The 60948-nt window shown below is 45.7% G+C and overlaps 1 protein-coding gene across 1 annotated transcript; it reads left to right on the top strand.

The window, feature by feature from the left end:
- The first annotated feature begins 755 nt into the window (after positions 1–755).
- LOC124776058 (cuticle protein-like) lies at positions 756–33735 on the top strand. Its single transcript, XM_047250902.1, has 2 exons — positions 756–1380; positions 32956–33735. Exons 1-2 carry the CDS (start codon positions 808–810, stop codon positions 33529–33531), a joined length of 1149 nt encoding a protein of 382 aa, XP_047106858.1. The 5' UTR covers positions 756–807; the 3' UTR covers positions 33532–33735.
- The last annotated feature ends 27213 nt before the right edge of the window (positions 33736–60948 follow it).

Raw genomic sequence — 60948 nt, 5'->3', positions numbered from 1 at the left:
TGACTCGTTTATCTTGGAGACTCTCCCAAGTGAGAAACTTTAATTATAATGACACTGTGTATGCTGTGTACTTAGATCCACAAGAAGCACAGTATCAGAGAAGGAGGGAAAAATAAAGTGCGATAGACAAGTAAAGAAAAGGACTGAAAGGGAGAGAGAGAGAGAGAGAGAGAGAGAGAGAGAGAGAGAGAGAGAGAGAGAGAGAAAGAGAGAGAGAGAGAGAGAGAGACAGATAAATAGAGAGACACACAGATAGATAGATAGTTTGATAGGTGAAAGAGAGAGAGAGAGAGAGAGAGAGTCAGAGAAAGAGAAAGAGAATGAGAGAAATGGAGTTACATATGGATCTAAAGATGCGTATTTAAGAATAAGGCATTCTGGCACTTTGGCAGTTTGTTAGAGAATCTGAGCATATGGTTTAGGCATTCGAAATAAGAAACAAGTTAGATAAGCAGTAGTGTGCGTTGAGTTTGGTGAGTTACTGCCACTGAAAGGAGTTTGCTTCTGCACGATCGGTCTCAAAGGTCAGCACTCAAGGTATCGCTCCGAGCGGTCGGCTCTTGCTTTCGCCGCCGAGGCACCGCCTCAGATACGTTCTCCGGCGCGGCCTTAAGATGCCTGCCCAGTATGGCCAGGGTGGGGGACCTCAGGGAGAAAAAAAATATCCTCCGATAAGTACTTTCCCTCCACTGTGCCGGAGATTAACGAGCTATATAAACCAGCGCAGACGCCTCGAACAGTCACACAACAGCGGACCTCCTCCACTCCCAGGACAGCTGCAGCAGTCGCCTCCCAACCACAGCCGAGATGCAGAGTGTCGCCGTCCTCGCCTGCCTGCTGGCCGCCGCCCACGCCGGGATCGTAGCGCCGGCCCACCTCCCCGCGGCTCCAGCGCCGGCGCCGGCCCACGCCGTCGTCTACGACCACTACGCGCCGCCCAGCTACAGGTTCGACTACGCCGTGGCCGACTCGCACACGGGCGACGCCAAGACGCAGTTCGAGCACCGCGACGGCGACCGCGTGACCGGCGCCTACAGCCTCATCGACGCCGACGGCACGACCCGCATCGTCGAGTACACGGCCGACGACCACAACGGCTTCCAGGCGGTCGTGAAGCGCATCGGACACCCGACGCCGGCGCCGCCCAGGGCCGTGGTCGTGGCCGCCCCCGCTCCGGCACCCGCCGCCCACGCGCCGGTGTACGCCGCCCCCGCTCCTGCTCCCGCTCCCGTCGCCCACGCCGCTGTTTACGCCGCCCCCGCGCCGGTGTACGCTGCCCCCGCCCCCGCCGCCCACGCAGCTGTCCTGGCCGCCCCCGCTCCCGCCGCCCACGCATACGCCTACCCGGCTGCCGGCCACGGTCCTGCGCCCTACCACGGTTAGAGGAACTGCATCGTTGTCCACCACATAGCGCTCGGCATGAGAGCGGTTTACATGAATGACCCGCCACCGCATCGCTTAACTAACTTCGCCACTGTTGACCCATCATCGCACGTTCATCGTCCATTTGCATGTACATTGTGAAACATATGAACACTGTAAAATAAAATTTATTTTCTGAAATTAAGTGCTCTTAGCATCTTTATTTAACCTCTGATTACTGATGTCTGTTCATTCCTACTGTGCTTGTCAAGCCACTGAAAAAATAACTTTAAAATTGTACCCTATGATTTTCATTTTCTAATGTTACTGGACGGGGTGAGACAATAGTCACTACCGATTGTAACTCACTGAAATCGTTAAGGTAATCTTGTTTGTTTGTGGTAATTATAGACATAAACATCGGAGTGCACTGCTATTAAATCAGTCATCTGACATTACTAGAAAGATGCACCAGATTAGCTGCGTATAACAATTAATCTTTATGAACGACAGACTGTTTCGCTATTTATCGCAGTTGTCAAGTACCTGCGAATACAATTTTGACGAGGCCGTGTATAAATTTGAATGTCACTTGTATTAAAGTGGCTATATTGCACTCACGTCTCGAATGATGTTACTAACTAAATTACTAATTAACTATATTTAGGTACTAAAATAATATAGCTGTTCATCTGGGTAATCTTTATAAACATACAAAGTCGTAAGTGTATAACTGTCAGAGTACTGTCAAACCATAAAAATCAAATGGCTCTGACCACTATGGGACTTAACTTCTAAGGTCATCAGTCCCCTAGAACTTAGAACTACTTAAACCTAACTAACCTAAGGACATCACACACATCCATGCCCGAGGCAGGATTCGAACCTGCGACCGTAGCGGTCACGCGGTTCCAGACTGTAGCACCTAGAACCACTCGGCCACCCCGGCCGGCTCAAATGATAATTAACATATTATTTATATATATTCACCAAACCTTAAAAGTTCACCAACGACGTAATATGGACGTCACATCGTTCTAGACGTTAGAATAACATGGACGCTTTAATGTAAATGACATTTATACACTGACTCACCAAAATTCTATTCGCAGAAAATACCGAAACATCTGTCGTTAAAAAAGATTAACTATTATAAACAGCTATCCTGCTACATCTTTCTAATAACCATGTCATTGTCTGACATGTATTACGCTGCTGATCCTAAAGAAGAAAAATCTCTAACATTGTTTTTTGTTGACTCTAACCTGCTGTGAAGATGTTTTATAATGAAAGAAGTGATTTTGGTTTAAAAGGGTGGTAAGGGTGGTACAGAGGAAGTTATAATTTAATAATAAACGAGTGGAATAATAATTTAACGAAGTTACACTTACAACGAAGGCTGCCTACAATTTACGGATACGTTTTACAAAAGCGTATCTGTAATGGATTGCCAAAAGTCAGGTAGGCCACCAATAAGTAGTGAAACTAAGCTTAAAAGTCTACAAGAGATTATCCGGTGCCGTATAATGTCTACTCTTAGGCTGGTTCTGGAACAGGATACTTCTAGAACGTAAGTGCGGAGAAAATTCCAAATTCCAACATTGTATACCTCATTTCATACATGGGTTGCTGGAAGACGATCTTGACCATTGGCTTCAATTTTGCGAGAAAATGTTAAATGAATTAATAGAAGGTGATAATGTCAACAGATACAACTCTACCTATTAATATACACTCCTGGAAATTGAAATAAGAACACCGTGAATTCATTGTCCCAGGAAGGGGAAACTTTATTGACACATTCCTGGGGTCAGATACACCACATGATCACACTGACAGAACCACAGGCACATAGACACAGGCAACAGAGCATGCACAATGTCGGCACTAGTACAGTGTATATCCACCTTTCGCAGCAATGCAGGCTGCTATTCTCCCATGGAGACGATCGTAGGGATGCTGGATGTAGTCCTGTGGAACGGCTTGCCATGCCATTTCCACCTGGCGCCTCAGTTGGACCAGCGTTCGTGCTGGACGTGCAGACCGCGTGAGACGACGCTTCATCCAGTCCCAAACATGCTCAATGGGGGACAGATCCGGAGATCTTGCTAGCCAGGGTAGTTGACTTACACCTTCTAGAGCACGTTGGGTGGCACGGGATACATGCGGACGTGCATTGTCCTGTTAGAACAGCAAGTTCCCTTGCCGGTCTAGGAATGGTAGAACGATGGGTTCGATGACTGTTTCGATGTACCGTGCACTATTCAGTGTCCCTTCGACGATCACCAGTGGTGTACGGCCAGTGTAGGAGATCGCTCCCCACACCATGATGCCGGGTGTTGCCCTGTGTGCCTCGGTCGTATGCAGTCCTGATTGTGGCGCTCACCCGCACGGCGCCAAACACGCATACGACCATCATTGGCACCAAGGCAGAAGCGACTCTCATCGCTGAAGACGACACGTCTCCATTCGTCCCTCCATTCACGCCTGTCGCGACACCACTGGAGGTGGACTGCACGATGTTGGGGCGTGAGCGGAAGACGGCCTAACGGTGTGTGGGACCGTAGCCCAGCTTCATGGAGACGGTTGCGAATGGTCCTCGCCGGTACCCCAGGAGCAACAGTGTCCCTAATTTGCTGGGAAGTGGCGGTGCGCTCCCCTACGGCACTGCGTAGGATCCTACGGTCTTGGCGTGCATCCGTGCGTCGCTGCGGTCCGGTCCCAGGTCGACGGGCTCGTGCACCTTCCGCCGACCACTGGCGACAACATCGATGTACTGTGGAGACCTCACGCCCCACGTGTTGAGCAATTCGGCGGTACGTCCACCCGGCCTCCCGCATGCCCACTATACGCCCTCGCTCAAAGTCCGTCAACTGCACATACGGTTCACGTCCACGCTGTCGCGGCATGCTACCAGTGTTAAAGACTGCGATGGAGCTCCGTATGCCACGGCAAACTGGCTGACACTGACGGCGGCGGTGCACAAATGCTGCGCAGCTAGCGCCATTCGACGGCCAACACCGCGGTTCCTGGTGTGTCCGCTGTGCCGTGCGTGTGATCATTGCTTGTACAGCCCTCTCGCAGTGTCCGGAGCAAGTATGGTGGGTCTGACACACCGGTGTCAATGTGTTCTTTTTTCCATTTCCAGGAGTGTATAAGAACCATAGAATTGTTTTTGAGAGGCAGTGAAATAAAAAAAAAAAGAATTGTTCAAATGGCTCTGAGCACTATTGGACTTAACTTCTGAGGTCATCAGTCCCCTAGAACTTAGAACTACTTAAACCTAACTAACCTAAGGACATTACACACATCCATGCCCGAGGCAGAATTCGAACCTGCGACCATAGCGGTCGCGCGGTTCCAGACTAAAGCGCCTAGAACCGCTCTGCCACCCCGGCCGACCACTGAAATCAACCTGGTGTTATCGTTTGGGGTCGTATGTTGCGGAGTAATATACTTTGCCATGGTTGTTTGATGGAACAATAGCTAGAGAGCACTACGTGGAAATGTTGACAACCTGTACCATTCCGGGCTATAAATAACTTACGATGACTTCAGCTCACTTTACTTTCAACGTGATGCGGCCCACTGCATGTGTGATGAGGTAATTGGTGGGAACGTTAGTGGACAGCGATGGACAACACAAATGCCATCCAGATCTCCTAACCCTACACCCGTGAATTTCTTCTTTTGGGGGTATGTTAAAGATAAAATGTATGCTAGAAAAACGCAAACACTTGAGGACTTGAAAGAAGCTATTCGCAACGCTTTTGAAGATAATCATTCTAATAAACGACTGTGTAAACTAACGTACTTAAGCGTCCCACATTGTCTGACTAAATGTATCAACAATGATAGAAAACATTTCGAGAGAGAACGTCATACACAATTCTCTACCTTCAACAAAGTGTTCATTTATTTCAGAGTTCCAATAATTTGTTTTGAATTCAATTAGGTTATGATGATTAGTGAGTTGTGCCCCATGTGGCATTGATTTATTAGTTTCTTATTTGGGCTGAGCAGACAGCGTCTTAGTACCCTCTGTTACGTCTGACCAAGAACAACAATATACCAAAGCATATTACCAAAACATTCACAATAATAATAACAGTAAAAAAAGGCACTGAGATTGATATTCCTTAGTGTAGCACATTTGAAGCCGTGTTTAGTGATATCAGAAGCGGAAGGGACAATAAAAGAGGAGAAGTTGAAATCAAAATGACAAGGGCTATTATTAAAGAATAGAATTTCAATAGAGAATTCTTGTAGATAAGAGAGAGTGAGCTGCGGACGAGCATATGAATGAGATAGCTATTGTGATAGAAGGTCTTTTGATGGTTGTAAGAAATTTAATTTCTCTGATAGTTTGACGAAGGTTGTTCCAGAAGTCGGGTTCCAGAGACAGAAAATGATTCAGAGAACATGGCAGTGTTATGTAGTGATACAGAGGAATTTTACGTTGCTGCGAACGAGCATTTTCGCCGTGCTCTTGAAACAATAGTGTAAAAGTTGAGATAAATAAGAGGGAGTGCGGTGACTGAGAAGATGACAGAGCAAACACGAGGTATGATAGTCTCTACACTTATTGGCACGTAACCATGATAATACTGAGTTTGGTAACAGCAGCAGGAAAACTGTACAAAGTGTCATATGTTCTGATTGACACCAGTAAATCTTTGTTTTGCCGAGTACCACAGACGTTATCAGTCAGCGAAGAAAACAGATTTACACTATTAGCAATAAACTTTATTGCAATCAGATATTCGCATCAAACGTTTGTAGCTAAACTGGTCACCACTGAACAATCATTTTCAATAGTCCATGGGTAATTTTGGGCCTAAGGCTGCCACAATACATTCTAGAAATCACCATTTTCGAGAGGCTTTTACCAATATACATGTAGTATTTTGTTTGCCACTTCCTTTGCAACATAATCGACAGTTTTTGAGCCACATTTTAAGATCAAGCAAACAGACCTACCGCAGCGGTAACACCGGTTCCCGTCAGATCACCGAAGTTAAGTGTTGCCGGGAATGCCTGACACTTGGAAGGATCACCCTCAGGGTCTGCCGACTACTTTTGGCAAGAAGGGTGCACTCAGCCGTTGTGAGGCCAATGGAGGAGCTACCTGACTAAGGAGTAACAGCACAACCGGCCACGAAAACTGACAAGGGCCGGGAAAGTGGTGTGCTGACCACATGCCCCTCCAATCCACATCGGGTGACGCCTAAGGGCTGAGGACGACACGGCGGCCGGTCGGTGCCGTTGGGCCTTCAAGGCAAGTGTGGTTGGTGTTTCTTTGTTTGTTTATTTTAATATGTGGTCTACTTTATAGAAATGTTCATAAGACAGCAAAAGGAAGTAATAACAGACTTCATCTACGGCCAACAACAGTTGACTACATGGCTTTTAGCGATTTCTTTTAAGTATCTCGAAACAGTCGAGGACTCGGTCTGTGAGTGTAGAAGACACGCAAATTATTTGTTCATTTATTGGTTAAATAGTAACATTACTCTAAACCGTACACAGACCAACAGGTGTCTCACAAGACACGATTACTTTTGAGCCATTCGTGGTGTTAAAGCTGGTATACATAGTTAATCAAGTGGATCTAAAGCACTGTTGTAACAACGCTTGATGTCCGATACACATCGGTGGAGTGATCTGGCCAGTTTTCCGTCTGCATGAGGAATGCGTATTCAGGACAGAGATTCCTTCACACACACAGAAGGGAATTCCGAGTGAGAGAAGTTCGATAATGTGCCTCACGAACAGTAGTGATATAATTAAAAATTAACAATTTTCTGATGTTTTCCTTTCGTTGTAGTGTGAAACCTTGTTTCTTGCAAAATTTCATGATTCTACGGTAAGTACACCGTAGATTTTGACGAGCGAGTTTGCAAAAATCAAAATATGTGACTAAATGACCAAATTTTTTGACTGCATTGACGTAGAAGCATCCAGTTTTTATACCGCCCAAGGACAACAGGCCTAAGCAAATGACACACTTTTCAGCTTGATGCGTAAACCTATTCCTGAGAAGAATAGATTTTCACCGTTGGACAAACAGGCAGACAGATAGACACAGATAGACAGACGGACAACAGAGCTATCGTAGAAGGGTTCCGTTTTCACAGACTGAGGCACAGAAGCCTCAAATCAGAAAAATTGTAAGAAATATAGTAAATAAGATATTTTATAACCAATGTAGCGCTAAAGAACCTTCATTGTAGGCTTCAGATTGTAGTTGGTATATCTATTACGAAATGTGGAAACAACAATTCTTTAAAATGAATTTAGGATCGATAGTTGGAATCTAGTATTCTGTTCATTCGTAGGCAAACTGAAATTCCACGATCCTTGGAATAGCACATTATCACAGAAAATTAGTTTATTCCGACTCTAGTTCAAAGAACATTATTTACATTACTGGCCATTAAAATTGCTATACCACGAAGATGACGTGCTACAGACGCGAAATTTAACCGACAAGAAGATGATCCGGTGATATGCAAATGATTAGCTTATCAGAGCATTCACACAAGGCTGGCGCCGGTGGCGACACCTACAACGTGCTGATGTGAGGAAAGTTTCCAAACGATTTCTCATACATATACAGCAGTTGACCGACGTTGCCTGGTGAAACGTTGTTGTGGCGCCTCGTGTAAGGACGAGAAATGCGAACCATCACGTTTCCGATTTTGATAAAGGTCGGATTGTAGCCTATCGCGATTGCGCTTTATCGTATTGCGACATTGCTGCTCGCGTAGGTCGAGATCCAATGACTGTATGCAGAATGTGGAATCGGTGGGTTCAGGAGGGTAATACGGAACGCCGTGCTGGATCCCAACGGCCTCGTATCACTAGCAGTCGAAATGATAGGCATCTTATCCGCATGGCTGTAACGGATCGTGCAGCCACGTTTCGATCCCTGGGTCAACAGATGCGGAAGTTTGCAAGACAACAACCATCTGCACGAACAGTTCGACGACGTTTGCAGCAGCATGGACTATCAGCGCGGAGACCCTGGCTGCGGTTACCCTTGACGCTGCATCACAGACAGGAGCGCCTGCGATGGTGTACTCATCGACGAACCTGGGTGCACGAATGCCAAAACGTCATTTTTTTCAGATTAATGCTGGTTCTGTTTACAGCATCATGATGGTCGCATCCGTGTTTGGCGACATCGCGGTGAACGCACATTGGAAGCGTGTATTCGTCATCGCCATACTGGCGTATCACCCGGCGTGATGATATGGGGTGCCATTGGTTACACGTCTCGGTCACCTCTTGTTTCCATTGACGGCACTTTGAACAGTGGACGTTACATTTCAGATGTGTTACGACCCGTGGCTGTACCCTTCATTCGATCCCTGCGAAACCCTACATTTCAGCAGGATAATGCACGACCACATGTTGCAAGTCCTGTACGGGCCTTTCTGGATACAGAAAATGTTCGACTGCTGCCCTGACCAGCACATTCTTCAGGTGTCTCACCAATTGAAAACGTCTGGTCAATGGCGGCAGAGCAACTGGCTCGTCACAATACGCCAGTCACTACTCTTGATGAACTGTGGTATCGTGTTGAAGCTGCATGGGCAGCTGTACCTGCACACGCCATCCAAGCTCTGTTTGACTCAATACCCAGGCGTATGAAGGGCGTTATTACGGCCAGAGGTGGTTTGTTCTGGCTACTGATTTCTCAGGATCTATGCACCCAAATTGCGTGAAAATGTAATCACATGTCAGTTCTAGCACAATATATTTGTCCAATGAATACCCGTTTATCATCTGCATTTCTTCTTGGTGTAGCAATTTTAATGGCCAGTAGTACATTTTCTGTTCATGAAACAGTAGTCAACGTGGGACAGATAGAGTAAACCTGCATTCTACAATTGTTGTGACCAGCGTTACCAAAACTGAGTAATATGTTTTACTGTTCACTATTCTGTGTTACGTTCATTGTGTTTGTGTTGCCCTTGAACCCACGCATCCGTCCGAACAGGACACCTTTATTAGTTTTTTTTTTTTCAGCGGCAGCGTGATTTTCATCCAAGTGGACGCCCTAATCCACAGCACTTCTCATAAATCATGCGACATATTAAATATAACACTAAAGTGCATATAACAATCAATAATAAAATCTTAATGTCACTTGGCAGTGTTCCAAACGATGCAGAACTTGTTATTGTTTGCCAACTAGAGAATCAATGAACTTATACTAAACACAAATTCAGTAACCATAAAAAGAACAGATACAACGCGATATTCTGTTCTAGGACATAACCTTCTACCACATGCATTAACAAATAACGCGGATCAGAACCGCCACAAGAAACTCAGCGTTGAATCACAAGAAAATTTCTTCAGAAAATCGCCGTTCATATACTGCGTCATCGCAGCCAAAATGAAAACACCTTGAATGGCCTTTACCGAGATTTGGAATCCACAGAGCCGTTCACTCGCAAGAAGGATCATGTCTGGGTCTGCTGGCGGCTACGTCTTTTTGAACCAGTTGTAGCTGCAGCTGGCCGTAACCGCCATTCCCACGTGGAACCTCATTGGAGGTTACCAACGTAGCCCGCGGCAGTGCTTGAGTGCTTGATACACAGCCTAGCGGTAAAGATAGAGAGAGAGAGAGAAGAGGGGGGAGGAGGGGAGGAGCCAGTGCTGTTATCACATGCACAGCGTAGCTCTGTGTTCCTCTTCCGCCGTCTTGCTTCCTTGTTGGGTCTTCCCACACTGTCTTCCAGCTCGGTGCGGCTGCTTTAGTTAGCCGTTGGTCAAAGAGATTACTTGTCGATCCCAGCATTAGCTACAAGATGTATCTGAGATCGATAGTTGTAACCATCATAATAATTACTATTTTCATTACATCCTTGGTAAAATAATTGAGAATATGTTGTGTACATAGTTCCGCGTAGTCAGCGCGTACGCAACTTTCCCACTAGAGTGCGCCCCGCTAAGCACAACAGCGCAGGCGCAGCGCTCGTCTGTCTCCGCACTACGAGATGGTGCTGCCATAGAGACGGACCAAATTCTGCTTCCGCCGATCCGCGTATTAATATGTAACGCAGCCAATGAGATTGCTGCTAACGTAGAACCTTTTCTCCTCATGGATCACACTCGCGCAGTGATACTTGAATGCGCGAGGTATTATAACGAGTGTACAGACCTCCGATTAGTCAGTCTGCATTTGTCTGCACCAGTCTATAGTCAAGATCCAGTCTGCGCCTAATAAGATTACCATATTCCTGTACATTGCCATGAAGATAAATGTATAGACACTCTCGTCAAGTATCAGAGATATATGTGAGAATAAGATTAACGTACCAATACCAAAGGAACTTCGGATTGTCAATTGTAAATAGCATCCAGAACCAAGTTAAGTAATTTTTATGCTTGTTATTATTTTAATAAATGTGTGTGAAAATTAATCAAGTTTTGTTTGAAGTTGGTCACCACCAATCTGCTACTCTAAGTGTGCAAGTGACATTTCTCTCGTCTGACCTAACGGCAGAAGATAAACACGCCACGATAAGACCATGTGACAGATTGCTGACACCCGCCTACTTCGTTAGAGCAACAAGTCAAATAATCTGATGGTGTGGGTACTGAAGGTCTTACAGAATATATCACGGAAAAGTAATAAAAAAAGCTATAACTTTGCACAGGCGATAGCAGCTGGCACTTGTGCATTCATAAAACATTGGCAAATATACTTAAATGCTTCAAAGGAAATCCATGCATATTAAAAAAAAACCACAGGACCGATCTCAGTCAAATTTGGTATACATACCGTTACCGCGTAAAGTGAAGCGCCGGCACGCCAGTCGGGAACGAGAGAGAAGCGAGGGATGTGATGAAGACGTCTGCCAATTGCACGCCGACCGACCCCTCTCTAGGACGACAACGCGACAGCAGTGGCATCTATACGAAAACATAAGCGCCGTGCCCGACTGGCCACTGCCCAGTTCAAGAATAGCTTCAAGACTAATCATTACGCTTGTCCTATGTATCATTGTCCATAGTGAAGAAACTTGCTTAATTTGTCTGTCGCCGTTTGATTGCAACACATCTGTTAATTAAGTATTGTGATTTTTCCTTTTGTAATAAAGCTCATTAATACGATTTGTTTGATTGTTGCCTAGCAATCCGGGAAAGAAAGTTTCCTAGACACAGCATTTCGACGACTAGGCAAGATTCAACACATATATGTGGTACCGTGATATAATTTTGTTGGTACATTTAGCGGAATATTCGGCTACTGTCTGCAAGAAGTGTTGCGAGCAGAGTAAGTAGAAAATAAGTAATAAATTATAATGTCATGCACAATGCGGCAGGTTTCCACGCGTAGTAGTGTCAGGCAACACTCGCTATGGGGATAAGAAACACCAAACATAGTTTAGGAGTTACGACGTTATAAACAATAAGATGCGTGAAGAACTGCCGTATCATGCATGACGTTTAAATTTATTTCTTCTGTGCTACTAACTCTATTCGCAATAAATTTCGCAGACAGACATACACTCCTCATTGAACCTACAAAATTATATCGTGATACTAAGCGTAGTTCAGGGGATATGACGTCATAAACACTGAAATGTGGGGAAAAACTCACGCATCGTGCATGACGTTTAAACTTATTACTGCTGTGTAACTAACTCTATTCGCAATAGATTTCGCAGACAGTATCAAAATATGGCATTAAGTGCATCTACAAAGTTATGTCATGTTACCACATATAGATCAGGAGATACGACGCCATAAACACTACAATGCCTGAAAAACTGCCGCATTGCGCATGACATTAAAATTTATTACTTCTTTGTTATTAACTCTAGTTGCAACACATTTTGCTGACAGTATCTGAATATTCCGTTAAATGTACCAACAAAATTATATCACGACAAGGGAGATATGATGTCATAAACACTGAAATGAGGTTAACTGCGGAATCATGCATATTGTTTAAATTAATTACTGCTTTGCTACTAACTCTGTTCGCAACATATTTCACAGACGAAATTCACGTATGCTGGTAGATGTACCTACACAAATACACCATTGTACGATACATAGTTCAAGAGATTCGACGTCACGAACACTGAGATGCGTTAAAAAATGCCTCATCCTGCATGAAGTAGTAACATATTTTTTCTTTACTACTAAGACAGGGAATGGCAATAGAATGTCAACATAGACAAGTGTTACGTGCTGCGAATACATACAAAGAAAGATCCTCTATCATTTAGCTACAATATAGCAGGTCAGCAACTGGAAGCAGTTAATTCCATAAATTATCTGGGAGTAGGCATTACGAGTGATCGAAAATGGAATCGTCGGTAAAGCAGATGCCAGACTGAGATTCATTGGAAGAATCATAAGGAAATGCAGTCCGAAAACAAAGGAAGTAGGGTACAGTACACTTGTTCGCCCACTGCTTGAATACTGCTCACCGGTGTGGGATACGTACCAGATAGGGTTGATAGAAGAGATAGAGAAGATCCAACAGAGAGCAGCGCGCTTTGTTACAGAATCATTTAGAAATCGTGAAAGCGTTACGGAGACGATAGATAGACTCCATTGGAAGACTCTGCAAGAGAGACGCTCAGTAGCTCGGTACGGGCTTTTGTTGAAGTTTCGGGAACACACCTCCACTGAGGAGTCAAGCAGTATATTGCTCTCTCCTACGTATATAAGAGACCATGAGGATAAAATCAGAGAGATTAGAGCCCACACAGAGGCATACCGACAATCTTTCTTTCCGCTACCAATACGGGTCTGGAATAGAAGGGAGAACCGATAGAGGTACCCACCGCCACACACCGTCAGTTGGCTTGCGGAGTATAGATGTAGATGTAGATGTAGAAGATACTTCTACAGTCGAGTCAGCTTAAGGAAGTCCCTGACCTCTGGCAGCGCTATTGACATCTTTCAACTGCGAAGCACAAACGGCTCTAGGCGAAAACAGTAGCCGTCTGTAAAACTATGAATAGGCGTTGACACAGAGACGTTTACAAAATCCGTTTCTAGACGCGCGAAGCAGCTGCTTCCAGCTTACAGAAGTGTACTACAGGAGTACATATAAGGTATCGTTTCTACTAGAAAATTGGCAAAATGAATACCCGGGTAGTGCCGTTAATTATTGATTTAATGAATTGGGAAAGAAAAGAAAGAAAAATTAAATTACATGTTCATACCGCGGATTTAATGTGTCATTCTGTGTTCTATGAAGTCGATGATACGTGAAAGTAAAGACAAATTAAATTGTGTGTTAATATCTCGAATTTGCTATGTCATTCTATCTTCTGTCTTTTAAGAAGTCAGTGGTATAAGAAACTCCAGTAGAAACTGGAGAGGAACTGACACCACAGATGTAACCGCCTGCCTCGAAGTCCATAAGCCAACAAAATTCTATGTGGTGCAGCAGTGCGCGCAATGGGTCGGCAGCCGTCACTTTGAATAGTCCCTTTTTGTTATCAACTGTCTTCTGAGTGGTTTAATGCGGCCCGCCAAGACTTTCAATCCTGTACCAACCTCTTCATCTCGTAGTGTCACTTACACCTAACATCTTCAACTACCTGTTGGATATATTCCAGTCTTGGTCATCTTCTACAATAGCTATGAGATGCGTTTGTTTATTGCTTTCCTTCTCCACCTCTCGGTATTTGCAAAATGCCTGTTCCAGTTTCAGACAGTGAGAGGTTCCCATCGTTTCCACCATTTTCCAAAATATCTGCCTATTATTCACTACAAATCTGTTCTAATGTTCTTCAGTTTCTTGATAGTTTCTTCTAGTTTTGTTCCAGTTTTAATAAAGTCTGATTCTGATCTTTTGGTCGCACTGTTCTGATGCATATGCGATCCACTACGAATTCCTCTCCTGTTCCAACCTTTTTATCTCAGAGTGGCAGTTTCAATCCTACATCCTCAGCTTTTTACTGGATGTATTCCAATCTCTGTCTTTCTCTACAGTTTTTGCCCTCTACAGCCCCTCTAGTACCGTGGAAGTTGTTCCCTGATATCTCAACAGACGTAATATCATCATGTTCCTTCTTCTTCTTTGTGTTTTTCATATATACATTTCCTCGCCGATTCTGCGGAGAACCACCTCACTCCTTTCCTTATCAGTCCACCCAATATTCAACATTCTTCTCTGGCACCACATTTCAAATGCTTCGATTCCCTTCTGGTCAGATTTTCCCACACTTGGTGTTTCACTGTCATACAATGCTGTGCTCCAAACGTGCATTCCCAGAAATTTCTTCCGAAATTAAGGCCTATGTTTGACACTAGTACACTTCTCTTGGCCCCTTTTGCTTGTGCCAGTTTGTTTTTCATATCCTCCTTGCTCCGCCCATCTTGGGTTATTTCGCTGCCTAGGTAGCAGAATTCCTTTACTTCGACTACTTCGTGATCACCAATTTTGATGTTACGTTCCTCGCTGTTCTCATTTCTGCCACATCTAGTTACTTTCCTCTTTCTTCGATTTCCTCTTAATCCGTATTTTATATTCATTAGATTGTTTATTCCATTGAACACGTAACTTTTAATAATAGCAGTAAAGTCATCAGCAAATTCCTTCTTTGATATCCCTTCACCCTGCATTTTAATCCCACCCTTTAACATCTGCTTTATTGCCGTAATTGCTCCTTCGGCATAGACTGTGCAGTAGGGGCGAAAGACTACATCCCTGTCTTACACACTTTATAACCGAGCGCTTCGTTCTTGGCCTTTCACTCTTATTCTTCCCTTTTGGTTCTTGTATAATTTCTGTATCACTCGTTTTTCCCTATTGCTTTCCCCTATTTTCCTCCGAATTTTGAACATGTTGCAGCATTTGACATTGTCGAACGCTTTTTCCAGGTCAACAAATTCTATTAACGTGTCTTGATTTTTCTTCAGCCCTGCTTTTACTATCGACTGCAACGTCAGAACTGCATCTATGGTGCCTTTACCTTTCCTAAAGTAAAACTGATCGTCATCTAACACAGCCTCAATTTTATTTTCCATTCTTCTGTACATTATTATTGTCAGCAACTTGGATGCATGAGCTGTTAAGCTGATTGTGAGGTAATTCTCACACCGATGTGGTACTACAGACGAATGTTGAAAATTAGGTGGACTGATAGGATATGCAGTGAGGAGGTTCACCGCAGAATCGGCGAGGAAAGAAATGTGTGGGAAACAGTGACAGGAAGAAGGGACAGGATGATAGGACATCTCTTACGACATGGGGGAATGACTTCTATGGTACTAGAGGGAGTTGTACACGGCAAACACCGTAGAGAAAGACACAGATTGAAATAAATGTAGCAAAAAATTGAGAACGTAGGTTGCAAGTGCTACTCTGAGATTAAAAAGTTGCAAAGAAGAGGAAATGGTGGCAAGCCGTATCAAACCAGTCAGAAGATTGATTACTCCAAAAGAAAAAAGAAAATGCGCACCTTTCACTTGTTAAGGTTTCTTCAGTGAAGTAAGGGCCAATCACGTAGTCCCCGAAAGTCCAGCTCCAAACGTGCACAACTGACTGTCTCAATATCCAACCTGCCTCAAAATGGCGAAATATCATCGGCTTAGTAATGCTTATTTCTCACATTCCGTTTTCCATTACCTGTAAATACAGGATTACACGCAAAGAGAATTTTTTCTTCAAGGAAACAATTGTCCTGATATCGCATCAAAGCAGAGCCACAGAATTCCAGGTGTCATCTGCATTCCCGCTGGTTAATCTGCTACTAGACTGAGATATCATGTGCCAATGTATTTCGATCGCTCTGGTCGCTGCGGGCTCGACCCTTCCGATAACAATTCAAATGGTTCAAATGGCTCTGAGCACTATGAGACTTAACATCTGAGGTCATAAGTCCCCTAGAACTTAGAACTACTTAAACCTAACTAACATAATAACGTCACACACATATCCATGCCCGAGGCACGATTCGAACCTGTGACAGTAGCGGTCTCGCGGTCTCAGACTGAAGCGTCTACAAGCGCTCGGCCACACCGGCCGGCACGAAACATATAAATCATAAGTCTGAAATATTGTTAATTACTCCGACGCCGTTGGATTCATGTCTTTAGACCTCCGGCCGAGCGAGGTGGCACAGTGATTATAACACTGGACTCGCATTCGGGAGAACGACGGTTCAACCCTGCTGGGCCGCGCGAGGTAGCCGCACGGTGTAGGGATCCTCGCCATGGTTCGTGCGGCTGCCCCCGTCGGAGGTTCGGGGGTTCACGCGGCTGCCCCCGTCGGAGGTTCGAGTCCTCCCTCGGGCATGGGTGTATGTGTGTGTGTTGTCCTTAGCGTAAGTTAGTTTAAGTTAGATTAAGTAGTGAGTAAGCCTAGGGACCGATGACCTGAGCGGTTAGGTTCCATTGGAACTCTCCACAAATTTACAAATTTCAGACCTGCGTCTGGCCATCCTGATTTAAATTTCCGTGATTTCCCTGAATCGCTTCAGGCAAATCCTGGGATGGTTCCTTAGAAAGGGTACAGCCGACTTCCTGCCCCCATCCTTCCCTAATACGGTGGGACCTCGCTGTTTGATCCCTTCCTCCAACTCAGTCAACCAACTTCCGATACAAGCAACAGAAATTATAGCAGCTTCATTTCAAAAAGCGAACTTGGTTCCGATATCTCCGTATTTAATATAGCTATGAACAGAGTCTATTCGTCATTTAGCAAGTTTTTTCTTGCCCCCTAGTTTCGAAAAAAAATACTTCATTATTTTAAAGGGGAAAAAGAGAGGGCTAGCACCTGAAAGCGACAGAAGAAATGTTCATTAATGCTGTTTCGAATTTCTGATAGTGGCTGAGAGGAGTGCTTGTTGACCTGAGGATTACTTTCAGCGCCAAAGAAAAGATGCAAATCGTTACTCGTATCTCAAACCTTAAGCAATACTCACATTAATCATGAAATAAATTCATAAACTCAATATGATTACAGCAGCCAAGAACTTTCCTTCCAAACACATGCTAAATGAAAGAAAATATCGATGTTTTGTGATAGTACCGTATTAGTACAAAAGAAAAACATAAAAATGTAAGTTAATGCAGATGAGTAGGAAAAATATTCAAATACAGCATTAGCAGCCACCTCGATTAAACATCTAGCCGTAACATTGCAAATCGATATGAAATGTAACGAGCACGTAAGGACGGTGGTAGGGAAGGCGAATGTTCAACTTCTGTTTTAAAGGAAGAATTTTACAAAAGAGTAGTCCATCTGTAAAGCAGATGGCGTGTAGAAAGATAGTGGGACGCATTTTTGAGTATTGCTAGAGTGTTTGAGATCCCCACCAGGTCAGATTAAAGGAAGACATCGATGCTTCGTTACCTCAAGTGGGAAGCCCAGTAGGAAAGACGACGTTCTTTCCGCAGAACACTACTGAGAAAGTTTAGAGAACCGCCTTTTGAAGCTGACTGCAGAACGAGTCTGCTACCACCAACGAACGTATTGTGTAAGGGCAACGAAGATAAGAGAAATTAGGACTCTTATGTAGGTGTATAGCTAACGGCTTTGCAGCAGTTGTAACAGCGGTTCCTGTCGCACCGCCGAAGTTAAGCACTGCCGAGCCGAGCTAGCACTTGGATGGGTGAATATGCGGTCTGCCGAGCGCTGTTGGCGCACGGGGTGCTCTCAACCGCTGTGAGGCAAACTGAGCAGATACGTGACTGAGAAGTAGCGGCTCGTAAACTGACACATGGCCGGAGTGCGATGTGCCGACCTCATGCCCCTCCATATCCGCATCCAGTGACGCCTGTGGGCTGAGAATAACGCGGGGGCCAGTCGTTACCGTTGGGCCTTCATGGACCGTTCGGGATGAACTTAGTTTTATGGCGATGTATAGGCAATCGTTTTCTCCTCGCTCTGTTTGCGAGTAGCACAGAAAAGAAATGACTAGTGGCAGTAGAATGTACACTCCGCCATGCACTGTGGTGGCTCGCGAGGTATGTATGTAGGTGTAAACGTAGTAAACACGTTATCGAGAAAATGCAAAGATATTGCCATTATGAAATAATGACTTCGTTAAACGTGTACTTGTCGTCATGTAGTTTTCACTGGAGCCCATTCGTTATCACACTTCGCCGGTTTCCCCTCCGCTGCGAGTATGACTGAATCGTCTCGCTAGTGAGCGCCTGTGCTCCAGCCACGAGCTTCTCGCTGCCCCACTCCTCAGCACTGCCAAGGTCACGAGGAACGAGCAAGTTTGTTGCGCGTGCTTACCGCGTCTGTGAGATGTCGTTATGTGCACTCAAGTTTGTCGAAACGTCACTGCATGCAGTCAGTCCATCAGCGTACGCACATTCTGTGTTGGAGAGGTGACCCAGAAGCAGGCGTTGGCGCCTGCAATTGCGATGCTCTATAGTGTTGCCGCATCACTTTTCCAGCCGTCAGGTCCAACTCTCAATTTGTTTCCCCCCTTAACACTGCTAGAAATTCGTCGATATCTTTTTGTTCCACGCTCAATCTGGTTTTATAATCTTCAAATTCCTGGGTTCCTTTCAGTTTCTTTTTCGTTTATGTCACGGTTGCTTTAATACTATTTCTCTGTTAATCTCTTCTTTATTAGTTAGCCCTCTCACGGTATGACTTTCACTTCTGTTTATTTTCTGGGACATTCCAAATTGTATACCCTTTTTTCGATAAGTACGTCTTCTACAGCTACATCTCAGTTCATACACTGCAAAACCATTGACAAGTGCATGTCAGAGGGTACTATATTATTCCTCCCTCTTTTGGTTACAAAACTTTACTTTTCAACATAATCTCCGTTCGATACAACGGCCTTACGCCATCTTACTGGGAGCGCCTGTATGCCCGCATGGTGGGCATTAATAACTTCCCCATCACCCACGTACTGCTTCACGCGGAGTACATCCACCAAACAGATGGAAGTGGGAACGTGCGAGATACGGGCTGTAGGGTGGATGAAGAAGAACAGTCCAATGAAATTCTATGAACCTCTGTCGGATGTGCAGGCCCGTATAAGGCATTGCGTCACCATGGAGAAGTCCGTTTCCATTATTGTGGCGAGAAAAACATAAAAGGAGTCATTGCGGTGTGCGACCGGCCGGCACGGGGTAGCTCGGACAGGTCTGCGCGGCTTCGCTGCGATGATGATAGACGCCTCGCCCAACGAGTCTCCGTGCTTTTGTTTACTGCCAAGTCTCCGTAGACACTCCGCAAGCGCCTATGAATTTCTGCGATGTTCTGCTTTTCCGCCAAGAGAAACTAAACGGCAACTCTGTACTTGGAACGCACCTCCGCTAGAGACGCCGTTTTGAAGATTGCATGCCGGCAATTGTGGCCGAGCGGTTGTAGGCGCTTCAGTCTGTCACCGCGCGGCGGCTACGGTCGCAGGTTCGAATCCTGCCTCGGGCATGGATGTGTGTGATGTCCTTAGGTTAGTTAGGTTTAGGTAGTTATAAGTTCTAGGGGATTGATGACCTCAGATGTTAAGTCCCATAGTGATCAGAGCCATTTGAACCATTTGAAGGCTGCGTATAGCGTCACCAAGTAAAAATGAAATGATTGTATGGCATTTGTTAGCTAGGATATCTCCTTCGGGATTCGGCAGCCGTATTGCTAGTCTTTTTAGTTGATGCTGACGCTGAAAAGACGAGCCTATCCATGGCTTGAGGTGGTGCAGTTCGGACAAAATTTGTCATTCCTGCGGTTCCTGTAAAGAGTGAAAGATATAGTACCACTCTTGTTGATTGGTCCTAGCTGGTGTAACCTGAAAACGAGAAAGACACACTCTGGAGGGGGATTAGTAGACTTATCCCTCAGCAGGTCAGGGCAACGCGTGGTTGGCCTGTGATGAGGTTGTTGGCCCAGTCCACGGATGAGCCAGTTGCGGGAGTGGCCCACTTTCTCGTAGAACTTCCTGGCGATGGCGCGAAACCTGTCTCGGAGAGGCAGGATCCCTGTGTCCTCGTGGAGTTGGCGCGTCGAGAAGCGCCTCGGAATATGCATACCAGTCTTCAGGGAGCGGTTCTAAATCCGCTGCAGAGTCACAATGTGAGCATCTGCGGCTACTGGTATAGTGTTGACGCTAATTCGGCGACTTGCGTGTCGATGGTGAAGGACACACACAACACCTAGTCCCCTCTCGCGAATCGAACCAGGGCTCCCTTACTTGGTAGGCAGTAACGCTATTGCTGCTCTACGGACGCGGATGTTATCGGAACTACATGAAACTATCGGAGCTGAAGCGGGAATATTCTACACTGTTCCAAAACAAATTCCGCATTTTTCAACCAAAACTGGCTGAGAAAAAATGTATTGCACTACTTATTGAACGCCCCTTGTAGATGCTCCCGACAGTAGCACGTGAACAGTTGTCCAGCCCCACCGAGACTCTGGTTCCCAACCGCAGGACCATAACAATCTGTTCTTTGTCGATGTCGCCAGTCAGCTGATTTCATAATTTTCGGCCCGTATCGTCGCTAGAACGATTCCTCATTCCTCTCTGCTCCGCTGATATACACTCCTGGAAATTGAAATAAGAACACCGTGAATTCATTGTCCCAGGAAGGGGAAACTTTATTGACACATTCCTGGGGTCAGATACATCACATGATCACACTGACAGAACCACAGGCACATAGACACAGGCAGCAGAGCATGCACAATGTCGGCACTAGTACAGTGTATATCCACCTTTCGCAGCAATGCAGGCTGCTATTCTCCCATGGAGACGATCGTAGGGATGCTGGATGTAGTCCTGTGGAACGGCTTGCCATGCCATTTCCACCTGGCGCCTCAGTTGGACCAGCGTTCGTGCTGGACGTGCAGACCGCGTGAGACGACGCTTCATCCAGTCCCAAACATGCTCAATGGGGGACAGATCCGGAGATCTTGCTGGCCAGGGTAGTTGACTTACACCTTCTAGAGCACGTTGGGTGGCACGGGATACATGCGGACGTGCATTGTCCTGTTAGAACAGCAAGTTCCCTTGCCGGTCTAGGAATGGTAGAACGATGGGTTCGATGACTGTTTCGATGTACCGTGCACTATTCAGTGTCCCTTCGACGATCACCAGTGGTGTACGGCCAGTGTAGGAGATCGATCCCCACACCATGATGCCGGGTGTTGCCCTGTGTGCCTCGGTCGTATGCAGTCCTGATTGTGGCGCTCACCCGCACGGCGCCAAACACGCATACGACCATCATTGGCACCAAGGCAGAAGCGACTCTCATCGCTGAAGACGACACGTCTCCATTCGTCCCTCCATTCACGCCTGTCGCGACACCACTGGAGGTGGACTGCACGATGTTGGGGCGTGAGCGGAAGACGGCCTAACGGTGTGTGGGACCGTAGCCCAGCTTCATGGAGACGGTTGCGAATGGTCCTCGCCGATACACCAGGAGCAACAGTGTCCCTAATTTGCTGGGAAGTGGCGGTGCGGTCCCCTACGGCACTGCGTAGGATCCTACGGTCTTGGCGTGCATCCGTGCGTCGCTGCGGTCCGGTCCCAGGTCGACGGGCACGTTCACCTTCCGCCGACCACTGGCGACAACATCGATGTACTGTGGAGACCTCACGCCCCACGTGTTGAGCAATTCGGCGGTACGTCCACCCGGCCTCCCGCATGCCCACTATACGCCCTCGCTGAAAGTCCGTCAACTGCACATACGGTTCACGCCCACGCTGTCGCGGCATGCTACCAGTGTTAAAGACTGCGATGGAGCTCCGTATGCCACGGCAAACTGGCTGACACTGACGGCGGCGGTGCACAAATGCTGCGCAGCTAGCGCCATTCGACGGCCAACACCGCGGTTCGTGGTGTGTCCGCTGTGCCGTGCGTGTGATCATTGCTTGTACAGCCCTCTCGCAGTGTCCGGAGCAAGTATGGTGGGTCTGACACACCGGTGTCAATGTGTTCTTTTTTCCATTTCCAGGAGTGTATTTTCCATCCCGCGTCATGTACCCGCAACGCGGCCACATGGCGCTAAATGTCGCTTGGACAGTGGTCATAACTTTCCGGTTCATCAGTGTACTTCTGCTTAGCAAATAGCACAAGCAACATATTCAAGGACAAATGGTTCAAATGGCTCTGAGCACTATGGGACTTAACTTCTGAGGTCATCAATTCCCTAGAACTTAGAACTACTCAAACCTAACTAACCTAAGGACATCACACACATCCATGCCAGAGGCAGGATTCGAACCTGCGACCGCAGCGGGCGCGCGGTTCCGGACTGTAGCGCTCAGAACCACTCGGCCACTCGGCCGGCCATTCAAGAACACCTGAACGGTCAGCACCAAATTCTGTGGGTTTAAATATGTAGAGCATCAGTAGATAATAAATACTGTGTAATAAACCTTCCATAAGTATGTGCCTAGCAATGTTTTTGGGGTTGGGCAGGTACGGCAATGTTTCAAGAATCTTGTTAGTAAGTTCCTTCGAAATCAAAGAAAGTTCATTCTATATTTAAATGAAATCAAATTTAGTTCACAGAAAAATGGGTCAAGCGAAATGAGAACAATTAGTTAGTTAGCCGTGTTGCTAGGGCCTACCGTTGGGTAGACCGTTCGCCTGGTACAAATCTTTCGAGTTGACAACAATGCAATTTTTTTAACGGATCAAAGTCATCTACACAAGCAGTAGGTGATCGTGACCACCCAACAATGAGCCAGCGACTTTTCTCTTCGATGCAGCCTGAAACTGGAGTAAAAAAAGCATAATAAACTTGCTTGTAACATTAATAGCAAGGAAGCGGATCTTCAAATGAAACGCGGCTACTTAATACAAAATTAACATAATTATTCAACAAAAGCATACAACTTACGAAGCTTATCTCGGTAGCGGAGAACAAAAGAGAGGGAGCGTTAGGCAAACGGATGTACCTATTACATTTTGTTTCACAGAGTTTTCTTTAAAAATTTTAAGTCATAATTACTTCATTACAAAATAATTCACGAATAATTAAAAATCATCATCCAATTAGTACATCGTATCTTTCAATTAATACACAAATTTATTTATACACGTAAAATTATTTATATGCTTTCAGGCGTTAATTATAATCTGGGCTACTTTTATACGCATTTATAAGGTAACACTTCACAGAGAAAGGCAAAATACTCAATTCTGTATTCTGAAATCGTGTCGCCGAAGAAAAACATAATACGACTCCTGTTTTCAACAATCACATGAAAGCGCAAACGACAGAGTTATCACGGAATAAGAAATTAACTACAGTCTCTCAACGAAAAGCAGGCGACTCGACCAGATGTTATACCTGTAAGATTCTATACAGATTATGCGAAGAAACTTGTTCCCTTCTAGAAACAGTTTATCGTAAATCGCCGGAGCAACGAAGCGTTCAGAGCTAATGGGAAAAGGCGCGGGTTGTAACTGTTTTCAAGAAGGGTCGTGGATAGGTGCGTATATCGCAAATGTAAATCTGCTGTAGGATTATGTAAGTCATTTTATTCGCGCGTACTGTGACCTTTTAGAAAACAGAAAATACATTTCGAAAACAACGATTTTGTGAAACTCAGTTCGATCCGTTCCTCCCAGATTGTTGACTCGACTTCCGGAAGGCGTTTGATAACATTTCTACACGTTGACCTAGTGAATAAATTACGAGATTACCGAATACTGGATTACTCTTGTGATTTTCTTGCAGGCTTCTTACCGGGTAGAAGTTCGCACGTCATTCTTCACAGGGAGAAAATGTAAGCTGTGAAAGTAACTTCAAGGGAATGAAGTCATTAACTGTTCAAGATGATCTGGTGAATATCGTCGGAAGCTCAGTGAGGCTTCTTGTGGATGCTGCTGTTGTGTATAGGGAAGCAGTAACGCCAGAAGATTGACTCAGAATGCAGGAAGACCTGTCGACAATCGACCCTTGACGCAACTGGCAGCTACCCTCAAACAAATGCTCATCCGCTGGAAGAATCGGAAAAAAGTATAACTCCTCCACGAAACAGGTATCTTACAGATCCTACGTTTTACCGACTCTTCATCACTAATCGTCAGTCTGGAACGCTTACCTGTAGGGATTGTCAGGGATTGTAAGAAGAGAGTACGTGTTGTGGGTTTACTGCAGACACTGTTGTGCTGCGATCGGATAACAGCTAGGGATGGGAAAAACCGACCAGCTGAAGCCGATACCGATATTTTAATTATGAATAACCGTTTTTTTCGGTATTTGCATAGTCTCCGTTATAACAGGTTGTAAGTAGGCTGTTTAGGTTTTTATGTTGGTAATGCCATGCAGCGTTCTATATGAAAATCACTGACTGTGCTGTGTGCAGCATGTGGCTGGTCTGCATTGTTGGGCAGTTGGGCAGTTGGCTGTTAACAGCGCTTAGCGTTGCGCAATTGGAGGTGAGCCGCCAGCAGTGGTGGATGTGGGGAGAGAAATGGCAGAATTTTTAGAGCGGACGATCTGGACATGTGTCCATCAGAAAGAGTAAATTTGTAGTATTGGATATCATGAACTGATATATATATATATATATATATATATATATATATATATATATATATGAGATGACTTTGGAACATTATGAAGGTAAATACATTGTTTGTTCTCTATCAAAATCTTTCATTTGCTGACTATGCCTATCAGTAGTTAGTGCCTTCAGTAGTTAGAATCTTTTGTTTAGCTGGCAGTATTGGCGCTCGCTGTATTGCAGTAGTTCGAGTAATGAAGATTTTTGTGAGGTAAGTGATACCTGAAAGGTATAGGTTAGTCAGGGCCATTCTTTTGTAGGGATTTTAGAAAGTCAGATTGCGTTGCGCTAAAAAAATTGTGTCTGTTTAGTGTTGATCAGAATAGGCGAAGAGCGAAATGTCTGGGTACGTTCAGTTTTGCTCAGCTGTTTGAAAATCAAATAATGTAAGAGACTTATCAGCACAGTCATTCATTAATTTTTCTAAGGGGATGTTTCAAGGTGTTCTTATTTTTTACTAACAACTGCGCAAAAAACCGATACATCAATTAGCCATAGCAGCAGTGCTAAAATTTTTCGTTCCCAAATAAACCTTTTTTTAAAAAAGAATTGAAACGGTACAGTAGTTTCCGCTCTATAAGCAGCAGGTTTCGGTGCTCGTTCGCACCGGGAAATTGCACCCATGTGCACGGGTGGAAAGAAATGTGTCAGGCTTCATAATACGTATTTATATGTGTCGTGTATTATGCATTTCTTGTAGGTGAATGTGAATCTGCACATGAACTTTCCTAATCCTCCTCACACCTTTCCGTATAGCGTGGCCAAATCTTGGTTGGGAAGTAATTCTGTAGTATAGTAGTGCCAACCACACTCCTGGGTAGGGGATCAGAGAGACAGCACATGCAGGTAAAACTCAAAGACATTCCAGTGTCACAAGATTTGGGGTGGAGCGGTTGGTCACGGCCAAGTGGTTCGACCACCCCCTCCACCGGGGCCCAGGAAGACCTCCGGGTGCCCGCCATATTCTGAGAGTGTTACGGAAAACGGGTAAGTGAGCGGACGTGCCCTCAGTGCGTCTGTCTCAATGTTCAAGCATGGAAGAGAGGTATTTGAATATTTGTACTAATTCTTTTATTTCCAGCTTCGGATTGTGTAAGGAAATGAATGTTCTCGTTTAATTTCGGAAATTTGACCCCCTGTGTTAATGTATCTGGGCCCCAGTTTGCCCGTTATCCTCCTCACGTGCTGGATGTCCTATGTAAACTTTTGGGAGACTTTGGTGGTATACATTTGGCCAACGCAATTCCGTCTTGCCCGTAGAAATGTGCGTGCAGATTAGTATATAATATACCCGAGCTGTAAGTTGTAAAACTGTAATATCTGTAAACTTGAACAATTGCTGTAAAATCGAGTGATAATGTTTAAAATAAATAGGTAACCAATTGTCATCAATCTTTAACATACCTTAAAAATCACATAGGAGTCCAGTTAAAGGAATTCATTTAAAAATAGAAGATACAGAATGTAGAAGGGACCCACACATCAGCGCGTGAGCCCTCCAGCCCCTTGCCTAATATCGTACAGAAAGGGCACGCTCTCTAGGTAGCGCTCTCAAGCTCCCATCCCCAGTTATCCATTGCACAATTTTCATTTAGGGCTTGACGACATCAACTTACATCTGGCTCCCTAGGCAAGGAGGTTAGCCGGTAATCTTTCAGAAAAAATAACTTTCACATGTAAAATTTGCATTGCTTTGAAATATAGAGGTATTAACTAAAATTGGGAAAGCGATTCAGTGCTGTTTTAGTAGCAATGCGTACAGAAAAGAGAAACAAACACATGGCATAAGACTTGGTATAGTGTTGCCCGAGGCAATAGTGCACCTGTTACCACGTGGAGTGACCTGTTGCGTGGTATGCGGGTACATGCAGTGTGCGAGGTCTGCCCCCATACAATCTATCTCTCACTTTCTCACTGTCGTCGTTGAACATCAGTTTCATTTTATAGTGGTACCATTCCTACCTAGTCTGGAAATTTTTACGAAGTGCGGAATCAGTGACACACAATGCTCCACTTGCTTTAATAGAATAAAAATGGGAGGATCGACAACAAACTTGCGGCAAAATATAAAGAGAAAACTTAAAACATTATCAGTTCGGTTACAGTTTCCAATAAAAATATAAAACAATTGATCTACTGCATATGTCTACATAATATCCCTTAGTTCGCTTGTAGCCCTTGAAAACGGACAAAGTAACACGAAAATCAGAGTTCTTCAGCCTCAGTTTTCGACCTTTAGCACTGACTATTTTTAATGTCCAAATAGTGGTGTTATCTCCTAGTAAAACATGATTTTTGAGGAGAGTTTCAAATAATTATTATCGGTAGGAGGATCTTGGTGATTTTTAGTAGTAGTAAACCATATGTCACTTTTCGAAAAAAGCATCGAAAGGTGGACAGACAAAGTTTTCTTCTGAATCCATATTTAATTTAACATTTTGATTGTTTTCTATCTTGAAACTCAAGGAGTCAAAAATTTTCAATCTTTGTTTGATTTCTACGTTTATTACAGGAAGTAATAGGAATAAAAAACCGAAAAACGGTTATTTTAGAAACCGTTACTTTGAAAGGTTTTAATAGTCGGTTAAACTGGCATCGAAGAAAATCGATACAACCAAAAAACTGGATGTTTCAGTTAGCGATAACCGCTATCTCTGATAACAGTTCCGCCACGGTATGCGGAAGTAGGCGAGACACTACGATTATTGCATGCAATACTTCTACATTTCACACAGGTTAACCATGAAATTGTGGCTGTATACGGGGTGGTCAGAAACAGTCTGAAAAGCTTGTACGGGTGTTGCAGGTGAATCTGTACTGAGAAATAACTGTCAAGAAAGAAATTCGATACGTTGCGCCGTTTCCGAATTATTTAGCATTGCAGTTAGCCAGTGAGGTCTTAGCGCGCGCAAATTCAAGCACCTTTGTCCTCCCTTGGGCATGGGTTTGTGTTTTGTTATTAGCATAAGTTAGTTTAAGTTAGTTTAGGTAGTGCGTAAGTTTAGGGACCGATGACCTCAGCAGTTTGGTCCCTTAGAAATTCACACACATTTGAACATTTGAGTTGCTACTTGTTGAAATGCTTATTACCAGTTCAAATGCGCCTTTTTGAATATGATGAATTTAGGCTAGATGAGAAAAAGCTCTTTCGTCAAGTTCGAGGGAATAAAACAAACAACACATTTGGCAACACCGCTTATGGCAGGCTGCTTGAATTTGCGTCCGCAGCGACCTGATTCGTTAACTTCAATGCTAAATAACTCGGAAACGGGGTAGTCTATCGAATTGTTGTCTTAACAATTATTTCCCAGCATAATTTCCCCTGAGATACGTTTACAAGCTTTTCAGACTGTTTCTGACCACCCTATACACAGGGTGATATTTTTCCACTGTTTACAGACTCTAGAAATTGACCGATGAAAGGATACTTCAGTTCGGTAATGCATGTTTCCATGCTAGAGACCATTCATTCAATCGTACATTGTTACAGAGACTACGGTCTGATACTCGCTGTACCATGCACCTACAGTTACAAAATGTGTTGAAAATGGTTTCCATGTGCCTCAACGCATGCATGTACGCCTGTAGTACGTTCCGTCTCACACGTTCACATCGGCCACGCTGCGTCCGAACAGTGTCAAAGGCAGCTTGAATACGCTGCTCCAGTGTCTCCACATCTGGAATGGGCTCTGCATACACGATACTTTTCAGATGGCACCATAACCAGAAATCGTGCAGGTTGAGACCCAGTGAACGAGCAGCCCACGCAACTGGACCCCCACGTCCGATACATCGACCAAGGAAAACACCATTGAGATGCGTCCGGATGTTAACGGCGAACTGGGCTGGAGCACCATCATGTAGCAGCCGCATAACCCTTAGAATCATCAGTAGCACTTCTTCCAGCAGGAGAGGCAAAGTCACCTACGAGAAATGGCGATAGTTCCAGTCTGTTAGGCGCCGTGGAAGGACAACCGGTCTCAAAATACGATCGCCAATTATTCCGGTCCACACATTCCTGATGCTTATGATTCACTGTCACCATATCATGGGGGTTCTGCAGACTATCCCATGGATGACTTATGAAAGTTGAAGATACCATTCCGCGTAAAGGTGGTCTCATCTGTGAATAAGATGGATGAGACAATTCTCGGAATAGTGGTTGTCTGGTGAAGAAACCAATGACAAAACTGCTCCCCATGTGGAAAGCCCGTCGCTAGTAAGCCCTACACACGCAGTAAGTGATAAGGGTAGTAACAACTATCATAGAGAATGTTCCACACTGTCGTGCTGGGGAGCCGGCTGCCTGGTAGTGACACAGAGATCCCCTTCCACAGTGTTAACAACATTTTTCTCCAAGTCTGGTGTCCGAACATTTCGGGTACGTCCGTCTTAATTTCCTGCTTCCTGAAACGACCCTGTGCCAGACGAACGGCGAAATGCTGTCGCAAGCATTGAATGCAGGGGTTGTTGTCAGCGGGGGTAGGTCTCCTGATACAACTTTGCTGCCGGCCGTTCGTTGCCATTTGCCTCTCCGTACGTAAACACTATGTCGGCAAGCTCTCGATTCGAATATGAAACCATTGTGTACGCCGCTGTATCACATCCACTATAAGGCAAGTCAGCAAGAGAAATGAATGCGACACAACATTACCAATTACTATGGGAGGAGAAGGCGCTAGGGCATGAGGAAAAGTACCACCCTCTAGGAGGAAACTATGCAAACTGTAGTTCTGAGTGTATGGTACAGCGCGTATTGCACTGCAGTGTGTGTAACAAAGTGTGACTGAATAAATGGTCTCTAGCATGGAAACCATGCATTTCCGGACGTAAGTTCATAAGATCTTTCTTGTTCCGAATCCTGTCATCGATCAATTTCTAGAGTTTGTCCACTGTGGAAAAAACACGTTGTAGCTCAAACGCAATAGTGCGTGCAGCCGCAGTGAAGTGTTGCCAATAATTTGACGAAGACCGCAGAGACGTCGGTGATGCTGATCGGCAAGTAAGGCCATTGACATCGACCACAGACGACAATGGCCAGACAATCGAGGAACTGATTCGCTGCAGTCACGGAGTACAGAGGTTTTCCACCGATGAGGACGCCCACACAGCGGTTCTCCAATGGCTGAGTGACCAAAGAGCAGATTTCTGTCGTCGAGAAATTTAACACTTAGTAGAACTTTGCACTGCATGATATGCTACTATTGATTTATCCGTATTGTGCAGACGACAATTGCTTCTGTGCTCCTTAAGGCGGGTGTTAACGCTCCGTTTGTAATTACTGTGAATACCTTAAACCAAGAAGAAAGGTGGCCGCATATTTGAAGACATGCAACAGTACGAGTATATAAAATGCCTTGTACGGGGGTAATTCCAAAAGAAAGTTTTCCTTTTTTTTTTTTTTTTTTTTAATAAGTACAGAACTCTGTTTGTGTGGCAATTGGTCACACTGTTATGAAGAGTGAATCACGCGCTATGTGAAAACATGCGCACGCCGCGCTGAGGCGCTCAGTCTTGGCTTGGCAGCCGTTGAGAATGGAGCTTCCGTTGGATGCTACCGCCAAGTGCGAATTGCGCGGAGTTATTCAGTTTTTGAACGCAAAGGTCACTGCGCCGATTGAAATCCATCGCCAATTGACGGAAGTGTATGGTGAGTCGTGCATGGATGTAAAACTGTTCGTAAGTGGTGTAGAGAGTTTGCAGCTGGTCGGACCGAAATTCACGACGAGCAAAGGAGCGGGAGACCGTCAATTTCTGAGGAGACAGGGTTGAAGGTTGAGCAAAGCATGCGTGAAGATCGGCGGATCACCTTGGATGATCTCTGCACGTTGGTTCCTGAGGTTTCTCGAAACACCGCTTACAAGATTTTAACGGAAACATTGAACTACCGGAAGGTGTGCGCAAGATGGGTGTCACGCATGCTGACTGAGGATCACATGCGGCAACGAGTTGATGCTTTCCTCGCATTTCTTACCACCTTGCAGCCGAACAGGACAACTTTCTGGACTCAATAGCAACGGGTGAAGAAACCTGGGCATACCACTTTACACCTGAGGCCAAGCAACAATGACGCCAGCGGCGGTATCGTTCTTCGCCAAAGCCGCGGAAGTTCAGACAAACACAGCCTGCCGGTAAAGTCATGACAACCGCTTTTTGGGATCGGAAAGGGGTATTGTTGGTCGACTTTATGCCCAATGGGACCACAATTAACGCTGACAGTTACTGTGAGACTCTGAAAAAGCTCAACGGGCAATTCAGAACCGGAAAAGAGGAATGTTGAGCAAGGGCGTACACATTCTCCATGACAACGCTCGCCCACACATCGCTCGGCAGACCGTTGTTCTCCTGCAACAGTTTCAGTGGAACACAATCACCCACCCACCCTATAGTCCTGACTTGGCGTCCAGTGACTATCACCTGTTCCCTAAGTTAAAAGAACATTTGGCCGGTAAAATTCAGCTCCGACGAAGAGGTGAAAGAAGAGGTTCACAACTTTCTGAACAGCATGGCGGCGAGCTGGTATGACATAGGCATACAAAAACTGCCACAGCGTCTACAAAAATGCATCGACAGAAATGGTCATTATGTCAAAAAATAGCTAAGCCTTAAACTGATGTAAACCACTCTAGAAATAAACAGCTCTATGTACTTATAAAAAATAGGAGACCTTACTTTTGCGATTACCCTCGTACTTCCCAGTGTACACAGAAAATACAAAAACATACTGTGGTTTTTTCAAGAACTAATGATTGGCCTGGTAGTATGTACAGAGAGACCATAGAAACTCAAAAGCACAAAATCAACTTCAACGGAAGAGAAGAAGGATTGAAATAATTCAAATTGTGGACCTTAGTGCTAAATAAAGCTAACAGACCCAAATTTTCCCCACTACAGGCTCCACAGTATACGTCGACGCGACTCCGCGATGTTAGGTAGCGATCTGACGACGTCACGAGCCGACAGTGGATACGTGTAAACAGTTCGGTATCTTGCGCTTATTTGAGACTTAACTGCTTTTTATGTCGTTAAATCCTCTGAAGATGTACCCAGCGTTGGAAGACGAAACTTTAGGCAGAGGATTACGTCTTGGACGAAGACCTGATGGCCGTAAAACAAAAACCGCCATGGTCTATAGATGGTTACATTTCACAATTAAAATTTCTGCTTACAGATATTTCGTCGATTACAGTTTGAACACTGTCGTATGCAATTATGGAACACAGATTGCAATTTACAGCATTCTGAATCTCAAAACTAAACGAACAACTTGAATACTACATTATCAAACTATTGTATCTTTGAGTTTCGCCTCTATTTAAAATATTTCGTTTCCGATGTTACACAATATAAAGGTGAGCGAAACGATTTTCATTGAAAGTAGTAGTAACAGCAGTATCGCCCATCCTGCAAAGTCTGTTCCCAGGATCACGTTACGAAAATAAATATGTAACCTATGAATGCCTCGACCGAAGACGTGGCTGAAAAGGATCGAAATCTTGTTTATGGAAATTAACAAATTTTTCACAAGCCTGCCGTTGCGATTATCCTTATTTACATTCAATTACTGCACACTGATATGTTCTAGAAGATCTGTATAGCATAAGCTTAAATACTCGTAAATATGTTCTCATATCGCACCATAAATTTACAGAGTTACAACGTCTGTCTATTATTGTGCTGACCAGTACTTCTTAAAAAGGTTCTGTGGCAGACAATAGTTGCATTAATGCGTCATGAGCTGGCTCACAAGAGAGTCATATTTATAAGAGTTACCTGGAATGGCGGTTGTTAACGTCCGTGTATGTTAGTGCTTTGCTGTAATTTAATTCGATGTGGTTCCTTCGTCATTCTCAAGTCAGGTGACGATTAGGAAACTGCTACTGCATCGCACGTTGGTGGCCTTCCTTGAGATCTCCGGTACAATCACCTTGCGACCTCTACACTCTCCTACAGCAATGCCGCCAAGGACGAAGGTTACGCGACGCCGAAATACTTTCTCCCGTCTCTGCCGGACGTTAGACACGTACTTAAGCGGGAGCAGCGACCACACAGCCACACCACACCCACCTCCCCCGTTGCCAGGACAGCTGCAGTAGTCGCCCGAGATGCAGAGTGTCGCCGTCCTCGCCTGCCTGCTGGCCGCCACCCACGCCGGGATCGTATCGCCGGCCCACCTCCCCGCGGCTCCAGCGCCGGCGCCGGCCCACGCCGTCGGCTACGACCACTACGCGCTGCCCAGCTACAAGTTCGACTACGCCGTGGCCGACTCGCACACGGGCGATGCCAAGACGCAGTTCGAGCACCGCGACGGAGACCGCGTCACCGGCGCCTACAGCCTCATCGACGCCGACGGCACGACCCGCATCGTCGAGTACACGGCCGACGACCACAACGGCTTCCAGGCGGTCGTGAAGCGCATCGGACACCCGACGCCGGCGCCGCCCAGGGCCGTGGTCGTGGCCGCCCCCGCTCCGGCACCCGCCGCCCACGCGCCGGTGTACGCCGCCCCCGCCCCTGCTCCCGCTCCCGTCGCCCACGCCGCTGTTTACGCCGCCCCCGCACCGGTGTACGCCGCCCCAGCTCCCGCCCCCGCCGCCCACGCAGCTGTCCTGGCCGCCCCCGCTCCCGCCGCCCACGCATACGCGTACCCGGCTGTTGGCCACGGTCCTGCGCCTTACCACGGTTAGAGGACCTGCCGCCCAACAGACTGCATCGTTGTCCACCACATAGCTCTCGGCACGAGAGCGGTTTACATGAATGACCCGCCACCGCATCGCTTAACTAACTTCGCCACTGTTGACCCATCGTCGCACGTTCATCGTTCACTTGCATATACATTGTAAAACATATGAACACTGTAAATTAAAATTTATTTTCTGAAATTAAGTGCTCTTAGTATATTTATTTAATCTCTGATTACTGATGTCTGTTTGTTCCTACTGTGGTTGTCAAGCCACTGAAAAAATAACTTTACATCTGTACCCTATGATTTTCATTTTCTAATGTTACTGGACGGGGCGAGACAAAAGCCACTGAAATCGTTAAGGTAATCTTGGTTGTTTGTGGTAATTATATAAACATTGGAGTGCACTGCTATTATATCAGTCATCTGACATTACTAGAAAGATGCTCCAGATTAGCTGCTTTATGAACGACAGACTGTTTCGCCATTTGTCGCAGTTGTCAAGTACCTGCGAATACAATTTTGACGAGGCCGTGTATAAATTTGAATGTCACTTGTATTAAAGTGGCTATATTGCACTCACGTCTCGAATGATGTTACTAACTAAATTACTAATTAACTATATTTAGGTACTAAAATAGTATAGCTGTTCATCTGTGTAATCTTTGTAAACATATAAAGTCGTAAGAGTATAACAGTCAAACTACTGTCAAACCATAAATAACATATTATTTATATATATTTACCAAAGCATTAAAAGATCACCAACGACGTAATATGGACGGCACATCGTTCTAGACGTGAAAAGAAGATGGTCACTTTAATGTAAATGACATTTACATACCGGCTCACCAAAACTGTATTCGCAGAAAATACCGAAGCATCTGTCGTTAAAAAAGATTAATTATTATAAACATCTTTCTAATAATCATGTCCTTACCTGACATCCTTTATGCTGGTGGCCTAAAGAAGAAAAATCTCTGACATTGTTCTTTGTTGACTCTAGCCTGTTGTGAAGATGTTTTATAATGAAAGAAGTGCATTTGGTTTGAAAGTGTGGTACAGAGGTGGTTATAATTTAATAACAAACGAGTGGAATAATAATTTAAACACTGTTACACTTACAACGAAGTCTGTCTATAATTTACGGAAGCGTTTTGAGAAAAGTGGATTTGTAATGGACTGCCATAGGTCATGCAGGCCAACAATAAGTGGTGATACTAAGCTTAAAGGTCTACAAGCGGTTATCCGGAGCCGTATAATGTCTACTCTTAGGCTGGTTCTGGAACAGGATACTTCTAGAACGTACGTGCGGAGAATTTTACGTAAGGCCAAATTCCATCATTATATAAATCGTTTCATACATGAGATGTTAGAAGACGATCTTGATAGTAGGCTTCAATTTTGCGAGAAAATGTTGAATAAATTAATAGAAGGCGATAATGTCAACAGACCTAACTATACCTATTAATATATAAGAATAGAATTGTTTCTGAGAGGCAGTGAAATCAACCTGGTGTTATCGTTTGGGGTGGTATGTCGTGGAGTAATATACTGGACCATGGTTGTTTGATGGAATAATTACTAGAGAGCACTACTTGGAAATATTGACAACCTGTGCCATTCCGGGCTATAAATAACTTACGATGACTTCAGCTGACTTTACTTTCAACGTAATGTGGCCCACTGCTTTCTGTAACAACTGTATGAAACTCTGTTGGTTGATGAGGTACTTAGTGGGAACGTTAGTGGACTGCGATGGACAATACAAATGCCATCCAGATCTCCTAACCGTGCACCGGTGAATTTCTTCTTTTGGGGTATGTTAAAGATAAAGTGTATGCTAGAAAACTGCAAACAGCTGAGGACTTGAAAGAACCTATTTGCAACGGTTTTGAAGACAGTCATTCTAGTAAACGACTGTGTAAACTAACGTGCTTAAGCGTCCCACATTGTTTGACTAAATGTATCAACAATGATAAAAAACATTTCGAGAGAGAACGTCATACACAATTCTGTACCTTCAACAAAGTGTTCATTTATTTCAGAGTTCCAATCATTTGTTTTGAATTCAGTTAGGTTATGATGATTAGTGAGTTGTGCCCCATGTGGCATTTATTTATTAGTTTCTTATTTGGGCTGAGCAGACAGGGTCTTAGTACCCTCTGTTACGTCAGACCAAGAAGTTAAAGTAACCTCTGGCGTGCCACAGGGGAGAGTTATGGGGCCATTGCTTTTCACAATATATATAAATGACCTAGTAGATAGTGTCGGAAGTTCCATGCGGCTTTTTGCGGATGATGCTGTAGTATACAGACAAGTTGCAGCATTAGATAATTGTAGCGAAATGCAGGAAGATCTGCAGCTGATAGGCACTTGGTGCAGGGAGTGGCAACTGGCCCTTAACATAGACAAATGTAATGTATTGCGAATACATAGAAAGAAGGATCCTTTGTTGTATGATTATATGATAGCGGAACAAACACTGGTAGCAGTTACTTCTGTAAAATATCTGGGAGTATGCGTGCGGAACGATTTGAAGTGGAATGATCATATAAAATTAATTGTTGGTAAGGCGGGTACCAGGTTGAGATTGATTGGGAGATTCCTTAGAAAATGTAGTCCATCAACAACGGAGGTGGCTTACAAAACACTCGTTCGACCTATACTTGAGTATTCCTCATCAGTGTGGGATCCGTACCAGATCGGGTTGACGGAGGAGATAGAGAAGATCCAAAGAAGAGAGGCGCGTTTCGTCACAGGGTTATTTGGTAACCGTGATAGCGTTCCGGAGATGTTTAGCAAACTCAAGTGGCAGACTCTGCAAGACAGGCGCTCTGCATCGCGGTGTAGCATGCTCGCCAGGTTTCGAGAGGGTGCGTTTCTGGATGAGGTATCGAATATATTGCTTCCCCCTACTTATACCTCCCAAGGAGATCGCGAATGTAAAATTAGAGAGATTCGAGCGCGCACGGAGGCTTTCAGACGGTCGTTCTTCCGGCGAACCATACGCGACAGGAACAGAAAAGGGAGGTAATGACAGTGGCACGCAAAGTGCCCTCCGCCACACACCGTTGGTGGCTTGCGGGGTATAAATGTAGATGTGGATGTAGAACAACAATATACCAAAACATATTACCAAACCTTTCACAATATTAATAACAATGCAAAAAGGCACTGAGATTGACATTCGTTAGTGTAGCACATTTGAAGCCGTGTTTAGTGTTATCAGAAGCGGAAGGGACAATAAAAGAGGAGAAGTTGAGATCAAAATGACAAGGGCTATTATTAAAGAATAGAACTTCAATAGAAAATTCTGTAGATAAGAGAGAGTGAGCTGCGGACGAGCATATGAATGAGATAGCTATTGTGATATAATGTCTTTTGATGTTTGTAAAAAATTTAATTTCTCTGATAGTTTGACGAAGGTTGTTCCAGAAGTCGGCTTCCAGAGACAGAAAATGATTCAGAGAACATGGCAGTGTTATGTAGTGATACAGAGGAATTTTACGTTGTTGCGAACGAGCATTTTCGCCGTGCTCTTGAAACAATAGTGTAAAAGTTGAGATAAATAAGAGGGAGTGCGGTGACTGAGAAGATGACAGAGCAAACACGAGGTATGATAGTCTCTACACTTATTGGCACGTAACCGTGATAATGCTGAGTTTGGTAACAGCAGCAGGAAAACTGTACAAAGTGTCATATGTTCTGATTGACACCAGTAAATCTTTGTTTTGCCGAATACCACAGACGTTATCAGTGAGCGAAGAAAACAGATTTACACTATTGGCAATTACGTTTATTGCAATCAGATATTCGCTTCAAACGTTTGTGGCTAAACTGGTCACCACTGAACAATCATTTTCAATAGTCCATGTGTAATTTTGGGCCTAAGGCTGCCACAATACATTCTAGAAGTCACCATTTTCGAGAGGCTTTTACCAATATACATGTAGTATTTTGTTTGCAACTTCCTTTGCAACATAATCGACAGTTTTTGAGCCACATTTTAAGATCAAGCAAACAGACCTACCGCAGCGGTAACACCGGTTCCCGTCAGATCACCGAAGTTAAGTGTTGTCGGGAATGCCTGACACGTGGAAGGGTCACCCTCAGGGTCTGCCGACTACTTTTGGCAAGAAGGGTGCACTCAGCCCTTGTGAGGCCAATGGAGGAGCTACCTGACTAAGGAGTAACAGCACAACCGGCCACGAAAACTGACAAGGGCCGGGAAAGTGGTGTGCTGACCACATGCCCCTCCAATCCACATCGGGTGACGCCTAAGGGCTGAGGGCGACACGGCGGCCGGTCGGTACTGTTGGGCCTTCAAGGAATGTGCGGTTGGTGTTTCTTTGTTTGTTTATTTTAAGATGTGGTCTACATTATAGGAATGTTCATAAGACCGCAACAGGAAGTAATAACAGACTTCATCTACGGCCAACAACAGTTGACAACATGGCTTTTAGCGATTTCTTTTAAGTATCTCGAAACAGTCGAGGACTCGGTCTGTGAGTGTAGAAGACACGCAAATTATTTGTTCATTTATTGGTTAAATAGTAACATTACTCTAAACCGTACATAGACCAACAGGTGTCTCACAAGACACGATTACTTTTGAGCCATTCGTGGTGTTAAAGCTGGAATACATAGTTCATCAAGTGGATCTAAAGCACTGTCGTAACAACGCTTGATATCCGATACACACCAGTGGAGTGATCTGGCCAGTTTTCCGTCTGCATGAGGAATGCGTATTCAGGACAGAGATCCGTTCACATACACAGAAGGGATAATGTGCCTCACGAACAGTAGTGATATAATTAAAAATTAACAAATTTCTGATGATTTCCTTTCGTTGTAGTGTGAAACCTTGTTTCTTGCAAAATTTCATGATTCTACGGTATGTACACCGTAGGTTTTGACAAGCGAGTTTGCAAAAATCAAAATATGTGACTAAATGGCCATATCTTTTGACTGCATTGATTTAGAAGCATCCAGTTTTTATACCGCCCAAGGACAACAGGCCTAAGCAAATGACACACATTTCAGCTTGATGCGTAAACCCATTCCTGGGAAGAATAGTTTTTCACCGTTGGACAAAAAGGCAGACAGATAGACAGACGGACAACAGAGCTATCGTAGAAGGGTTCCGTTTTCACAGATTGAGGCACAGAAGCCTCAAAACAGAAAAATTTTAAGAAATATAATAAATAAGATATTTTATAACCAATGTAGCGCTAAAGAACCTTCATTGTAGACTTCAGATTGTAGTCGGTATATTCATTACGAAATGTGGAAACAACAATTCTTTAAAATGAATTTAGGATCGATAGTTGTAATGTAGTAATCTGTTCATTCGTAGGCAAACTGATATACCACGATCCTTGGAATAGCACATAATCACAGAAAATTAGTTTATTCCGACTCTAGTTCAAAGAACATTATTTACACTACTGGCCATTAAAATTGCTATCCCACGAAGATGACATGCTACAGACACCAAATTTAACCGACAAGAAGATGATGCTGTGATATGCAAATGATTAGCTTTTCAGAGGATTCACACAAGGTTGGCGCAGGTGGCGACACCTACAACGTGCTGATATGAGGAAAGTTTCCAAACGATTTCTCATACACAAGCAGCAGTTGACCGACGTTGCCTGGTGAAACGTTGTTGTGACGCCTCGTGTAAGGAGGAGAAATGCGAACTATCACGTTTCCGATTTTGATAAAGGTCGGATTGTAGCCTATCGCGATAGCGGTTTATCGTATCGCGACATTGCTGCTCGCGTTGGTCGAGATCCAATGACTGTAAGCAGAATATGGAATCGGTGGGTTCAGGAGGGTAATACGGAACGCCATGCTGGATCCCAACGGCCTCGTATCACTAGCAGTCGAGATGATAGGCATCTTATCGCATGGCTGTAACGGATCGTGCAGCCACGTTTCGATCCCTGGGTCAACAGATGCGGAAGTTTGCAAGACAACAACCATCTGCACGAACAGTTCGACGACGTTTGCAGCAGCATGGACTATCAGCGCGGAGACCATGGCTGCGGTTACCCTTGACGCTGCATCACAGACAGGAGCGCCTGCGATGGTGTACTCATCGACGAACCTGGGTGCACGAATGGCAAAACGTCATTTTTTCGGATGAATCCAGCTTCTGTTGACAGCATCATGATGGTCGCATCCGTGTTTGGCGACATTGCGGTGAACGCACATTGGAAGCGTGTATTCGTCATCGCCATACTGGCGTATCACCCGGCGTGATGATACGGGGTGCCATTGGTTACACGTCTCGGTCACCTCTTGTTCCCACTGACGGCACTTTGAACAGTGGACGTTACATTTCAGATGTGTTACGACTCGTGGCTACCCTTCATTCGATCCCTGCGAAACCCTACATTTCAGCAGGATAATGTGCGACCACATGTTGCAAGTCCTGTACGGGCCTTTCTGGATACAGAAAATGTTCGACTGCTGCCCTGACCAGCACATTCTCCAGGTCTCTCACCAATTGAAAACGTCTGGTCAATGGCGGCAGAGCAACTGGCTCGTCACAATACGCCAGTCACTACTCGCGATGAACTGTGGTATCGTGTTGAAGCTGCATGGGCAGCTGTACCTGCACACGCCATCCTAGCTCTATTTGACTCAATGCCCAGGCGTATGAAGGGCGTTATTACGACCAGTGGTGGTTTGTTCTGGCTACTGATTTCTCAGGATCTATGCACCCAAATTGCGTGAAAATGTAATAACATGTCAGTTCCAGTATAATATATTTGTCCAATGAATACCTGTTTATCATCTGCATTTCTTCTTGGTGTAGCAATTTTAATGGCCAGTAGTGTATTCTGTGTTCATGAAACAGTAGTCAACGTAGGACAGATAGGATAAACCTACATTACACAATTGCTGTGACCAGCGTCACCAAAACTGAGTAATATGTTTTACTGTTCACTATTCTGTGTTAAGTTCATTGTGTGTGTGGTGCCCTTGAGCCGCGCACACGTCCAAACAGGACACCTTGATCAGTTTTTTTTTTTTTTTCAGCGGCAGCGAGATTTTCATCCAAGTGGACGCCCTAGTCCACAGCACTTCTCATAAACCATGCGACAGATTAAATATAACACTAAAGTGCATATAACAATCAATAATAAAATCTTAATGTCACTTGGCAGTATTCCAAACGGTCTAGAACTTGTTATTGTTTGACAACTAGAGAATCAATGAACTTATACTAAACACAAATTCAGTAACAATAAAAAGAACAGATACAACGCGATATTACGTTCTAGGACATAACCCTCTACCACATGCATTAACAAACAACGTGGATTAGAACCGCCACAAGAAATTCAGTGCTTAGCCGGCCGGGATGGCCGAGCGGTTCTAGGCGCTACAGTCTGGAACCGCGCGACTGCTACGGTCGCAGGTTCGAATCCAGCCACGGGAATGGATGTGTGTGATGTCCTTAGGTTAGTTAGGTTTAAGTAGTTCTAAGTTCTAGGGGACTGCTGACCTCAGATGTTAAGTCCCATAGTGCTCAGAGCCATTTGAACCACTTTTTTTGCGTCATCGCAGCCAAAAAGAAAACACCTTGAATGGCCTTTACCGAGATTTGGAATCCACAGAGCCGTTCACGCGCAAGAAGGATAATGTCTGGGTCTGCTGGCGGCTACGTCTTCTTGAACCAGTTGTAACTGCAGCTGGCCGTAATCGCCACTCCCACGTGGAACCTTATCGGAACTTACCAACATAGCCCGCGGCAGTGCGTCGTGCTTGATACACAGGTTAGCGGTAAGGTGTGAGAGAAATGGTTGGGGGGGGGGGGAGGGGGGAGAGGAGCCAGTGCTGTTATCACATGCACAGCGTAGCTCTGTGTTCCTCTTCCGCCGTCTTGCTTCCTTGTTGGGTCTTCCCACACTGTCTTCCAGCTTGGTGCGGATGCTTTACTTAGCCGTTGGTCAAAGAGATTACCTATCGATCCCAGCATTAGCTACAAGAAGTATCTGAGATCGATAGTTGTAGCCATCATAATAATCACTATTTTCATATCATTACATCCTTGGTAAAATAATCGAAAATATATACGTTAAAGTAATAAAAAAAGCTATAACTTTGCAGACTTTGTAGACAATTGCAGCTGGCACTTGTACATTCATAAAACATTGGCAAATATACTTAAATGCTTCAAAGGAAATCCATGCATATTTAAAAAAACACACAGGACCGATGTCAGTGAAATTTGGTATACATATCGTTATGGCGTAAAGTAAAGCGCCGGCACGCCAGTCGGGAACGAGAGAGAAGCGACGGATGTGAAGAAGACGTCAGCCAATTGCACGCCGACCGACCCCTCTCTAGGACGACAACGCGACAGCAGTGGCATCTATACGAAGAGAACATAAGCGCCGTGCCCGACTGGCCACTGCCCAGTTCAAGAATAGCTTCAAGACAAATCATTACGCTTGTCCTATGTATCATTGTCCATAGTGAAGAAACTTGCTTAATTTGTCTGTCGCCCTTTGATTGCAACACATCTGTTAATTAAGTATTGTAATTTTTCCTTTTGTAATAAAGCTCATTAATACGATTTGTTTGATTGTTGCCTAGCAATCCGGGAAAGAAAGTTTCCTAGACACACCATTTCGACGACTAGGCAAGATTCAACACATACATGTGGTACCGTGATACAATTTTGTTGGTACATTTAGCGGAATATTCGGCTACTGTCTGCAAGAAGTGTTGCGAACAGAGTAAGTAGAAAATAAGTAATAAAGTATAATGTCGTGCACAATGCGGCAGGTTTCCACGCGTAGTAGTGTCAGGCAACAATCGCTATGGGGATAAGAAACACCAAACATAGTTTAGGAGTTACGACGTTATAAACAATAAGATGCGTGAAGAACTGCCGTATCATGCATGACGTTCAAATTTATTACTTCTGTGCTACTAACTCTATTCGCAATAAATTTCGCAGACAGACATACACTCCTCATTGAACCTACAAAATTATATCATGATACTAAGCATAGTTCAGGGGATATGACGTCATAAACACTGAAATGCGGGGAAAAACTCCCGCATCGTGCATGACGTTTAAATTTATTATTGCTGTGTAACTAACTCTATTCGCAATAGATTACGCAGACAGTATCAAAATATGGCGTTAAGTGCATCTACAAAGTTATGTCATGGTACCACACATAGATCAGGAGATATGACGTCGTAAACACTAGAAAGCCAGAAAAACTGCCGCATTGCGCATGACATTAAAATTTATTGCTTCTTTGTTATTAACTCTACTCGCAACACATTTTGCTGACAGTATCTGAATATTCCGCTAAATGTACCAACAAAATTATATCACGACAAGGGAGATATGATGTCATAAACACTGAAATGAGGTTAACTGCGGCATCATGCATATTGCTTAAATTAATTACTGCTTTGCTACTAACTCTGTTCGCAACATATTTCACAGGCGAAATTCACGTAGGCTGGTAGATGTACCTACACAAATACACCATTATACGATACATAGTTCAAGAGGTTCGACGTCACGAACACTGAGATGCGTGAAAAAATGCCTCATCCTGCATGAAGTTGTAACATGTTTTTCTCTTTACTGCTAAGACAGGGAATGGCAATAGATTTTCAATATAGACTAGTGTTATGTGCTGCGAATACATAGAAAGAAAGATCCTTAATCATTTAGCTACAATATAGCAGGTCAGCAACTGGAAGCAGTTAATTCCATAAATTATCTGGAAGTAGGCATTAGGAGTGATCTAAAATGGAATGACCACATAAAATTAATTTTCGGTAAAGCAGATGCCAGACTGAGATTCATTGGAAGAATCCTAACGAAATGCAGTCCGAAAACAAAGGAAGTAGGTTACAGCGCTGTTGTTCGCCCACTACTTGAATACTGCTCAGCAGTGTGGGATCCGTACCAGATAGGGTTGATAGAAGAGATAGAGAAGATCCAACGGAGAGCAGCGCGCTTTGTTACAGGATCATTTAGAAATCGCGAAAGCGTTACGGAGATGATAGATAAACTCCAGTGGAAAACTCTGCAAGAGAGACGCTCAGTAGCTCAGTACGGGCTTTTGTTGAAGTTTCGAGAACATACCTCCACTGAGGAATCAAGCAGTATATTGCTCCCTCCTGCGTATATCTCGCGAAGAGACCATGCGGATAAAATCAGAGAGATTAGAGCCCACACAGAGGCATACCGACAATCTTTCTTTCCACGAACAATACGAGACTGGAATAGAAGGGAGAACCGATAGAGGTACTAAAGGTACCCTCCGCCACACACCGTCAGGTGGCTTGCGGAGTATAGACGTAGATGTAGATGTAGAAGACACTTCTTCAGTCGAGTCAACTTAAGGAAGTCCCTGACATATGGCAGCGCTATTGACATCTTTCTACTGCGAAGCACAAACGGCTCTCAGCCGGCCGCGGTGGTCTCGCGGTTCTAGGCGCGCAGTCCGGAACCGCGCGACTGCTACGGTCGCAGGTTCGAATCCTGCCTCGGGCATGCATGTGTGTGATGTCCTTAGGTTAGTTAGGTTTAAGCAGTTCTAAGTTCTAGGGGACTGATGACCGCAGATGTTAAGTCCCATAGTGCTGAGAGCCATTTGAACCATTTGAACCACAAACGGCTCTAGGCGAAAACAGTAGCCGTCTATAGAACTAGGAATAGGCGTTGACACAGAGACGCGCAAAACAGCTGCGCCCAGCTCACAGAAGTTTACTACAGGAGTACATGTAAGGTATCGTTTCTAATAGAAAATTGGCAAAATGAATACCCGGCTAGTGCCGTTAATTAGTGATTTAATGAATTGGGAAAGAAAAGAAGGAAAAATTAAATTACTAGTTAATACCTCGGATTTAATGTGTCATACCGTGATGTATGAAGTCTATGATATGTGAAAGTAAAGGCAAATTAAATTTTCTGTTAATATCTCGAATTTACTATGTCATTCTATCTTCTGTCTTTTAAGACGTCAGTGGTATAGGAAACTCCAGTAGAAACTGGAGAGGAACTGACAGCACAGTTGTGACCGGCTGCCTCGAAGTCCATAAGCCAACAAAATTCTATGTGGAGCAGCAGTGCGCGCAATGGGTCGGCGGTCGTCACTTTGAATAGTCCCTTTTTGCTATCAACAGTCTTCTGACTGGTTTAATGCGGCCCGCCAAGACGTTCTCTCCTGTACCAACCTCTTCATCTCATAGTGCCACTTACACCCAACATCTTCAACTACCTGTTGGATATATTCCAGTCTTGATCATCTTCTACAATAGCTATGAGGTGCGTTTGTTTATTGCTATCCTTCTCCACCTCTCGCTATTGGCGAAATCCAGTTTCAGACAGTGAAACGTTCCCATCTTTCCCACGGTTTTCCAACATATCTGCCTACGTATTTACTACAAATCTATTCTTATGTTCTTCAGTTTCTTGATAGTTTCTTCTAATTTTGTTCTAGTTTTAATAAAGTATGATTCTGATCTTTTGGTCGCACTGTTCTGATGCATATGCGATCCACCACAAATTCCTCTCCTGTGCCAAACTTTTTGTCTCAGAGTGGCAGTTCCAACCCTACATCCTCAATTTTTTACTGGATGTATTTCAATCTCTGTCTTCCTGTACAGGTTTTACCCTCTACAGCCTCCTCTAGTACCAAGGAAGTTGTTCCCTGATGTCTCAAAAATGGTTCAAATGGCTCTGAGCGCTATGGAACTTAACGTCTGAGGTCATCAGTCCCCTAGAACTTAGAATTACTTAAACCTAACTAACCCAAGGACATCACACACATCCATGCCCGAGGCAGGATTCGAACCTGCGACCGTAGCGGTCGCGCTGTTCCAGACCGTAGCGCCTAGAACCGCTCGACCACTCCAGCCGGCATGTCTCAACATACGTCATATCATCATGTTCCTTCTTCTTCTTAGTGTTTTTCATATATACATTTCCTCGCCGATTCTGCGGAGAACCACCTCACTCCTTTCCTTATCAGTCAACCAAATATTCAACATTCTTCTCTGGCACCACATTTCAAATGCTTCGATTCCCTTCTGGTCAGATTTTCCCACACTTCGTGTTTCACTGTCATACAATGCTGTGCTCCAAACGGGCATTCTCAGAAATTTCGTCCTCAAATTAAGGCCTATGTTTGACACTAGTACACTTCTCTTGGCCCCTTTTGCTTGTGCTAGTTTGTTTTTCATATCCTCCTTGCTCCGCCCATCTTGGGTTATTTCACTGCCTAGGTAGCAGAATTCCTTTACTTCGACTACTTCGTGATCACCAATTTTGATGTTACGTTCCTCGCTGTTCTCATTTCTGCCACATCTAGTTACTTTCCTCTTTCTTCGATTTCCTCTTAATCCGTAATTTATATTCATTAGATTGTTTATTCCATTCAACACGTAACTTTTAATAATAGCACTAAAGTCATCAGCAAATTCCATATTTGATATCCCTTCACCCTGCATTTTAATCCCACTCTTTAACATCTCTTTTATTGCCATAATTGCTCCTTCGACATAGACTGAGCAGTAGGGGCGAAAGACTACATCCCTGTCTTACACACTTTATAATCCGAGCGCTTCGTTCTTGGCCTTTCGCTCTTATTCTTCCCTTTTGGTTCTTGTATAATTTCTGTATCACTCGTTTTTCCCTATTGCTTTCCCCTATTTTCCTCCGAATTTTGAACATGTTGCACCATTTGACATTGTCGAACGCTTTTTGCAGGTCAACAAATTCTATTAACGTGTCTTGATTTTTCTTCAGCCCTGCTTTTACTATCGACTGCAACGTCAGAACTGCATCTATGGTGCCTTTACCTTTCCTAAACTAAAACTGATCGTCATCTAACACAGCCTCAATTTTATTTTCCATTCTTCTGTACATTATTATTGTCAGTAACTTGGATGCATGAGCTGTTAAGCTGATTGTGAGGTAATTCTCACACCGATGTGGTACTACAGACGAATGTTGAAAATTAGGTGGACTGATAGGATATGCAGTGAGGAGGTTCACCGCAGAATCGGCGAGGAAAAAAATGTGTGGGAAACAGTGACAGGAAGAAGGGACAGGATGATAGGACATCTCTTACGACATGGGGGAATGACTTCTATGGTTCTAGAGGGAGTTGTAGACGGCAAACACCGTAGAGAAAGACACAGATTGAAATAAATGTAGCAAAAAATTGAGAACGTAGGTTGCAAGTGCTACTCTGAGATGAAAAAGTTGCAAAGGAGAGCAAATGGTGGCAACCCGTATCAGACCAGTCAGAAGATTGATTACTCCAAAAGAAAAAAGAAAATGCGCACCTTTCACTTGTTAAGGTTTCTTCAGTGAAGTAAGGGCCAATCACGCAGTCTCCAAAAGTCCAGCTCCAAACGTGCACAACTGACTGTCTCAATATACAACCCGCCTCAAAATGGCGAAATATCATCGGCTCAGTAATGCTTATTTCTCACATTCCGTTTTCCATTACCTGTAAATACAGGATTCCAGGCTAAGAGAATTTTTTCTTCAAAGAAACAATTGTCCTGATATCGCATCAAAGCAGTGTGACAGAATTCCAGGTGCCATCTGCATTCCCGCTGGTTAATCTGCTACTAGACTGACATATAATGTGCCAATGTATTTCGATCGCTCTGGTTGCTGCGGGCTTGCTACTTACCCTTCCGATAACAATTCAAATGGTTCAAATGGCTCTGAGCACTATGAGACTTAACATCTGAGGTCATCAGTCCCCTAGAACTTAGAACTACTTAAACCTAACTAACCTAAGGACATCACACACACATCCATGCCCGAGGAACGATTCGAACCTGTGACAGTAGCTGTCTCGCGGTCTCAGACTGAAGCGTCTAGAACCGCTCGGCCACACCGGCCTGCTCGAAACATATAAATCATAAGTCTGAAATATTGTTAATTACTCCGTTGCCGTTGGATTCATGTCTTTAGACCTCCGGCCGAGCGAGGTGGCACAGTGATTATAACACTGGACTCGCATTCGGGAGAACGACGGTTCAACCCTGCTGGGCCGCGCTAGGTAGCCGCACGGTCTACGGAGCCTAGCCATGGTTCGTGCGGCTGCCCCCGTCGGAGGTTCGAGTCCTCCCTCGGGCATGGGTATATGTGTGTGTGTTGTCCTTAGCGTAAGTTAGTTTCAGTTAGATTAAGTAGTTAGTAAGCCTAGGGTCCGATGACCTCAGCGGTTAGGTTCCATTGGAACTCTCCACAAATTTACAAATTTCAGACCTGCGTCTGGCCATCCTGATTTAGGATTTCCGTGATTTCCCTGAAATCGCTTCAGGCAAATCCCGGGATGGTTCCTTAGAAAGGGCACAGCCGACTTCCCGTCCCCATCCTTCCCTAATCCGGTGGGACCGCGCTGTTTGGTCCCTTCCTCCAACTCAGTCAACCAATTTCCGATACAAGCAACAGAAATTATAGTAGCTCCATTTCAAAAAGCGAACTTGGTTCCGATATCTCCGTATGTAATATAGCTATGAACAGAGTCTATTCGTCATTTAGCAAGTTTTTTCTTGCACCCTAGTTTCGAAAAAGAAATACTTCATTATTTTAAAGGGGAAAAAGAGAGGGCTAGCACCTGAAAGCGACAGAAGAAATGTTCATTAATCCTGCTTCGAATTTCTGATAGTGGCTGAGAGGAGTGCTTGTTGACCTGAGGATTACTTTCAGCGCCAAAGAAAAGATGCAAATCGTTACTCGCATCTCAAACCTTAAGCAATACTCACATTAATCATGAAATAAATTCATAAACTCAATATGATTACAGCAGCCAAGAACTTTCCTTCCAAACACATGCTAAATGAAAGAAAATATCGATGTTTTGTGATAGTACCGTATTAGTACAAAAGAAAAACAGAAAAATGTAAGTTAATGCAGATGAGTAGGAAAAATATTCAAATACAGCATTAGCAGCCATCTCGATTAAACATCTAGCCGTAACATTGCAAATTGATAGGAAATGTAACGAGCACGTAAGGACGGTGGTAGGGAAGGCGAATGTTCAACTTCTGTTTTAAAGGAAGAATTTTACAAAAGAGTAGTCCATCTGTAAAGCAGATGGCGTGTAGAAAGATAGTGGGACGCATTTTTGAGTATTGCTTGAGTGTTTGAGATCCCCACCAGATCAGATTAAAGGAAGTCATCGATGCTTCGTTACCTCAAGTGGGAAGCCCAGTAGGAAAGACGACGTTCTTTCCGCAGAACACTACTGAGAAAGTTTAGAGAACCGCCTTTTGAAGCTGACTGCAGAACGAGTCTGCTACCACCAACGAACGTATTGTGTAAGGACAACGAAGATAGGAGAAATTAGGACTCTTATGTAGGTGTATAGCTAACGGCTTTGCAGCAGTTGTAACAGCGGTTCCTGTCGCACCGCCGAAGTTAAGCACTGCCGAGCCGAGCTAGCACTTGGATGGGTGAATATGCTGACTGCCGAGCGCTGTTGGCGCAAGGGGTGCACTCAATCGTTGTGAGGCAGACTGAGGAGCTACTTGACTGAGAACTAGCAGTTCCGGTCTCGTAAACTGACACATGGTCGGAGTGCGGTGTGCTGACCACATGACTCTCCATATCCGCATCCAGTGACGCCTGTGGGCTGAGAATGACAAGGCGGCCGGTCGTTACCGTTGGGCCTTCATGGTGTGGTCAGGATGAGCTTAGCCGGCCGGGATGGCCGAGCGGTTCTAGGCGCTACAGTCTGGAACCGCGCGACCGCAACGGTCGCAGGTTCGAATCCTGCCTCGGGCATGGATCTGTGTGATGTCCGTAGGTTAGTTAGGTTTAAGTAGTTCTAAGTTCTACGGGACTGATGACCTCATAAGTTAAGTCCCATAGTGCTCAGAGCCCAGGATGAGCTTAGTTTTATGGCGATATATAGGCAGTCATTTTCCCCTCGCTCTGTTTGCGAGTAGGACAGAAAAGAAAATGACTAGTGGCGGTAGAATGTACACTCCGCCATGCACTGTGGTGGCTCGAGAGGTATGTATGTAGGTGTAAATGTAGTAAACACGTTATCGAGAAAATGCAAAGATATTGCGATTATGAAATAATGATTTCGTTAAACATGTACTTGTCATCATGTAGTTTTCACTGGAGCCCATTCGTTATCACACTTCGCCGGTTTCCCCTCCGCTGCGAGTATGACTGAATCGTCTCGCTAGGGAGCGCCTGTGCTCCAGCCACGAGCTTCTCACTGCCCCACTCCTCAGCACTGCCAAGGTCACGAGAGGGCCGGCCGTGGTGGCCGAGCGGTTCTAGGCGCTACAGTCTGGAACAGCGCGACCGCTACGGTCGCAGGTTGGTATCCTGCCTCGGGCATGGATGTGTGTGTCATGTCCTTAGGTTAGTTAGGTTTAAGTAGTTCTAAGTTCTAGGGGACTGATGACGACAGCAGTTAAGTCCCATAGTGCTCAGAGCCATTTGAACCAAGGTCACGAGGAACGAGCAAGTTCGTTGCGCGTGCTTACCGCGTCTGAAAGACGTGCACTCATGTTTGTCGCAACGTCTCTGCTTACAGTCTGTCAGCGTACGCACTCACATTCTGTGTTGGAGAGGTGACCCAGAAGCGGGCGTTGGCGCCGGTAATTGTGATGGTCTATAGTGTCGCTGCATTACTTTTCCGGATGTCAGTTTCAACTCTCAGTTTGTTTCCCCCTCTAACACTGCTAGAAAATCGTCGGTATCTTTTTGTTCCACGTTACATCTCATTACATAATATTCAAATTCCTGGGTTCCTTTCAGTTTCTTTTTCGTTTATGTCACCGTTGCTTTAATATTATTTCTCTGTTAATCGCTTCTTTGTTAGTTAACCCTCTCACGGCGTAACATTCACTTCTGTTTATTTTCTGGGACATTCCAAATTTTTCGATTAGTACGTCTTCTACAGCTACCTCTCAGTTCATACTCTGCAAACCATTGAGAAGTGCATGGCAGAGGGTACCAGTGCACTGTATTATTCCTCCCTTATCTGGCTACAAGACCCTACTTTTCAAGATAATCTCCATTCAATACAACGGCCTTACGCCATCTTACTGGGTGCGCCCGTATGCCCGCATGGTGGGCATTAATAACCTCCCCATCAACCACGTACTGCTTCACGCGGAGTGCATTCTCAAAACAGATGGAAGTGGGAACGTGCGAGGTACGGGCTATAGGGTGGATGAGGAAGGACAGTCCAATGAAATTTTGTGAACTTCTGTCGGGTGTGCAGGCCCGTATAAGTCCTTGAGTCGTCACGGAAAAGTTTTTTGCATTTTTGTGGCGAGAAAAACTTAGCAGAAGTCATAGCTGTGTGCGACCGGCCGGCACGCGGGAGTTCGGACAGGTTTGCGCGGCTTCGTTGCGATGAAGATAGACGTCTCGCCCAACGACTCTCCGTGCTTTTGTTCACTGCCATGTCTCCGTAGGCACTCTGCAAACGCCTATGAATATCTGCAATGTTCTGATTTTCCGCCAAGAGAAACTAAAAGAGAACTATCTGCTTGGAACGTACATCCGCTGCAGACGCAGTTTTGAAGGCTGCGTATACCGCCGCCAAGTAAAAATGAAATGATCGTATGGCATTTATTGGCTGGGATATCCGTTTCGGGATCCGGCCGCCGTATTGCAAGTCTTTTTAGTTGATGCTACTTCGGCGTCTTGGGTGTTGATGATGAAGAACACGCAACACCCAGAATCGAACCCGGGCCCCCTTGCGTGGTAGGCGGTAACGCTACCGCAGCGTTACGGAGGCGATGTTATCGGAACTACATGAAACTGTAGGAGCTGAAGCGGGAATATTCTACGCTGACCCAAAACAAATTCCGCGTGTATTCAACCAAAACTGGCTGAGAAAAAATGTATTGCACTACTTATTGAACGGCCCCCCCCCATGAACCATGGACCTTGCCGTTGGTGGGGAGGCTTGCGTGCCTCAGCGATACAGATAGCCGTACCGTAGGTGCAACCACAACGGAGGGGTATCTGTTGAGAGGCCAGACAAACGTGTGGTTCCTGAAGAGGGGCAGCAGCCTTTTCAGTAGTTGCAAGGGCAACAGTCTGGATGATTGACTGATCTGGCCTTGTAACAATAACCAAAACGGCCTTGCTGTGCTGGTACTGCGAACGGCTGAAAGCAAGGGGAAACTACAGCCGTAATTTTTCCCGAGGGCATGCAGCTTTACTGTATGATTACATGATGATGGCGTCCTCTTGGGTAAAATATTCCGGAGGTAAAATAGTCCCCCATTCGGATCTCCGGGCGGGGACTACTCAAGAGGATGTCGTTATCAGGAGAAAGAAAACTGGCGTTCTACGGATCGGAGCGTGGAATGTCAGATCCCTTAATCGGGCAGGTAGGTTAGAAAATTTAAAAAGGGAAATGGATAGGTTGAAGTTAGATATAGTGGGAATTAGTGAAGTTCGGTGGCAGGAGGAACAAGACTTCTGGTCAGGTGACTACAGGGTTATAAACACAAAATCAAATAGGGGTAATGCAGGAGTAGGTTTAATAATGAATAGGAAAATAGGAATGCGGGTAAGCTACTACAAACAGCATAGTGAACGCATTATTGTGGCCAAGATAGATACGAAGCCCACACCTACTACAGTAGTACAAGTTTATATGCCAACTAGCTCTGCAGATGACGAAGAAATTGAAGAAATGTATGATGAAATAAAAGAAATTATTCAGATTGTGAAGGGAGACGAAAATTTAATAGTCATGGGTGACTGGAATTCGAGTGTAGGAAAAGGGAGAGAAGGAAACATAGTAGGTGAATATGGATTGGGGGCCGGCCGAAGTGGCCGTGCGGTTAAAGGCGCTGCAGTCTGGAACCGCAAGACTGCTACGGTCGCAGGTTCGAATCCTGCCTCGGGCATGGATGTTTGTGATGTCCTTAGGTTAGTTAGGTTTAACTAGTTCTAAGTTCTAGGGGACTAATGACCTCAGCAGTTGAGTCCCATAGTGCTCAGAGCCATTTGAACCATTTTTTATGGATTGGGGGACAGAAATGAAAGAGGAAGCCGCCTTGTAGAATTTTGCACAGAGCACAACATAATCATAACTAACACTTGGTTTAAGAATCATGAAAGAAGGTTGTATACATGGAAGAACCCTGGAGATACTAAAAGGTATCAGATAGATTATATAATGGTAAGACAGAGATTTAGGAACCAGGTTTTAAATTGTAAGACATTTCCAGGGGCAGATGTGGACTCTGACCACAATCTATTGGTTATGACCTGTAGATTAAAACTGAAGAAACTGCAAAAAGGTGGGAATTTAAGGAGATGGGACCTGGATAAACTAAAAGAACCAGAGGTTGTACAGAGATTCAGGGAGAGCATAAGGGAGCAATTGACAGGAATGGGGGAAATAAATACAGTAGAAGAAGAATGGGTAGCTTTGAGGGATGAAGTAGTGAAGGCAGCAGAGGATCAAGTAGGTAAAAAGACGAGGGCTAGTAGAAATCCTTGGGTAACAGAAGAAATACTGAATTTAATTGATGAAAGGAGAAAATATAAAAATGCAGTAAGTGAAACAGGCAAAAAGGAATACAAACGTCTCAAAAATAAGATCGACAGGAAGTGCAAAATGGCTAAGCAGGGATGGCTAGAGGACAAATGTAGGGATGTAGAGGCCTATCTTACTAGGGGTAAGATAGATACCGCCTACAGGAAAATTAAAGAGACCTTTGGAGATAAGAGAACGACTTGTATGAATATCAAGAGCTCAGATGGAAACCCAGTTCTAAGCAAAGAAGGGAAAGCAGAAAGATGGAAGGAGTATATAGAGGGTCTATACAAGGGCGATGTACTTGAGGACAATATTATGGAAATGGAAGAGGATGTAGATGAAGATGAAATGGGAGATATGATACTGCGTAAGAGTTTGACAGGGCAGTGAAAGACCTGAGTCGAAACAAGGCCCCCGGAGTAGACAATATTCCATTGGAACTACTGACGGCCGTGGGAGAGCCAGTCCTGACAAAACTCTACCATCTGGTGAGCAAGATGTATGAAACAGGCGAAATACCCTCAGACTTCAAGAGGAATATAATAATTCCAATCCCAAAGAAAGCAGGTGTTGACAGATGTGAAAATCACCGAACTATCAGCTTAATAAGTCACAGCTGCAAAATACTAACACGAATTCTTTAAAGGCGAATGGAAAAACTAGTAGAAGCCAACCTCAGGGAAGATCAGTTTGGATTCCGTAGAAACACTGGAACACGTGAGGCAATACTGACCTTACGACTTATCTTAGAAGAAAGATTAAGGAAAGGCAAATCTACGTTTCTAGCATTTGTAGACTTAGAGAAAGCTTTTGACAATGTTGACTGGAATACTCTCTTTCAAATTCTAAAGGTGGCAGGGGTAAAATACAGGGAGCGAAAGGCTATTTACAATTTGTACAGAAACCAGATGGCAGTTATAAGAGTCGAGGGACATGAAAGGGAAGCAGTGGTTGGGAAGGGAGTAAAACAGGGTTGTAGCCTCTCCCCGATGTTGTTCAATCTGTATATTGAGCAAGCAGTAAAGGAAACAAAAGAAAAATTCGGAGTAGGTATTAAAATTCATGGAGAAGAAATAAAAACTTTGAGGTTCGCCGATGACATTGTAATTCTGTCAGAGACAGCAAAGGACTTGGAAGAGCAGTTGAATGGAATGGACAGTGTCTTGAAAGGAGGATATAAGATGAACACCAACAAAAGCAAAACAAGGATAATGGAATGTAGTCTAATTAAGTCGGGTGATGCTGAGGGAATTAGATTAGGAAATGAGACACTTAAAGTAGTAAAGGAGTTTTGCTATTTGGGGAGCAAAATAACTGAGATGGTCGAAGTAGAGAGGATATAAAATGTAGGCTGGCTATGGCAAGGAAAGCGTTTCTGAAGAAGAGAAATTTTTTAACATCCAGTATTGATTTAAGTGTCAGGAAGTCATTTCTGAAAGTATTCGTATGGAGTGTAGCCATGTATGGAAGTGAAACATGGACGATAAATAGTTTGGACAAGAAGAGAATAGAAGCTTTCGAAATGTGGTGCTACAGAAGAATGCTGAAGATTAGATGGGTAGATCACATAACTAATGAGGAAGTATTGAATAGGATTGGGGAGAAGAGAGGTTTGTGGCACAACTTGACTAGAAGAAGGGATCGGTTGGTAGGACATGTTCTGAGGCATCAAGGGATCACCAATTTAGTATTGGAGGGCAGCGTAGAGGGTAAAAATCGTAGAGGGAGACCAAGAGATGAATACACTAAGCAGATTCAGAAGGATGTAGGTTGCGGTAGGTACTGGGAGATGAACAAGCTTGCACAGGATAGAGTAGCACGGAGAGCTGCATCAAACCAGTCTCAGGACTGAAGACCACAACAACAACATTGAACGGCCCTCTTAGATGCTCACGACAGTAGCGCGTGAACAGTTGTCGAGATCCACCGAGACGCTGATTCCCAGACGCCGGACCATAACAATCTGCTCTTTATCGGTGTCGCCTATGTCAAGCCGGCCGTGGTGGCCGAGCGGTTCTAGGCGCTTCAGTCTGGAACTGCGCGACTGCTACGGTCGCAGGTTCGAATCCTGCCTCGGGCATTGATGTGTGGTATGTCCTTAGGTTAGTTAGGTTTAAGTAGTTCCAAGTTATAGGGGACTGATGACCTCCGCTGTTAAGTCCCAGGCCGGCCGGTGTGGCCGCTTGGTTCTAGGCACTTCGGTCTGGAACCGCGCGACCGCTACGGTCGCAGGTTCGAATCCTGCCTCGGGCATTGATGTGTGGTATGTCCTTAGGTTAGTTAGGTTTAAGTAGTTCCAAGTTATAGGGGACTGATGACCTCTGCTGTTAAGTCCCAGGCCGGCCGGTGTGGCCGCTTGGTTCTAGGCGCTTCGGCCTGGAACCGCGCGACCGCTACGGTCGCAGGTTCGAATCCTGCCTCGGGCAATGATGTGTGGTATGTCCTTAGGTTAGTTAGGTTTAAGTAGTTCCAAGTTATAGGGGACTGATGACCTCCGCTGTTAAGTCCCAGGCCGGCCGGTGTGGCCGCTTGGTTCTAGGCGCTTCGGTCTGGAACCGCGCGACCGCTACGGTCGCAGGTTAGAATCCTGCCTCGGGCATTGATGTGTGGTATGTCCTTAGGTTAGTTAGGTTTAAGTAGTTCCAAGTTATAGGGGACTGATGACCTCCGCTGTTAAGTCCCAGGCCGGCCGGTGTGGCCGCTTGGTTCCAGGCGCTTCGGTCTGGAACCGCGGGACCGCTACGGTCGCAGGTTCGAATCCTGCCTCGGGCATTGATGTGTGGTATGTCCTTAGGTTAGTTAGGTTTAAGTAGTTCCAAGTTATAGGGGACTGATGACCTCCGCTGTTTAGTCCCAGGCCGGCCGGTGTGGCCGCTTGGTTCTAGGCGCTTCGGTCTGGAACCGCGCGACCGCTACGGTCGCAGGTTCGAATCCTGCCTCGGGCATTGATGTGTGGTATGTACTTAGGTTAGTTAGGTTTAAGTAGTTCCAAGTTATAGGGGACTGATGACCTCCGCTGTTAAGTCCCAGGCCGGCCGGTGAGGCTGCTTGGTTCTAGGCGCTTCGGTCTGGAACCACGCGACCGCTACGGTCGCAGGTTCGAATCCTGCCTCGGGCATTGATGTGTGGTATGTCCTTAGGTTAGTTAGGTTTAAGTAGTTCCAAGTTATAGGGGACTGATGACCTCCGCTGTTAAGTCCCAAGCCGGCCGGTGTGGCCGCTTGGTTCTAGGCGCTTGGGTCTGGAACCGCGCGACCGCTACGGTCGCAGGTTCGAATCCTGCCTCGGGCATTGATGTGTGGTATGTCCTTAGGTTAGTTAGGTTTAAGTAGTTCCAAGTTATAGGGGACTGATGACCTCCGCTGTTAAGTCCCAGGCCGGCTGGTGTGGCCGCTTGGTTCTAGGCGCTTCGGTCCGGAACCGCGCGACCGCTACGGTCGCAGGTTCGAATCCTGCCTCGGGCATTGATGTGTGGTATGTCCTTAGGTTAGTTAGGTTTAAGTAGTTCCAGGTTATAGGGGACTGATGACCTCCGCTGTTAAGTCCCAGGCCGGCCGGTGTGGCCGCTTGGTTCTAGGCGCTTCGGTCTGGAACCGCGCGACCGCTACGGTCGCAGGTTCGAATCCTGCCTCGGGCATTGATGTGTGGTATGTCCTTAGGTTAGTTAGGTTTAAGTAGTTCCAAGTTATAGGGGACTGATGACCTCCGCTGTTAAGTCGCAGGCCGGCCGGTGTGGCCGCTTGGTTCTAGGCGCTTCGGTCTGGAACCGCGCGAACGCTACGGTCACAGGTTCGAATCCTGCCTCGGGCATTGATGTGTGGTATGTCCTTAGGTTAGTTAGGTTTAAGTAGTTCCAAGTTATAGGGGACTGATGACCTCCGCTGTTAAGTCCCAGGCCGGCCGGTGTGGCCGCTTGGTTCTAGGCGCTTCGGTCTGGAACCGCGCGACCGCTACGGTCGCAGGTTCGAATCCTGCCTCGGGCATTGATGTGTGGTATGTCCTTAGGTTAGTTAGGTTTAAGTAGTTCCAAGTTATAGGGGACTGATGACCTCCGCTGTTAAGTCCCAAGCCGGCCGGTGTGGCCCCTTGGTTCTAGGCGCTTCGGTCTGGAACCGCGCGACCGCTACGGTCGCAAGTTCGAATCCTGCCTCGGGCATTGATGTGTGGTATGTCCTTAGGTTAGTTAGGTTTAAGTAGTTCCAAGTTATAGGGGACTGATGACCTCCGCTGTTAAGTCGCAGGCCGGCCGGTGTGACCGCTTAGTTCTAGGCGCTTCGGTCTGGAACCGCGCGACCGCTACGGTCGCAGGTTCGAATCCTGCCTCGGGCATTGATGTGTGGTATGTCCTTAGGTTAGTTAGGTTTAAGTAGTTCCAAGTTATAGGGGACTGATGACCTCCGCTGTTAAGTCCCAGGCTGGCCGGTGTGGCCGCTTGGTTCTAGGCGCTTCGGTCTGGAACCGCGCGACCGCTACGGTCGCAGGTTCGAATCCTGCCTCGGGCATTGATGTGTGGTATGTCCTTAGGTTAGTTAGGTTTAAGTAGTTCCAAGTTATAGGGGACTGATGACCTCCGCTGTTTAGTCCCAGGCCGGCCAGTGTGGCCGCTTGGTTCTAGGCGCTTCGGTCTGGGACCGCGCGACCGCTACGGTCGCAGGTTCGAATCCTGCCTCGGGCATTGATGTGTGGTATGTCCTTAGGTTAGTTAGGTTTAAGTAGTTCCAAGTTATAGGGGACTGATGACCTCCGCTGCTAAGTCCCAAGCCGGCCGGTGTGGCCGCTTGGTTCTAGGCGCTTCGGTCTGGAACCGCGCAACCGCTACGGTCGCAGGTTCGAATCCTGCCTCGGGCATTGATGTGTGGTATGTCCTTAGGTTAGTTAGGTTTAAGTAGTTCCAAGTTATAGGGGACTGATGACCTCCGCTGTTAAGTCCCAGGCCGGCCGGTGTGGCCGCTTGGTTCTAGGCGCTTCGGTCTGGAACCGCACGACCGCTACGGTCGCAGGTTCGAATCCTGCCTCGGGCATTGATGTGTGGTATGTCCTTAGGTTAGTTAGGTTTAAGTAGTTCCAAGTTATAGGGGACTGATGACCTCCGCTGTTAAGTCCCAGGCCGGCCGGTGTGGCCGCTTGGTTCCAGGCGCTTCGGTCTGGAACCGCGCGACCGCTACGGTCGCAGGTTCGAATCTTGCCTCGGGCATTGATGTGTGGTATGTCCTTAGGTTAGTTAGGTTTAAGTAGTTCCAAGTTATAGGGGACTGATGACCTCCGCTGTTAAGTCCCAGGCCGTCCGGTGTGGCCGCTTGGTTCTAGGCGCTTCGGTCTGGAACCGCGCGACCGCTACGGTCGCAGGTTCGAATCCTGCCTCGGGCATTGATGTGTGGTATGTCCTTAGGGTCGTTAGGTTTAAGTAGTTCCAAGTTATAGGGGACTGATGACCTCCGCTGTTAAGTCCCAGGCCGGCCGGGGTGGCCGCTTGGTTCTAGGCGCTTCGGTCTGGAACCCCGCGACCGCTACGGTCGCAGGTTCGAATCCTGCTTCGGGCATTGATGTGTGGTATGTCCTTAGGTTAGTTAGGTTTAAGTAGTTCCAAGTTATAGGGGACTGATGACCTCCGCTGTTAAGTCCCAGGCCGGCCGGTGTGGCCGCTTGGTTCTAGGCGCTTCGGTCTGGAACCGCGCGACCGCTACGGTCGCAGGTTCGAATCCTGCCTCGGGCATTGATGTGTGGTATGTCCTTAGGTTAGTTATGTTTAAGTAGTTCCAAGTTATAGGGGACTGATGACCTCCGCTGTTAAGTCGCAGGCCGGCCGGTGTGGCCGCTTGGTTCTAGGCGCTTCGGTCTGGAACCGCGCGACCGCTACAGTCGAAGGTTCGAATCCTGCCTCGGGCATTGATGTGTGGTATGTCCTTAGGTTAGTTAGGTTTAAGTAGTTCCAAGTTATAGGGGACTGATGACCTCCGCTGTTAAGTCCCAGGCCGGCCGGTGTGGCCGCTTGGTTCTCGGCGCTTCGGTCTTGAACCGCGCGACCGCTACGGTCGGAGGTTCGAATCCTGCCTCGGGCATTGATGTGTGGTATGTCCTTAGGTTAGTTAGGTTTAAGTAGTTCCAAGTTATAGGGGACTGATGACGTCCGCTGTTAAGTCCCAAGCCGGCCGGTGTGGCCGCGTGGTTCTAGGCGCTTCGGTCTGGAACCGCGCGACCGCTACGGTCGCAGGTTCGAATCCTGCCTCGGGCATTGATGTGTGGTATGTCCTTAGGTTAGTTAGGTTTAAGTAGTTCCAAGTTATAGGGGACTGATGACCTCCGCTGTTTAGTCCCAGGCCGGCCGGTGTGGCCGCTTGGTTCTAGGCGCTTCGGTCTGGAACCGCGCGACCGCTACGGTCGCAGGTTCGAATCCTGCCTCGGGCATTGATGTGTGGTATGTCCTTAGGTTAGTTAGGTTTAAGTAGTTCCAAGTTATAGGGGACTGATGACCTCCGCTGTTAAGTCCCAGGCCGGCAGGTGTGGCCGCTTGGTTCTAGGCGCTTCGGGCTGGAACCGCGCGACCGCTACGGTCGCAGGTTCGAATCCTGCATCGGGCATTGATGTGTGGTATGTCCTTAGGTTAGTTAGGTTTAAGTAGTTCCAAGTTATAGGGGACTGATGACCTCCGCTGTTAAGTCCCGAACCGGCCGGTGTGGCCGCTTGGTTCTAGGCGCTTCGGTCTGGAACCACGCGACCGCTACGGTCGCAGGTTCGAATCCTGCCTCGGGCATTGATGTGTGGTATGTCCTTAGGTTAGTTAGGTTTAAGTAGTTCCAAGTTATAGGGGACTGATGACCTCCGCTGTTAAGTCTCAGGCCGGCCGGTGTGGCCGCTTGGTTCCAGGCGCTTCGGTCTGGAACCGCGCGACCGCTACGGTCGCAGGTTCGAATCCTGCCTCGGGCATTGATGTGTGGTATGTCCTTAGGTTAGTTAGGTTTAAGTAGTTCCAAGTTATAGGGGACTGATGACCTCCGCTGTTTAGTCCCAGGCCGGCCGGTGTGGCCGCTTGGTTCTAGGCGCTTCGGTCTGGAACCGCGCGACCGCTACGGTCGCAGGTTCGAATCCTGCCTCGGGCATTGATGTGTGGTATGTCCTTAGGTTAGTTAGGTTTAAGTAGTTCCAAGTTATAGGGGACTGATGACCTCCGCTGTTAAGTCCCAGGCCGGCCGGTGTGGCCGCTTGGTTCTAGGCGCTTCGGTCTGGAACCGCGCGACCGCTACGGTCGCAGGTTCGAATCCTGCCTCGGGCATTGATGTGTGGTATGTCCTTAGGTTAGTTAGGTTTAAGTAGTTCCAAGTTATAGGGGACTGATGACCTCCGCTGTTAAGTCCCAAGCCGGCCGGTGTGGCCGCTTGGTTCTAGGCGCTTCGGTCTGGAACCGCGCGACCGCTACGGTCGCAGGTTCGAATCCTGCCTCGGGCATTGATGTGTGGTATGTACTTAGGTTAGTTAGGTTTAAGTAGTTCCAAGTTATAGGGGACTGATGACCTCCGCTGTTAAGTCCCAGGCCGGCCGGTGTGGCCGCTTGGTTCTAGGAGCTTCGGTCTGGAACCGCGCGACCGCTACGGTCGCAGGTTCGAATCCTGCCTCGGGCATTGATGTGTGGTATGTCCTTAGGTTAGTTAGGTTTAAGTAGTTCCAAGTTATAGGGGACTGATGACCTCCGCTGCTAAGTCCCAAGCCGGCCGGTGTGGCCGCTTGGTTCTAGGCGCTTCGGTCTGGAACCGCGCGACCGCTACGGTCGCAGGTTCGAATCCTGCCTCGGGCATTGATGTGTGGTATGTCCTTAGGTTAGTTAGGTTTAAGTAGTTCCAAGTTATAGGGGACTGATGACCTCCGCTGTT

This window comes from Schistocerca piceifrons, chromosome 2 (genome assembly GCF_021461385.2).
Source record: "Schistocerca piceifrons isolate TAMUIC-IGC-003096 chromosome 2, iqSchPice1.1, whole genome shotgun sequence".
NCBI lineage: Eukaryota > Metazoa > Arthropoda > Insecta > Orthoptera > Acrididae > Schistocerca > Schistocerca piceifrons.
Note: the sequence above shows the minus strand (reverse complement) of the source record. Positions and strands in the feature narration are given on the sequence as shown.

Bases quoted from the DNA above. Each gene is read 5' to 3' on its own strand.
- LOC124776058 (XM_047250902.1), top strand. From the start codon at position 808: ATGCAGAGTGTCGCCGTCCTCGCCTGCCTGCTGGCCGCCGCCCACGCC. The intron at 1,381-32,955 runs TAGAGGAACTGC...CCCGAGATGCAG, and splicing joins GTCCTGCGCCCTACCACGGT to AGTGTCGCCGTCCTCGCCTG.